Source organism: Garra rufa, chromosome 20 (assembly GCF_049309525.1).
Source record: "Garra rufa chromosome 20, GarRuf1.0, whole genome shotgun sequence".
In the NCBI taxonomy this organism is placed as follows: domain Eukaryota; kingdom Metazoa; phylum Chordata; class Actinopteri; order Cypriniformes; family Cyprinidae; genus Garra; species Garra rufa.
In genome coordinates, this window is record NC_133380.1 from 23,431,635 (window position 1) to 23,485,113 (window position 53,479).

At 36.2% G+C, this 53,479-nt stretch overlaps 3 protein-coding genes across 4 annotated transcripts; all 3 read right to left on the minus strand.

Annotated features, from left to right (window-relative positions):
* Window positions 1-6,904: 6,904 nt before the first annotated feature.
* Window positions 6,905-23,609, minus strand: tmf1 (TATA element modulatory factor 1). Its single transcript, XM_073825604.1, has 17 exons — window positions 23,130-23,609; window positions 19,452-20,770; window positions 17,492-17,595; window positions 17,012-17,138; window positions 16,819-16,924; window positions 16,547-16,689; window positions 15,548-15,714; window positions 15,270-15,426; window positions 14,985-15,077; window positions 14,116-14,272; window positions 13,797-13,989; window positions 13,650-13,719; window positions 12,012-12,104; window positions 11,381-11,503; window positions 11,111-11,266; window positions 10,893-11,018; window positions 6,905-7,735 (listed from the first exon to the last, which is right to left on the minus strand). Exons 1-17 carry the CDS (start codon window positions 23,263-23,265, stop codon window positions 7,595-7,597), a joined length of 3,411 nt encoding a protein of 1,136 aa, XP_073681705.1. The 5' UTR covers window positions 23,266-23,609; the 3' UTR covers window positions 6,905-7,594.
* A 3,471-nt stretch (window positions 23,610-27,080) lies between these two features.
* uba3 (ubiquitin-like modifier activating enzyme 3) lies at window positions 27,081-39,875 on the minus strand. 2 transcript variants are annotated; one of them, XM_073826180.1, is made up of 17 exons: window positions 39,843-39,875; window positions 39,135-39,255; window positions 35,192-35,272; window positions 35,013-35,095; window positions 34,844-34,924; window positions 33,392-33,435; window positions 33,153-33,217; window positions 32,857-33,012; window positions 32,671-32,773; window positions 31,981-32,094; window positions 30,309-30,362; window positions 30,174-30,210; window positions 29,995-30,076; window positions 29,808-29,908; window positions 28,372-28,435; window positions 28,207-28,261; window positions 27,081-28,116 (listed from the first exon to the last, which is right to left on the minus strand). In XM_073826180.1, the coding sequence occupies exons 1-17, from the start codon at window positions 39,860-39,862 to the stop codon at window positions 28,028-28,030; spliced, it is 1,350 nt and encodes a 449-aa protein (XP_073682281.1). In that variant the 5' UTR covers window positions 39,863-39,875; the 3' UTR covers window positions 27,081-28,027. The 2 variants fall into 2 exon arrangements, with proteins under 2 accessions (XP_073682281.1, XP_073682280.1); XM_073826179.1 differs by lacking the exon at window positions 39,843-39,875 and adding an exon at window positions 39,668-39,804.
* A 1,300-nt stretch (window positions 39,876-41,175) lies between these two features.
* On the minus strand, window positions 41,176-47,646 carry cishb (cytokine inducible SH2-containing protein b). Its single transcript, XM_073825923.1, has 3 exons — window positions 46,980-47,646; window positions 44,701-44,852; window positions 41,176-42,168 (listed from the first exon to the last, which is right to left on the minus strand). The coding sequence occupies exons 2-3, from the start codon at window positions 44,837-44,839 to the stop codon at window positions 41,699-41,701; spliced, it is 609 nt and encodes a 202-aa protein (XP_073682024.1). The 5' UTR covers window positions 44,840-44,852; window positions 46,980-47,646; the 3' UTR covers window positions 41,176-41,698.
* Between the last annotated feature and the right edge of the window lie 5,833 nt (window positions 47,647-53,479).

A 53,479-nucleotide genomic window follows, 5' to 3' on the forward strand; every position in this document is an offset into this window, starting at 1 on the left:
AAACAGTGAAAAAAAATTGTTTCAATATCATTTTCATAAGCTGTCATAAGTTGAAATTTAGGAGTTTGGGTTCAGGACAGCCACCACCCAATTAAAAGTACCCACTAAATCATAATTTTATATATCTTAGTAAACATCTAAGAATTAAATACTTAAATGCTTTTTATGTGTTTTTTTTTTTTTTGGGCTTTGGGACAGAAGTTTAAAAATCCGTAGAATGGCCCATATAAGTTATGACAGAAAAGATGTGCATGTAATATGTTTTCTGATGTGGTGTGATGAGTAATTTTAAACCACAGCAGTGATGATTTCTATATAAAATCATTATAAAATTCTATTTTCTGACATAGATATATAAAAATCCTCTGTAAGCTTATAAACTATTTTTCCTCATCCATACGCCTGTATTATTTTTTACTAGCATTATTACAGAATGAAATCAGCTAAAAGAAAAAAAAATACTGTTCATGACTGACCATAGATCATTTTTATTCACACACTTTATTAATACGGTAAAAATAAGCTTCAAATTGTTTCATTTACCATTTTTATTACAACCATTATTACCAACATTTCATATACTGTATGTGATTTTGTAGCTTTCTAGCAATTAATATGAAATAAACAATAAAATTAACAAAAAGGTCAAATAAAATAAAACAGATTATCACTCTGCAGAAGATAGCTACTTTGGGGACAAATGTTGTAGTTATTGTAAATGTAAGGGATCTTGCTTTACTGTACTAAAGAGTGTTCTTTAGACTATCTGAGTGCTTCATCAGTATGTTCGAATTATTTTGATGTGCTAAAAGAGCAACAGGAAATGTATGAAATGTATGACAACAAAGAAGTGTTAATTTAGAGACCTTATCCTCACTTCTAAGAAGATGATTTGCATTAAATACTTAGAGATGCATCTAGGGGACATAGTCAGATACCTTAAATTGACAAATGTTGAATATGCAGACTTATTGGATGAGATAGAAGCATCTGGATTTGATTAGGGTATACTGTAAATGCTGAGTCAATGTATTTCTTCAATATCACACCAATGAATGACTGCATCTCTGTAGACCATTTTCTTGCAAGAAAATCCATCTTCAAAAGAATTTTGTCTCATACCTTCATTGAAATGGAAAAATGCCACAACAATAAACTTAAAACATTTTTTTTTCTACACATGAAAAAAATGGACTATTTACTTGCAAAATCACCACAGATATTTACACTGCAAACAATGTTTTTCTTACTTAGATTTTTTTGTCTTGTTTCAACACCGTAAAAAGTTTTCACCAGATTCAACTTAAAAAAGTTCAGCAGCTGCCTTAAGTTTTTAAGTTAAATCAGCTTAAAACTACAAATCATTTTAACGTATTACAATCAAAATGAGTTGATTTAACTTGTGAGTTGAAAGGACTTAAGTTGATTTAACTTAATATTTTAAGGCAGCTGCTAAACTTAAGTTTTTAAGTTGAAACTGGTGAAAACTTTTTACAGTGTAGCCAAAATATCTAAAAATTCTTAAACCATGAAGGATTTTCTAAGCTAATAAAAATTTTTGTCTTGTTTTCAGAAAAAAATACTCGAAATTAAGTGCGTTTTTGCTTGAAACAAGCTAAATAATCTGCCAATGGGGCAAGAAAAATAATCTTGTTTTCTGTTTGAAATATTATTTTGCTTGTTCTAAGCAAAAACTCACTTAATTTTGTCTTGTTTTTTGTTTTTCTGAAAACAGGACAATAATTTTCACTCATCTAGAAAATCCTTCTTGATTTAAGAATTTTTCGATATTTTGGCTAGAAACAAGAAAAGCATTTTTTGCAGTGTATTGATTTTAGACTAGCTTTTTCATTATAAATTCATTTTAGATTAGACAGATAACATATCAGATAATAGGTCTAGTTACAATAACTTAAAAACATAAGATTGTTAACTAAGTCATGAGACATTTACTAAAGTGATCAGTCAACATTTATAAATGAATATACTGTTAGTATATTAATAAAAATGAATAGTATCTCTTCATAACTGATATTTAGGTAGAAGCTATGATGATTGGCAAGAGCAAATTACTACATCCTCGCTATTTTGTCTTGTAATTATGACAATGTAATTACAGATTACTACATAATTAAAAACCCATGGGAAAAACACAACCACATCATGCAAATGTGACCTGAGAACTCCAAATGAACTGTTAAGTGAGCATGGCAATCAAAGTTTACAATAAAAATGTGATAAATAATGACAGAATGATTCTGACAAGCGTCTGGCATTAATTAGAAGTGATGCCTTGTTAATTACTTATGATTTACAGCAGTAACAATAGCTTAAGTATCTCTACTGAATGATTTGCACGAGATGTTAAACTATTAGATTTGTCACTTCTAAATTCAGAGTCTAATGCGATCTGTCTAGACAGGGCAGATCAGTTAGATTAACAAAGGCGCACTGTATTCCCGTTCGCTTCATGGAGCAGTTTAAATAAAAATCCCTCAGATGATACTGGATTTTAAACCTGTGAATTTCTGTCCATAATATGGTCAAATTATATAGACTCAAGTTTTTTTTCCCCGGTTAAACGAAGTCAAACTACACGTTCTGCGATACCGACACACATTGATGCCAAAATAACACATAATAAAAATAATAATAGTGCAAACTGGGTTTGGTGACCGCAGCCACCACAAAAACTTGACACGTTGCCAGGGTCATAGGCTATCACAGCTGTCCCACCATCAATTATATCAGCTGCCTTTACTACCGCAAAAAAACAAATATGCACAAAAATAGTAAACCTTTGTGCAAAACTTTGTGCTGGTTTTTAGCAATTCTGAGAAAGCTAAAGTGAAAGCAGTCAGTAAGCAGTCTGAGTGCTAACAAGAAAGTAATTGAATGCTTACCTCCTTGGAGAAACTAAGGAGAGGCAACGGGTGCATTTAGGGATGCAGTCGCCATACTACCGGAAACTATCCGCCGGCTTGTGTTTCTGTGAGGAACCGCAAGAGGGAGCAGGAGTAGAACCTAATTTTACACTGTTGGAAAAATTAATTAATTAATTAATTAATTAATGAAAAAAAGCACATTCTCCACGATTAAGTGGACGTCCAAAAAATGTAATTATTATTAATAATAAAACTAATATTCTTTACAACTAAAAACACGTAGTAATTAAACATTAAAAGCACTGATAAAGCTGGAAAACAACGATAGATTAATATAATAATAAAAATAATTCTAAAGTTACTATATAAATGTAGTAATAATAATAACAATTTAATTTCCATATAATTAAAAAAATAATATAAAATAAAAAAATGAAACATTAAAAGCATGAATATAGTTGGAAAACTAATCAAAGCAGAGATTATTATTATTATTGTTGTTGTTATTACTATTATTAAAACATTAATAAAGCTTAAAAAACAAATGAAAGCAGAGATGATTACTAAAAACTATTACATTCCTATACAATTAAAAATAAAATCAATCAATATTGTTAAACAAAAAATAAAACTTGAAGGGAAAGCAGACATTAACAACAACAAAGTAATTGTTACTATGTAATTAAAAATAAAATGATATCGAACTAATTATTAAACATTAAAAGAATAAAGCTGGAAAACAACGATAGATTAATATAATAATAAAAAATAATTCTAAAGTTACTATATAAATGTAGTAATAATAATAACAATTTAATTTCCATATAATTAAAAAAAAATATAAAATAAAAAAATGAAACATTAAAAGCATGAATATAGTTGGAAAACTAATCAAAGCAGAGATTATTATTATTATTGTTGTTGTTATTACTATTATTAAAACATTAATAAAGCTTAAAAACAAATGAAAGCAGAGATGATTACTAAAAACTATTACATTCCTATACAATTAAAAATAAAATCAATCAATATTGTTAAACAAAAAATAAAACTTGAAGGGAAAGCAGACATTAACAACAACAAAGTAATTGTTACTATGTAATTAAAAATAAAATGATATCGAACTAATTATTAAACATTAAAAGAATAAAGGTGGAAAACAACATTAATAAAGCTAACAAATTAAAGCAGAGATTAATCATAATAAAATACATCATTATTATTATTATTATTTACTATATAAAATGTAATAAGAATAACAATAAAAATAAATAAATAATAATACATAAATTTGCATATTATTAAAAAAACATATTTTAGTCATTTTTAAATATTAAAAGCATGAATAAAGTTGGAAAACAAACCAGAGCAGAGATTATTATTATTGTTATTACTATTATTAAAACATTAATAAAGCCTGAAAACAAATTAAAGCAGAGATGATCAATAAAATATTACTATACAATTAAAAATAAAATCAATAAAATAAAATCTATTGTTCAACATTAAAAAGATACAGCTTAAAGGCAAAGCAGAATTTAACAACGTAATTGTTACTATGTAATTAAAAATAATAGGATATCGAACTAATTATTAAACATTAAAAACAATAAAGGTGGAAAACAACATTAATTACAAATTAAGCAAATGAAAGCAAAGATTAATAATAATAATAATAATAATAATAATAATAATAATAATAATAATGTATTAGGTAATATATAAAATGTAATAGAAACATTATTAATTAATTTCCATATAATTAAATATAATATAATATATAATAAAAAAATATGTATCAGTCATTATTAAACATGAATCTGGAAAACAAATAAAAGAACTAACTATTATTAAAAAGCATGAATAAAGCTTGTAAAAAAAATCAGTCAGATTATTATTATTATTAAAACATTAATAAAGCTTGAAAACAGATGAAAGCAGAGATGATGGATAACATATATATTACTTTACAATTAAAAATAAAATCAATAAAATAAATTTAAAAAAATTGTTAAACATTCAAAAAATAAAGCTTGAAGGCAAAGCGGAAATGAACAACAACAACAGCAACGTAATTGTTACTATGTAATTAACAATAATATAATATTAAACTAATTATTAAACATTAAAAATGAGGTTGGAAAACAACATTAATAAAGCTTAATAACAAATTAAAGCAGATAATAATAATAATAATAATAATAATAATAAAAAATAATATTTTTTACTATATAAAATGTAATAATAATAATAATAATAATAATAATAAAACATTAATAATACATTCATTTCCATATAATTAAAAACAATACCTTAGCCATTATTAAACATTAAAAGCATGAACAAAGCTTGAAAACAAATTTAAGCAGAGATGATTAATACAAATATTTTATTTTTATATATTTAAAAATAAAATTAATAATAAAAAAATATAATTGTTAAACATTAAAAAATTAAAGCTTGAAGACAAAGCAAAAATTAACAACAATAATGTAATTGTTACTATGTAATTAAAAATAATATAATATCTAATTATTAAACATTAAAAACATTAATAAAGGTGAGAAACAACATTAATAAAGCTTAAAAACAAATTGAAGCATAGATTAATAATAATGATATATTAGTTACTACATAAAATGTACAAAAAATAATTTCCATATAATTAAAAAAAAATATCTTCATTTTTATCAATCATTAAAAGCATAAATAAAGCTGGAAACAAATTAGAGGTTATTATTATTATTATTATAACATTAAAATAAAGCTTAAAAACAAATCAGAAATGATTAATTAAATATTACATTACTATATAATTAAAAATAAAATCAAATTAAAACTTCTCTTTATCTGTTAATCATCACAAAATTAAAGCTACAATTAAAACAGAATGTAATTAAAAACAATATCTAACTTATTAAAACATTAATTAGGTGGAAAACAACATTAAAAAAGCTTTAAAACAAGAGCAGAGACTAATATTAATAATATATTAGTTACTATATAAAATGTACAAAAAAATTCCATATAATGAAAAATATATATATTTTAGTCATTATTAAACATTTAAAGCATAAATAAAGCTGGAAAACAATTGAGAGATTATTATTATTATTAAAACATTAATAAAGCTTGAAAACAAATCAGAGATGATTAAATATTAAATTACTATATAATATCATTATAATATCTTATTATAAATATTTAAAAACATTAATAAAGCTTAAAAACAAATTGAAGCAGAGACTAATAATAATGTTAATTACTATATAAAATAAAAAAAATCCATATAATTAATAAAAAATATCTTGAAGAAAACTAATTATTATTATTATTATTATTAAAATATTTAAAAAGCTTGAAAATAAAGCAGATTATTCAAAAAATAAAATCTAAAAAAAAAACTTAATCATTACAAAATTAAAACTTGAAGGCAAAACAGAAATAACAACAACATAATTGACTATGTAATTAAAAAGAACTAGTTAAAAACATAACAAAGGTGGAAAACAATAATTAAGCTTATTAACAAATTGAATCAAAGATTAATAATATTTACTACATAACGTAGTAATAATAATAATAATAAATTAATTTCTTTATAATTATTTTTTTATAATTAAAAACAGTATCTTGGTCATTATTAAACATTAACAGCATGAATAAAGCTGGAAAACTAATTAAATCAAATTATTATTATTATTATTATTATTATTATTAAAAAACATTAATATAGATTGAAAACAAAGCAGAGATGATTAATAAAACATTACATTACTATATAATTAAAAATAAAATTAAGCAAATAATATCTACTAATCTTTGAGCATTAACAATTTTAAGCTTGAGGGCAAAGCAGAAATCACCAACAATAATAATGTAATTTGTATTATGTCATTTAAAATCATATAATATCTAACTAATTATTAAACATTAAAAACATTATTAAAGGTGGAAAACAAATGAAGGCAGAGACTAATAACAATAATAAAGCAGGAAAACAAATGGAGTCTGCCCAATACATATCTCTTACTTTATTTACATTTGTGCATTAAACTGATACATTGGGAAGATATCTTACAGTGACATTAGACAGTCCTGACTGTAATTCATGATTTACCGAGATCATATCTCATAGAATATAACAGGTAAAGATTTCCCTGGATCTCCTCATCACTAAAACTCAATCAGCGTGTGATGAGATACAAATGAGTGCAAAACCTGCTTCTAACTTATGAGTACTGAAGGATGTGTGGACTAATTTAGAAAGCATATTTACTTGTTTACAATGTGAAAACACAATCAACAGTAAATCAACTGGTTACCAGTAAGATGTGGTCCAAAGGATGAATGAAGATCAGAGGAAAACAAAGCAATCCATTCATTCTGGTTATAATCCAAACGCATTAAGTCTCACTTCATTGTGCAAATTCAAGTCTTAAGAAACCACCAAACCTAAATACCTACACACGGATAGATAATAATGTAATTTCTTAAACCAAACATGTTTATTAACTGAGAAAAAAAGAATTTCTAATAAAATCCCACAACCGTGAGAGGAATCATATCTTAAATAACTATATCAACGATTCTTAAAATAAGTGGAACCAACTCTTTTCTCAGAATAAAATGCATTTAAATTATTACCAACGCTCTTGAGATGCGAAGCTCTGTTTACAGTCAGTGTGTCAGCCCATCTGCGGTCTCTATTATTTTTGATTTTTTAATAGTTCATCTATTTGTGTTTTATACATGTTCTTCACATCCTCCAGGTCCAGACGCAGCTCTTCTGCCTCCTCTGCCTTCTCTCCATACATCTGCAGAATTGTGTTGTGCCTTTGTTCAAGATCCTGTAATGATCACAAACATCTGGTCAGAATAAAATTCCAGTACCTATTAATGTGCTTATTAGGCAAACTGATCACCTAAGAGACACTATAAAGGAGTTTTTAATGGAATGGAACTCATTATTTTTGTTTGCGTAGCCTCATAAAATTGAGGTTGAACCACTGATCTCACATGGACTATTTTAACAATGTCCTTGCTATATTTCTGGGCCTTGAACGTGGTACAGTTGAAGTCAAAAGTGTAATATACACTAGGGATGTAACGGTATCAAAACTTCACGGTACGGTAATACCTCGGTATGAATGGCACGGTACGGTATTTATTGAATCATTTACAGGAAAAACAAAACTAATGAAGAGACTCGAAAAAAGTGCCAGAAGTGTTTATTAAACAGTTTACATGAACACTGAACATATCAATGGCATACAAATTAGCCATCTATCTGTAAACTTTGAAACAGAAACTTAAATATTTCAATTTTAGTAACAAAAAAATATTAAAGCATGTAAAAAACAGTCAAATCAGTTTAGCTGAATGAGTTGTCTGCTTGAAATAAGACTTTTTTTCTTACCCCATTGGCAGATTATTTAGCTTGTTTTAAACAAAGACTTGTTTTTACTAAAAACAAGAAAATAATTTTTACTTGTCTAGAAAATCCTTCTTGATTTAAGAATTTTTAGATATTTTGGCTGGAAACAAGACAAAATTCTAAGTAAGAAAAGCATTTTTTTTTTTTTTTTGCAGTGCAGTAGGCTCTCATGCCTTTCTTTCGCATTAAATCTTTATTAAAAACAATCCTTTAAAGAACTTTTCTACAGTGCATCTATTATGTTGCCTAGTTTAGCCTCTTTAAAACGGCACCTTTCCTTATTTTAAACCTAGCCAAAAAGCCACGTGTTGACTGTGAAATTTATATGCATTTATGGTACATTCCGTGTCAATCCATGTTAATTTTTACAGTGAACAACGTACTGTAACATTAATTCAGCGCAGCAAGAAATAGACTCTGTGGCGAAACGATCGCTGCACTGCTGCAAAGGCACCGCTTCTAGGACGTACTGCCGGACAGCAACCGCGTGCAGTGTGAACGCTCTAATCCGTTAACATGGGTGCGGAAAAGAATACGTGACGCATACGCACTTCAGACGGAGCAGGTTCGACCATTTCTATCTCTTTTCCTTGCTGCTACAGTCTGTAGCGACAACAGACCGCAAAGGATGATGGCCACGCCTGGGCTGATGGGAAATGTAGTTCCCGCGACCTCCCGTTCGCTCCATTCGCCTGAGCAAACTTTTCTCAGAAGACCTAACGTTTTATCGAGTCATGCGACCACGGTAGTATCGAAAAAATTTGGTATTGCGGTATGACGGTATTTACAATACCGTTACATCCCTAATATACACCCTTCAGAATCTGCAAAATGTTAATTATTTGAGGCATCATACAAAATGCATGTTATTTTTTATTTAGTACTGATAATACGATATTTCACATAGACAAAGACGTTTACATATAGTCCACAAGAAAAAAATAATAGTTGAATTTATAAAATCGACCACGTTCAAAAGTTTACATTCTTGATTCTTAATACTGTGTTGTTATGTGAATGATCCACAGCTGTGTTTTTTTGTTTAGTTTTTTGTTCATGAGTCCCTTGTTTGTCCTGAAGAAAAATCCTTCAGGTCCCACAGTTACTTTAGTTTTTCAGCATTTTTGTGTATTTGAACCCTTTCCAACATTGACGGTTTGATTTTGAGATCCATCTTTTCACACTGAGGACAACTGAGGGACTCATATGCAACTATTACAGAAGGTTCAAACACTCACTGATGCTCCAGAAGGAAACACAATGCATTAAGAGCTGGGGGTGAAAACTTTTGAATGGAATGAAGGTGTACATTTTTCTTATTTTGCCATAATATCTTTTTTCTTTTTCTTTTTTCATTCAGCACTGCCCATCAGAAGCTACAGAAGATGCTGTTTCCCAGACAAAGTAAGTTAAATTTACCCTGATCTTCAAATTCAAATACTGATGCATTGTTTTTCCTTATGAAGCATCAGTGAGCATTTGAACCTTCTGTAATGGACCTTTCTCACATTTCAGAGTTTCTCATAGTGGAAGTTGTCATAGTTGGGTAAATTCAGCGAGCAGTGAATGGGATAGTCCCACAAATATATTTTTTGCATTCCCATTTGCTCAAATAACAAAAGAAACAATTTTCAATCAAAGGAAAACAATTGAGAGACTGGTATCGGCAGTCAGAAAAGAGTCAAATTTGCCGTCCCTCTCATAGACGCAGCATTAGAAACACCCTCACATTAACTAGATTTTTGTAACTTGAGGAAAAGGTTATATAATAGCAATTATAGTGTTATAAAAGTACATACATTTTTCAAAAACCAAAATATGAGTCCCTGAGTTGTCCTCGGTGTGAAAAGATGGATCTCAAAATCATACAGTCATTGTTGGAAAGGGTTCAAATACACAAAAATGCTGAAAATTCAGAGTTTGTGGGACCTGAAGGATTCTTCTTAAGAACAGCGAGCAGTTTAACTGTTCAAGACAAACAAGGGACTCATTAACAACTATCATTTAAACAAAAAAAAACACAGCTTTAGATCATTCAGGTAACAACACAGATTTAAGTGTATGTAAACTTTTGAACAGGGTCATTTTTATAAATTCTACTATTATATTCTCTTGTGGACTACATGTACGTATTTTATGTGAAATATCTTATACAAGTTAGTACTAAATAAAAAAAATAATATACATTTTGTATAAGCTCTCTTATTTTGGTAAAATAATTAACATTTTGAAGATTCTGCAAGGTGTATGTGAACTTTTAACTTCAACCATAGTTGCGTTGCTGTTTATGCAGAGTCAGAAAGCTTTGGGATTTCATCAGATATATCTTAATTTGTGTTTTGATGATAAATGAAGGTCATGAGGGTGAGTAATTATTAATGACATAATTTTCATTTTGGGTGAACTATTCCTTTAAATTGTAGTAATATCTAGTAAAACATTACTCTTTTTACTATACTTTTTGATCAAATAAATGAAGCCTAGATGAGCATAATAAAAACATTATAAAATGACCCGAAACCTTTGAATGATAGTGTTTATATTTTTCAATTATTAAATGCAAATACAACCTTCAGTTGCACTTTCAGTCTAGGGATTTCCTTCACTTTACTGTCCATCTCATCATTCAGATTGGTCAGTCGCACCAGTTCTTCTGCCATCACAGTGCGGCTTCTCTCTAGACTAGCAATCTCCATCTTGAGAATGACCAAAAGAATTAAATTCAAATTAGCACATGAATAAATTACTCATTTAAGAAGATTAATTCTAGCGAAAGGCTGAAGCATACCTGCAGCTGGGCGATCTCGCCCTCTCTGAGTTTGAGCTGAGACTGGAGGCTCTCAATGACACTGGATCCACCACCCAGTCGAGCTGCCTCATATAGGTTAGTCCCACTGATGGACATGGTCATAGTGCTAAAAGAATGGTCAAGAGAATCCTCCTGCTGGAAAAAAAAAACATGACCACAGAAGCCAGGTGAAGTGATTTGTGAGATATTTTGAAGGATAAAAGATTCACTGCATCTGAATAAATCTGGACAGGGGTGAGATGAACATACCTGTGAGAAAAGGGAGGAAGGTAAGCCAGCATGCTCAGCCCCACTAACAGAACTGGAGCGGGATAGTGAAGGAGTGGAAGACGCTGGAGCATCCGTCACAGACAGACTTAGAGACTTCCTCTCCTGATGAAACAAAAATAGAGACTAGTTGGTTTTATTCCACTCAAAACTGTCTAGTGTGATAAAAAAAAGTTGATTTTGGACTCTGTTTAAAAAGGTTAAAGGGACTGTTTACCCAAAAACGAAATTCTGTCATTAATTACTTACCCTTGTGCGTTCCAAACTCGTAAGACCACAAATTAAGATAGTTTTGATGAAAATTTTGAGCTTTTTAAATAAAGACGGACAAAAAGTATTCTTGTAGCTTCATAAAATTACGGTTCAACCACTGATGTCACATTTTATTTTATCAATGTCCTTACTACCTTTCTAGGCCATTTGAACGTTGCCATTACGTAATTTGTGTTCTGATGATAAACAAAGGTGTTACGGGTTTGGAACGACATGAGGGTGAATATTAATGACAGAATTTTCATTTTTGAGTGAACTATCCCTTTAAGCAATTTCGGGTCAAACATTAATTAAGCAGATTCATAACAGAACAACAGATTCTGGTCTTTTCATGCCAAACCTTTTCTTTAAGGGCCTCTTGTGCAAGGTAACATTTCTTCTTCTCCTGCTCCACCTTCATTTTCTCCATTTCCAATTGGTTGGTGAGTAGCAACTGAAAAGGACCAAATAATACAGAAATTGAGAATACAATTGAGCATGCACAGTGCCTTGCGAAATTATTCATACCCCTTCATTTTTTCACATTTTGTTATGTTGCTGCCTTATGTTAAACTACTTTAAATTACTTTTTTCCCCACATCAATCTACACTCCCTACTCCATAACGGCAAAGCAAAAAATAGGTTTTTAACATTTGTGCAAATTTATTCAAAATAAAAAACTGAAATAAGTACATTGCATAAGTATTCATACCCTTTTCTGGGACACTCGAAATTAAGCTCAGGAGCATTCATATTGCTTCTAGATGTTACTACACTTCGAGTGGAGTTAAACTGTGGCAAATTCATTTGAATGAGTATGATTTAGAAAGGCACACACCTCTCAGAAAAGGTCTAACAGCTGAAAATGCATATCAGAGCAAAAAACATGTCCTGAGGTCAAGATAACTGCCTGTAGAGCTCAGTGACAGACTTGTGTTAAGGCAATGAGTCAAAGAGTTCAGAAAAAAATCTGCTGCATTGAAGGTTCACAGAAGCATTATCCATAATGGAAGACGATTGGAACAACTAGGACTCTAGAAAATGTCTGACAGAGCTTGAGAGGTGAAAAGGTGAGGCAAAGAATGGCAGATAATTGCCAAATGCAGATGTGCAAAGCTTGTCACATCATACCCAAAAAGACTTGAGGCTGTAAAGGTGCTTCAACTATGTACTGAGTTAAGGGTATGAATACTTATGCAATGTACTTATTTCAGTGTTTTATTTTTAATAAATTTGTAAAATTTACACTCCATACACCATAATAATGACAAAGCAAAAATCAGATTTGCAAATTTTACAAATTTATTAAAAATAAAACTGTACATAAGCACATAAGTTCTTTTTGGGTATGATGTGACAAGCTTTGCACATCTGCATTTGGCAATGATCTGCCATTCTTTGCCTCACCTTTTCACCTCTCAAGCTCTGTCAGACATTTTCTAGAGTCCTAGTTGTTCCAATCATCTTCCATTATGGATAATGCTTCTGTGAACCTTCAATACAGCAGATTTTTTTCTGAACTCTTCCCTAGATCATTGCCTTAACGCAAGTCTGTCACTGAGCTCTACAGGCAGTTATCTTGACCTCAGGACTTGGTTTTTGCTCTGATATGCATTTCAGCCGTTAGACCTTTTCTGAGAGGTGTGTGCCTTTCTAAATCATACTCATTCAAATGAATTTGCCACAGTTTAACTCCACTCGAAGTGTAGTAACATCTTGAAGCAATATGAATGCTCCTGAGCTGAATTTCAAGTGTCCCAGAAAAGGGTATGAATACTTATGCTACGGGATCTTTTCAGTTTTTTATTTTGAATAAATTTGCAAAAATGTTAAAAACCTATTTTTTGCTTTCCCATTATGGAGTAGGGAGTGTAGACTGATGTGGGAAAAAAAGTAATTTAAAGTAGTTTAACATAAGGCAGCAACATAACAAAATGTGAAAAAAATGAAGGGGTATGAATAATTTCGTGTTTTCATACAGTGTTTACCAAACAATACCTTTTCCTTCTTGCCCTCTTCCAATACTCGACCATGTTCTCCTTTAAGATTCTCCAGCTCTACACGTTCCCTACACATACAGAAATCACTCCTGAGTACCGTCACATACAATGGCAGCTTCTTTTTCAATTTATACACATCTCCTACCTGCTTAAGTCATCCTCTAGTTTTTCCCGCCGCATCCTCTCTGCATCCAGCTGTCCCTGTAGACGTCCCTTCTCCTGCCTCAACAGGGAAGTCTGAGATTCTAAAGATGCTATCTGCGCTCGGATGGCTAGCAGCTCCTCTGTAGCCGAACGCTCTTTCTCTACGGAAACAGCAAGCTGGGCTTGTGCTTCAGCTGAGAAGGGAGAATGACAAGTGGAAACATTTGGACAATGTCATATGTTGTTTATTGTTTAAAAACAACAGATTGAAGCAAATGACATATGCCACCGGGACTCAGTCAAAACCCTGCATGTCTCACCTAAGCGGTCAGATATGTTCTTCTCTAGTTTTTCCCATGATGCTGTCTGGGCCCCAAGCGAGGCCTGGAGGTTCTCTATCTGTCGAAGAAGCGGCCGTGTTGCTGATGTAACACTTTGACTTAGTTCCTGGTTTCTGGTCTCCGCTTCTTGTAACCTCTGTTGAAGAGCAAAAATACAGCAAAACCTTCACTGACACCACCATTCAGAAGTTTGGTATCGACAAGAATTTTTTTGTTGTCAAAAATACAGTAAGAACAGTACTATTGTGAAATATTATTACAATTTAAAATAACTTTTTTTCTATTTTACTCCAGTCCTTCAGAAATCATTCTAACATACTGATATGGTGCTAAAAATAAGTTCTTATTATTGTCAATTCTGATAACAGTTGTGCTGCTAAATATTTTTGTAAACGGTTATCATTTTTTCAGGACTCTTTGATGAATATGACGTTAAAAAGAAGCATTTATTTGAAATAAAAATTGTTAGTAGCATTACACTTTGTCACTTGATTAATTTAATGTGTCCTAGCTAAACTAATTATTTCTTAAAAAATATAAAAAATATTATTTTCTTTTAAAAATCTGACACTTTTGAACAGTAGGGCACATATTTAATTTATATAAAAATTATGTAGCTAAAAGTATAAAAAAAAAAAAATAGTTAATTACTTGAATTTTTTATACCTCTGGGGTGTTTAGAGATAATAAAATTAGTCTTTTATTCTCTAAATCAGGGAGACACTTCTTTTAACAGATTATGAGCATATAGGACTGTGCCTTTAAAAGTCAAGGTATCTATACAACAGCTGACATGAAATAAACAGTGCAATAATTCCTCTAAGCAGGAAGTAAGGCGCTCCAGTTACCTGCTGCAACTCACTGATCTCTTCCCTCAGGTAATCTTCCTTCTTGGCCTGCTGCTGCTCAGCTCTCTGTATAGCCAGCCTCAGATCTGCCACCTCAACATAAAAAAATCAAAGTCACAAAGAGGCACAAAAGCTAACATTTGGAGATTAATCAGCCATTTAAATAAGGCATGTGCAAAAACAGGTAGATGAGTAAACAGAATACAGTACACAAAATTCCTCAAAATAGCAATATAATATCATAATAACAGAGTACAATTAAAAACAATAATTTTAATACCAAACCTGATTGGCCAGTGCCTCTTGCTGCAAGCGGGACTCTTCTTGAACTTTCTCCAAAGCCAGACTCAGCTCTTCTTTCGCCTGTACCTCTCTGCTCAGTGCTAGTTCCTGGGCTTCACTATCCTTGCTGGCATTGGCCTTGTGCAGCTCTGCTAGCTCTCTAAAGGATGAAAAATGAATACAAAATTAAACTGGAAGAGACCACGACCCAAATGGCAGTGATAATGGGAGAGTGAATGAGTGTGTATAAGCATGAAGTTGAGTGTGAGGTGTTTATTTACTTGTAGGAGCTGTCGAGGGCTGCTTGCAAACTGCGGTTCTTTTCCTGAAGCTCTTCGCTGCTGGTCTGCAGTTTACTTAATTCCTTCTCCTGACACTCCACCACAGCATTCAGCTTCTTGATGTTCTCTCTGTGCTGCTTTTCGACTTCTTCTTTACCATCCAAAACCTGCGATTAACAATGTGCAAACCTCAGCATTCTCTTCATGTTACTGATATTTGATATAAATAAAACTGTTCACCAAAAACTGAACATTTCCTGTAACAGATTTTAAAAAAAGTATCATTACATCACTTGCTCACCAACAGATCCTCTGAAGTGAATGGGTACTGTCAGAACTAGAGTCCAAACAGCTGATGAAAACATCACAATAATCCACAAGTAATTCAGTTAAGGTACAGTCAACAGTTTTGAGAAACAAAAAGCTGCACGTTTATAAAAAACAAATCTATCATTAATGCATTTTAAATTTAAACCGTTGCTTCTGGACAAAATATTTTCACTGAAGGAAGTACTTTTATGGATACAGGACTAGGATTTTTAATTGTTTGAAGTTAAAAACATAATAATGGAATTGATGGACTGGATTTCTTGTGGACTACTGCGATGTTTCTATCAGCTGTTTGGACTCTTATTCTGATGGCACCCATTTACTGCAGAGGACCCATTGGTGAGCAACTGATGTAATGCTAAATTTCTCCAAGTCTGTCCTGATGAAGAAACAAACATCTACATAATGGAATTTGGAATGGAGGTAGTACATTTTTATCAAATTTTCATTTTGGGGTAAACTATTCCTCGTGCTTTGGTTGATGTCTTATGCAGGGTCAGAAAGTTCTCAGATTTCATGAAAAATATCTTAATTTGTGTACTGAAGATGAACAAAGGTCTTACAGGTTTAGAACAACATGGGGGTAAGAAATTATTGACAGAATTTTGATTTTTGGGTGAACTATCCCTTTAAACAACACAGCTTTGAACTGTAGGTTGTGTCTCTGACCTGCTGCAAGTGCTTTAGTTCTTCTTCCTGTTCCTTCAGTTTTTTGGTCTGTTTGGTGATCTGTCCATCACTCTCTCTCTCTTTCACACGCAGTTTCTTTATGATGTTGGAGTGCTGCAACTGTTGCTTGGACAGTTTCTCACCTAATCAAAAGGAAACAAGAAAACAAACATCCTTAACACTGACCCACATTCTTTCAGTAAAAGTTTTAATCTTGATATAATCACCCTAATCAATGTGAATATTTACTTTAATAAGCCTAGACGACTCACCTTCTTCAAGAAGCTCTCGGATCTGTTCCTCTTTCTCTTTTATCAGTTCCAAAGTCTCATTTGACTTCAACCTGCTTGCCAGTTCTTCTCTAAGGCCCTTAATTTCCTGTAATCAAGACAAATGAAGCAATTAATTGCAAAATAAAACTGGGGTTTTAAGAATGATATAAATTATTTAAAAAAATACTGATACCTTTTTGGCAATGTCTCTCTCCTTGCAGGCAAGCTGAGCTTTCCTCTCAGCTTCAGCTATACGCTGAGTGAACTCATCTTTTAGAGACTGTACAGTAGAGGTTTCTTCCTTCAAGCTGATCATTTCACTGGGAAACAAAGGTATTGTTAACTAATTGTAAACATCCAGTGGAGTGAAGTGACTTATAAATAAACACCATAAACATGCCAGACTACACCCAATTTAAGAGAACAATCTATACAATAATACATGGTTTCATTTTTAATGCTATTTACATCCTAAAAGGTGTGGAAGGTTTTTATTTGCTAATCCCTTTAACTGCCAACAGTATGTGAACAGAGCGTCCAGTTTTTTACAAGCTGTGTAAATATTATTGCTGCCTCCACCTGTTTCTATGCCCTAGTTAGCTATTGCAGACATTTGTCATTCAAGAAAACACAACGGCAGATTGTTTTCTGGAGCACAGGTTCTACAACTCACTCTTTGAGATTGTCACACTCTTCTTCAAGTCTGGCCTTGTCTTTACTGACCACGAGCAACTGTGTTTCTCTCTTCTCTAGTCGGCTAGAGAGCTCCTCGATAATCTGTGGAGATGAGGAAAAAGAACAGAACAGAAATTCCATGACACATACAAAAAAATACATAAATGCATTATTCAGCAAAAAATATAATTAATGTTGATTTAAAAAAAAAAATTATCATGTTACTAAATATCTCTATTTCAAATAAATGCTGTTCTTTTTAATTTCCTATTCATCAAAGAATACTGAAAACTATAGAAGCCTGTTTTCGCCACTGATTACTGATTACCGACTTTTTATCTCACAATTCTGACTTTTTTCTAGCAATTGCATGTTTATATCTCAAAATGTCACAATTTTGACTTTTTTCTCACAATTGCAAGTTCATATCTCACAATTCTGACTTTTTTCTCGCAATTCTGCCCTCTTAATTATGGAGGAAAAAAGTCACAATTGAGTTTATTATTAAAAAGGTCAGATTTGCAATTTTATATTATGCAATTCTGATTTTTTTTTTTTTTTGCAGTACTGCGAGTTTATTTCTCAGAATTGCAAGTTTATGTCTCCGAATTCTGACTTTATAACTCAAAATCGCGAGAAAAAAGTCAGATTTTTTAGATGAAAAGTTGCAATTACCTTTTTTTTTCAGTGGCAGAAATGGGCTTCCATAGAAAACTAATGTATTACAATTTCCACAAAAATATTAAGCTTCACAACTCATTTCAACACATAAATATAAGTATAATAATAGGAGGAAATGTTTCTTGAGCACCATATGAGCATATCTGATGTCTGAAAAATCATGTGACACTGAAGACTTAAAGGAACACCCCACTTTTTTTGGAAATAGGCTCATTCTCCAGCTCCCCCTGAGTTAATAAGTTGAGTTTTACTGTTTTGAAATCCATTCAGCCGTTCTCCTGTTCTGGCGATATCACTTTTAGCATAGCTTAGCATAGATCATTGAATCCTATTAGACCAATAGCATCGCGTTCAAAAATGACCAACGAGTTTCCATATTTGTCCTATTTAAAACTTGACTCTTCTGTAGTTATATCGTGTACTAAGACCGGTGGAAAATGTCAAGATGCGATTTTCTAGGCCGATAATATTAGGAACTACACTTCCATTCCGGTGTAATAGTCAAGGAAGTTTGCTGCCGTAATATGGCCGAAGCAGGCGCAGTAATATCATGCAGCACATCGCAGCACAACGTGACCAACTGCATGCACAGAGAGCGTTCCTAGTTGGAAGTTACCTAGCTGGGAACTAATTTCAGGCGCTGATATTACTGCGCCTTCTGCGTCCATATTACAGCAGCAAACTTCTTTGACTATTACACCAGAATGGGAGTGGAGTTCCTAATATTATCGGCCTAGAAAATCGCATCTTTACATTTTCCGCCAGTCTTAGTACACGATATAACTACAGAAGAGTCAAGTTTTAAATAGGACAAATATCGAGACTCGTTGGTCATTTTTGAACGCGATGCTATTGGTCTAATAGGATTCAATGATCTATGCTAAGCTATGCTAAAAGTGATATCGCCAGAACAGGAGAACGGCTGAATGGATTTCAAAACGGTAAAAATCAGCGTATTAATTCGGGGGGAGTTGGAGAATGAGCCTATTTCCAAAAAAAGTGGAGTGTTCCTTTAAGTAATGATGTTGAAAATTGTACTTTGCCATCACAGGAATAAGTTACAATATTGTAAATTAAAAAATTTTAAATGTATTGAATTGTAATAACATTTAACAATATTACCGCTTTTACTGTATTTTTGATTAAATAAACATGATGGGCATTGAGAGTTTAAAAAAAAATTAAAAATCTTACCAGACACTACTTTTAAACAGTAGTGTATATATAAAAATTAAATCATATTATATTTCTTTCATTATTTCATTAATTAATCCAACCTTTTGGAGCTCAGAAATCTGACAGGGTGAATCTCCTTGTTTCTCCTTAGTACTTTGTGATATTACAGTTTCATTCACATCAGTTTTTTGGCTGGTCAGTGTGAGGTCCGTTTCAGGTTCCTGGTCACCTTCCTGCAGCTCATCTGTCTGCTCACAGTTTACCGGCGTTGCACTGCGGCCACTTTCCTCCATCTCATTATCATCCAGCGACTGGTCATTCACTGACTCAGTCATAACCTCCTCTTCCTCTTGTTTGGTCTGTGGCGCTGACTGAACAGGACCAGGCAAATGTCCAGCCGTGATGGAAGCTAAGGTGCGGTTGCCCGGGATCTCATCATCAGAATTCACTTCACTGACACTACGGCTGTCCAACGACTGCACGCTAAACGAGTCAATGCGCTCAAAGGCGTCAGACGAGGAGCCACAGCTTTCAGTAAGTTTAGGGTATTCGTCCAGACGAGGGAAGTCGGCGCATGTTGAAGCGGAAAGCAGTTGGAAAGAGCCTTGCATTAGGTGCAGACCAGCTTTAGCCTCTGCGTTCTCCTGTCTGGAGCTGGCTGAGCTCTCGCTTAGCACACTCTCATGGTCCAAAACCTCTATGTCGCTGGTAGTGGAAGTACCAGAAGAGAAGGCACTAACAGGGGGAGAGGGGGTGTCGCTTTGTCTGTCCTCTGATTTAGCGTCTTTGGATTCTAACAGGATTTCTTTAGGAGGGACAGGCAAAGTTTTTACTGAATTTTTGGTCTCAATGCTCAAGGCTGGTTCAAACACACCAACAGATTCAACCTCTGAGGAGGATAAAGGTACATTTGTAAGTGTGACTTCTGAAGGTAAAACCAAACCATCTGTCTCTGTCTGGTCCTCGACAGTCTCCTGTTCGGTAGTTTGCTCCGGTGCAATGACCGGAGCTGGAACGACCAGTTCAGGTTGTGACTGCTCATCTGCCGAGAATGAATTTTGCTCCGAAAGCTCTGTCCCAGTTGGCTTTATCTCTATAGTTTCCTGGCTGCTGCTTGTACTGAGGTCTGTCTGACCTTGTGCATCACTGACATCAAGCTCCTTCTCCTTTGCTGCTTTGTCCCGGATTCTGCGGTTCGACTTAGCAGGTGGCACAGACACCACTTTAGTGTTGCCTAGAGTTTGCGTATCACCATGAGGCAGAAAGGCACTGAAAAAATCCTCGGATTCGTCAACCACAGTCCATGTGACAGGTTTAGTAATGGCCTCAGATGATGGAGGGAGAGTTTTGGTATGTTCCTCAGAGGGAGAGTTCCACTGGTTCATACCCCATCCTGTTGATACCGGCTTGCCTGGAGCATCTGGAAAAAAAATTGAGATAGTTCAGCCAAAAGTCAAGTCAAATTTAATCCTACTGCATTTAGTGTGTACAGCTGAGCTTCCATTTACCACAGTTAAGGATTTCTATGCTTGTACAATGATCAGTGTTTATATATGGGCCATTCTACAGAATTGGTGCAAACTGCTGTCCCACAACCAAAAATCATATTTAAATAACCATTTAATGATTCAAATCTTAGATGTTTACTAAGATCCTTCGATTATCTACTGAAGCCCATAATAATTTTTAAAATGTCAGTAAGCTTAATATATATATATATATATATATATATATATATATATATAAAAATCATCATTTATTGGGTACTTTCGAATAGGAGGAATAGGATAGATTTCAACTTATGAAAACAATACTGAAAACATTGAACAGTGTATGTTTTATTCTATTGGCTGAGGCTGATTTTAACTACACCCCTACATTTATGATCAGCAAATATTTATGTATCCCTCTCTCTCATAGCTCAGGGAAATAAACTATTTTTTACAACAGTTATGCACATTTTTAGTATTTTAATGCGTTTTAGTATGTGGGTTAAAATTCTGTAATGTGATGTAAAAATGTGCAGTAACGACTGAAACATGGGATGTTTTGTCAAAAATAAAGTATGCTGAATTATCAACTAAGATGTTATGATAGCGTTTGGTTTCATGTATATTCAAACTACTTAATCCTTAACTTTGAATTTAGTGCAATCAACTTTTTGACTTTTACAAAGAAAAATTGTATTCAGAATACAACAGATCTCATAAATCACACTTAAATTAAAATTATTATTGATTTTCCTTTGAAAACTATTTAATAAAACAGAAAAAATATATTTACAAGGAAGATGTAAGCAAAATCTTAATATGAGCAATATACCCTCCTTATTAAGTTATATTACTGTGTTTTGGTAGTGACAAATACTCCAAAACTTTCTGAAAATACAATATGAGAATTTACTGCACAACTAGAAATGTGTACCTTGGACATTATACAATTTGCTGACATACAAAAATTGTGGGAAAAGACACCTTTTTTTCAAAACATTTCCAACTCTGACTTTGAACCAATTCTGTAGAATGGCCCATATATAAATAAAAGCTTACATTAAATCTGTTCCATCATATCAGAAGACTTGGTTTAAACTGCTCCTTAAAAGTTTTGGTTAAGTGGGCTTTTAATAGACTTTCATCTGTGTTTCAAAGAGTCTTGTGGGTTTGGAATGACATGATGGTGAGACAGTTGACGACAATTTTCATTTTTGGGTACCCTGTCTTTTTAAAAGCATCTTCATAACCAAATAAATAAAGCATAAAGCTACTGAATCAAACATCTCTTTTTTTATTAAGCATAACTCTATTGTATTCTTTTGTAGTGGCTTTATGTGGTTTCAGGTTCCTTCTTGGAAATTCAAATTAAGTTCATTTGTATAGTGCTTTTCACAGTACATCTTATTTCAAGTAGCTTCACGTAAAATGCATGCTTGGAAGTTACAATCAGAAAGTATTCTGTAATTATTATGTGCAAGTTTACATAGACCTTGCAGAATCTGCAAAACATTAATTATTTTACCAATATAAGAGGGATCATAGAAAAATGCATGTAATTTTTTTATTTAGTACTGACATGAATAAGATATTCCGCATAAAAGTTGTTTACATATAGTTCACATATAGTTACATTTTCACCCCCCGGCTCTTAATGCATAGTGTTTCCTTCTAAAGCATCAGTGAGTGTTTGAACCTTCTGTAATAGTTGCATATGAGTCCTTCAGTTGTCCTCAGTGTCAAAAAAGGGATCTCAAAATCCTCTTATTTTGATAATTAACATTTTGCAGATTCTGCAAGGTGCATGTAAACTTTTGACTTCAAATGTACCTAAAAGACTATATGAGCTGGTTAGTTAGTATTTGGTTAAGCAGACACAATTAACAATGTCAATGATTGCAGCTTGCAACTGTAATGATTACAATATAAGGATAATATTTGGTGGTTTGTACATTGATCTAAGGCCTACAAAGAAAATAAGTTTTAGGTTTGCTTTGGTTTGTGATTCTGTTTGAATAATTAGGCTGTAAAGACGTCAGTGTTGTTTTTTAGTTATGTGGGAGGTTTTCCATGTGAGTTTATTCAAGCTATCTGGTGGGATATGAATCATTAAAATAAGTATGTATGGGACTGAAAGAATGCATCATACCACTATGTTATGTTGAAGCCCAACAGTTGTCACTGCTAATTCACCTTGCACGGTCAATCACCTGTCTGTCGTCGTTTCATGTCAAGTTAACCTATACATAAAGTTAACCAGTTAACCAATTAACCAATATCTAAACTTACCAGTAATGGTCTGACCGGCCGAGTCACCCCACTGGTCCTCTTCTTTAATATCCAGAACTCTGTCGATGGATTTCTGAGCAGATGTCAGAGCTTGTTTAGCAAAACTCGACAGATGAGACGCGTTGAACCAACTCATATTGCTTGACAGCTCAGTGAAGGTCTAACGTTACATGAAACACAACATTATTGAAAGCATGGCAAATAAGAGCAGGTTTATTCCACACTAAGAGCCGGAGCAAGTTGGTTGTGTTTATCTCTTAGGCCGCTGTCCACATTAGCTTGGCGGCTAATTCTGCTCGCAAAACAACTGACAATTAGCTGACAGTTGTCATAATCCAATGCTAAAATGAAAGTCCATCATATAAATAAAGAAACGACGGACTGAGCGACATTTCTATTCTCTATAGGCCTCTGAATTGGACTTGTACGCATTGTTTTGCTTCGGTTTCCTCTGGCAGCTCGAGAACTACTTCCCATCCACGTAGCATCAACAAAGCCGCATCAACCTATGCAAGTGACGTCAGGGACACGTCACCAATGTCTACAGTACAATTATTTTTTAATTAAATAATTTATTATATAGTACACTATAACTATATTTGAAGTTATATACCACTGATGTAAACGAAAGTGTCACTTTTCAGTTGAAACCTCTGAAATATTATTTTACTAAAACATAAAAGCTGACTGAATACACTTAAACTCAAAGGCATTAAAGGAGTAGTTCACTTTCAGAACAAAAATTTACAGATAATGTACTCACCTCCTTGTCATCCAAGATGTTCATGTCTTTCTTTCTTCAGTCGTAAGGAAATGTGTTTTTTGAGGAAAGCATTTCAGGATTTCTCTCCATATAATGAACTTCTATGGTGCCCCCGAGTTTGAACTTCCAAAACGCAGCTTCAAAGGGCTCTAAACCATTACAGCCGAGGAAAAAAGGGTCTTATCTAGCAAAACAATCAGTTATTTTCTTTAAAAAAATTACAATTTATATACTTTTAAACCTCAAATGCTCTTCTTGTCTAGCTCTGTTTGTACTCTGTGTAGAGATTAAAAAGTATATAAATTGTAAATGTTTTTTTGAAAATAACCGATCGTTTCGCTAGATAAGACCCTTCTTCCTCGGCTGGGATCATTTAGAGCCCATTGAAGCTGCATTTAAACTGCATTTTGGAAGATCAAACTCGGGGGCACCATAGAAGTCCATTATATGGAGAGAAATCCTGAAATGTTTTCTTCAAAAAACATAATTTCTTTACAACTGAAGAAAGAAAGACATGAACATCTTGGATGACAATGGAGTGAGTATACATTATCTGTAAATTTTTGTTCTGAAAGTGAACTACTCCTTCAAGTGTATTACTGTAAACACGTCTTCTGAGTCAGACTTGAACAGGTGTTTATTGCTTTTAAAAGTGGGACACCACTCTGGTTTTACTAAAAAGTTTTAACAAATAAACATTTTAAATTAATATTGGGTTAAAAAAACATTTTTGAAAATAACCTACGTTTTCCTAAATAAAGTGAATATGAATCGAAATTCTTGTATTAATAAAATGTGTTACTGAAATTAATATTAATTGAAATTATTGCTTTGATATTTTACTTAAAGAAGTTCACTTCCAGAACAAAAATGTATAGATCATTTACTCACCCCCTTGTCATGCAAGATGTTCATGTCTTTCTTTCTTCAGTGGTAAAGAAAGGAAAACATTTCAAGATTTCTCTCCATATAGTGGACTTCTATGGTGCCCCCGAGTTCCCAGTCAAGGAATAAGGGTCTTACTGTATCTATCGAAACCGAGCGAAACGATCGGTTATTTTCTCCCAAAAAAATGCACTTTGTCAATTAACATTGTTAATAAATCATACTATGTACAGACAAGGCAAAAAGGAAAGGAAAAAGCTTAATGTGGTTTAATACATTAAAACATGTTTTTAAAAGACCAAACTAAAGTTTTATTAATATTAAGATTTATTAATATTGTTTACTGAGTTTGGTCATTTAAAAGCACTGTTTTAATGCATTAAACCACATTAAGCTTTTTCCTTGGAAGGGGAACGTTTAACAGTAATTAAACACATTGCGTTATTATTATGGACTCATCTGCTTGTCTGTGCATTATATGCTTTATCAATAGTGCGTTTACTGAACTTTGGTCCTTTAAAAACACAGTTTTAATGCATTAAATACATTAAGCATTTTTAGCATTAAGTGTTTTAGAATGTCCCCATACAGTAAACGGTTTGCACTATAAACCAGTGTGCTTATAATCAAGACAATATATTAAAAATAATATTGTAAGACACACCAATTTGCAATATCAAGCAGCAAAACAAGCTGTTTTGTACAGCTAAAAAAAGCTGGAGGCGGATGAGTCCGGAAACCAGCCCCATAAAATTTACAAATGGCCGTGCCCACTCTTACGCGAAGAAAAAGGTGGATACCTAATACCTCTTTCTTAACATTAAATTCTGTATCTGCTGACAAAATGTCAATTTTAATTCTAGAGAATTTACAATATTTTTATACCTTCAAATATTTATCCAAATACAGTCAAGCCCGAAATTATTCATACCCCTGGCAAATTCTGACTTAGAGTTACTTTTATTCAACCAGCAAGTTTTTTTTTTTGTTTTTGTTTTTTTGACCGGAAATGACACAGGCTTCTCCCAAAAGATAATAAGACAATGTACAAGAGGCATCATTGTGGAAAAAAAATATTTCTCCGCTTTTATTTACATTTGAACAAAAAGTGGCATGTACAAAATTATTCATACCCTTTGCAAACTGTCAGTCTATGGGAAAATCCAAAGTTCTATACCATTCCAAATAGTCCAAGCTGTTCTAAAGCATCCTAATTACTCTGATTCATTGAGAACAGCTGTTTTAATCAACTCAACAGATGAAAAACAGAAGCGCTCTGCTGTTGGTTTGTGGACAGTCATGGCTAAGACAAAGGAGCTCACTGAGGACCTGCGGCTGCGCGTTGTGGCTGCTCACAAGTCAGTAAAGAGCTATAAGACCATATCTAAATGTTTAGAAGTTCCAGTGGCTACAGTGCAAAGTACTATTAAAAAATACAAGATGTTCCGCACTATGAAAAATCTCAGAGGATGTGGTCGGAAGCCTAAATTGGCACCTGTGCTGGCGAGGAGGTTAGTGAGAGAGAGAAAAAAAGGACCCAAGGATCACCACCAAGGCCATCCTGATGAATCTGGGCTCTGCTGGTGGCAACATCTCAAGGCAGACAGTCCAACGGACACTCGCTGGGATCCACGGACGCAGAGCAAAGAGGACACCACTTCTCCAGATAAGGCACACAAAAGCCCGCTTGGCCTTTGCAAATGCTCATCTGGACAAAGAAGAAGACTTCTGGTCTTCTGTTTTATGGTCAGATGAAACAAAAATTTTATTGTTTGGCCATAATGATGTAGCCTTCATTTGGCATAAAAAATTAGAAGCCTTCAACCATAAGAACACCATCCCCACATGGTGGTGGGAACCTAATGTTTTGGGGGTGTTTTTCAGCCGGTGGACCAGGGAACCTAATCACAGTAAACGGCACCATGAAAAAGGAGCAAATTAGCAATACATCAATATTCTCAACAACAACATCAGGCAGTCTGCAGAGAAACTTGGCCTTGGGCACCAGTGGACATTTCAGCACAACAACGACCCAAAACACACAGCAAAAGTGGTGAAGAAATGGTTAGCAGACAAAACATTAACATTTTGCAGTGGCCCAGCCAGAGTCCTGACTTAAATCTAACTGAGAATCTGTGGAAGGGAGCTAAAGATCAGGGGGATGGCAAGGAGACCCTCCAACCTGAAAGAGTTGGAGCTCATCGCTAAAGAAGAATGGGCAAAAATACCAGTGGAGACATGCTAAAAGCTGGTCAGCAAACTATAGGAAGTGTTTGATTGCTGTAATAGCCAATACAGGCATTTCTATTCTATTGATTATTGATTATATAGATGATGCCAACCTTGAAACAACATACAGCACTACATAATTTTCCTACAAGTTTGATTACAGCACATAATTATTGCAATTAGTGTTCATCATCTGTTTTATTACACAGTTACTGATTTTAACATTTATATCATATGTACATCGACTTAACATACAGTATTCACCACTAATAAGCTACTAAATATATTGTAGTAGCCTAAACTTTTGTACAGCTGCTTTGCAATGATTTTATTGTGAAAAGCGCTATACAAATAAACTTGAATTGAATTGAATTTAATTGATTATTGAGAAGGGTATGAATAATTTTGGACATGCCACTTTTTGTTCAAATGTAAATAAAAGCTGAGAAATATTTTTTTGCACAATGATGCCTCTTGCATATCGTCTTATTCTCTTTTGGGAGAAGCCTGTGTCATTTCCGGTCAAAAAAAAAAAACTTGCTGTTTGAATAAAAGTAAAGTCAGAATTTGCCAGGGGTATGAATCATTTCGGGCTTGACTGTATATTTATTCACACAACTGAGTAAAATTAAATTTATAGTTAGGAAAACATTACTTAGGACTTCAACACTTGTTTAAAATATGGTTTCCAATTTTAATTCAAAGCATGAACTTTTTTTTTTTCTACAAGACATTGAACAAGATACTGTTTGAATGCACAACAACTAAATAAATAGACAGTTTGCATAAAAAATAAATCCACCACATGACTCCTGTGATTATAGCAGTGCAAGACAACGAAACAAAAGTCTCCTGTAAGTGTCTTTGATGGACAGAGCGGACCAAAAAAAGCTAAATACAAACTGCAGATTGCCTCTGCTGATATAAATATGTTGAGTTTATAGACTACAATTCCAAGACTGCTTCATTTTGATGATGACTGCAATCACTTGTAACTGTCCATAAGAATGAAGCCTTTGTCCTATGAGATGAAGTTGAGCTTGAAGAGCACGGTCTGAGGAGTGGTGACATCAGCCACGGCCAGTTCCTGTCCATCCACTAGTCCAAGCTCTGCAAGCACAAGAATGCATTTACCACATTAAACAACATCAATATATTTTTGAAATACACTTCTACACATCGCAGAAGACTTTCAATCACCTTTCAGTGTTTTGCTTAGATTTGGTCGCGTCCTCTCTTCAATAGATGCTACAGTCTGAAAATAAGACCAAACAGATACAAATGCATTAAATAAACGCTAATACATAACCCTAATCTAATTAAATTAAATATGATAAGTCTGGTACATGTTAGAAAACATTTAACCTGTAAATACAGGGTTTTGTTTTTTCCATCCAAAGTTGTAGTGATGGCGGGAGTCTTCATTTGGCTAGAAGACAAAGATTCAATGTTATTACAAACAGGAGGAAATGCTGAAAATAGCTAACAGTTAAAAAAAAATTAACAGTTAACACACGAGGACAACACATCTTTTGCATGCTTTAAACCATTTTTTTTAATTTACCAATGTCACATTCAATATTTTTTAAAGTAGTAAAATGAATCCGATTCTTTCTGTAGACTTTGTTTAGAATAGGAGAAGGTCTTCTTATCTAACCATTTAATTAATATAATAATTTGAGGTGATCAAACAAAAAAGCTGTACTACATTTATGTATTCATTTAGTTGGATAGGTACATATTGTATAAACCAAGAATATCTAAATTTATTTAAAATATTATTGTAAGGAATACATTTCAAGAGTTTGAATGGGTAACGAAAAGATAAATTTGCCTTTTTTAATACTTCAGGTTTTTTTTCTCTCTTTATTTGTAAAGTTGATTAGGAAATCAATGTGCTTCAAATCTAAAAATGATAAATTATTATTTTTAGTTGCCTAAAATACATCAAGTTAAATGTAATATCTGTTCATTTTTTTCATGTTTAATAATATGTATACAGAAAAAAGTAATATTATGAAATATAATTTATTTCTGTGATGCAAAGCGGAATTTCCATCACCCATTACTTTAGTCTTCAGTGTCACATGATTCTTCAGAAATCATTTTAATATGCTGATTTATTATCAGTGTTCGAAACAGTTGTGCTGCTTAATATTTGTTTGGAATTTGTGATGTTTTTAATGATTGTTTTGATGAATAAAAAATAAAAAAATCGAAATATTTTCTAACAATATAAGTCTTTTCTATCCCTTCAATTTAACACATCCTTGCTGAATAATATTTTTTTTTTTTTCAAAAAGAAAGAAAGAAAAAAAATACTGAGGCCAAACTTTGAATGGTATTGAATATTGTTACAAAAGATTTCTTTTAAATGTTTTATTCATAAAAGAATCCTGAAAAAGGTTATGAAAGATTCTAAAAAATATTAAGCAGCACAACTGTTTCCAACATTAATAGTAAATCAGCATATTAGAATGATTTCTGAAGGATCATTTGACACTGAAGACTGGATTAATGATCCCGAAAGTTTAGCTTTGCATTACAGGAATAAATTCTATTTTAAGTATTTTTTTTTATATTTAATAACCTTTATTAACCCGCAGTACTAATGGAGCACTTTTATGATGGATTTTTTCACTTTTATTGAACTTTATCCATCCAACTTTATCTTAAACCCCATTCACTGCCATTATAATGCTTGGAAGAGCCAGGACATTTTTTTTAATATAACTCATATACACCCATTAAGCATTATGCCCAGGAACCATAGATGAAGATGAAGCAACATTGTGACTCACAGGGAGGCGTTTTCAGTCAAGTAGTCCAAAACCTCCTGGAGTTTAGTTGAAGGTGAGAACTGCAGGTCCTGTGGCACCTGACTGCAAGCAGAACAGTTTTCCTACACATGTAACACAAGAATTTAGCATTATTAATGTCATAATTCTTTTTACGTTATGTCCTTTAAATCATGTTCACGTCAATAACCTTTCTCTCAGCTTCGAAGGTGTAGGTGTACAGGCCATCCACATCATTAAACACCAGGTAGTTGTTCAAGGGAACATAGGCGCTGTTTTGCAAAAGAACAAATCAAACATGTGAATGACTGAATGAATAAAACAATGAATTCAATGTTTTCTCCTGGGAAAGAAGTGGTTCTAACTTACCTTGAGGCAATTTTAAAAACCTCAGTGGCGCAAGCAGCTGAAATGTGCAAGAATGGAACAAATTGTATTTCCAGTTATTTAAAAAATAACTTTCAAGCATTCTTAAACCAGAGAACATTTGCAATGTCAGCATACCAGCAATAACAGCATTTGTAGAAGCCACAGCAGGAATTATTCTCTTCACGACCCCTGAAACACAGGTGAGGTAGCACATCAACACCAACTGTATATCAAAAGAAGCTTCTGAACATACTGGTCCTTCTCAAAAAATTAGCATATTGTGATAAAGTTCATTATTTTCTGTAATGTACTGATAAACATTAGACTTTCATATATTTTAGATTCATTACAACACAACTGAAGTAGTTCAAGCCTTTTATTGTTTTAATATTGATGATTTTGGCATACAGCTCATGAAAACCCCAAATTCCTGTCTCAAAAAATTAGCATATTTCATCCGACCAATAAAAGAAAAGTGTTTTTAATACAAAAAAAGTCAACCTTCAAATAATTATGTTCAGTTATGCACTCAATACTTGGTCGGGAATCCTTTTGCAGAAATGACTGCTTCAATGCGGCGTGGCATGGAGGCAATCAGCCTGTGGCACTGCTGAGGTGTTATGGAGGCCCAGGATGCTTCGATAGCAGCCTTAAGCTCATCCAGAGTGTTGGGTCTTGAGTCTCTCAACTTTCTCTTCACAATATCCCACAGATTCTCTATGGGGTTCAGGTCAGGAGAGTTGGCAGGCCAATTGAGCACAGTAATACCATGGTCAGTAAACCATTTACCAGTGGTTTTGGCACTGTGAGCAGGTGCCAGGTCATGCTGAAAAATGAAATCTTCATCTCCATAAAGCTTTTCAGCAGATGGAAGCATGAAGTGCTCCAAAATCTCCTGATAGCTAGCTGCATTGACCCTGTCCTTGATAAAACACAGTGGACCAACACCAGCAGCTGACATGGCACCCCAGACCATCACTGACTGTGGGTACTTGACACTGGACTTCAGGCATTTTGGCATTTCCCTCTCCCCAGTCTTCCTCCAGACTCTGGCACCTTGATTTCCGAATGCCCAGGTCAGGCGCTTCTGCCGCTGTTTCTGGTTCAAAAGTGGCTTGACCTGGCGCCTGTACACGGTGGCTCTGGATGTTTCTACTCCAGACTCAGTCCACTGCTTCCGCAGGTCCCCCAAGGTCTGGAATCGGTCCTTCTCCACAATCTTCCTCAGGGTCCGGTCACCTCTTCTCATTGTGCAGCGTTTTCTGCCACACTTTTTCCTTCCCACAGACTTCCCACTGAGGTGCCTTGATACAGCACTCTGGGAACAGCCTATTCGTTCAGTAATTTCTTTCTGTGTCTTACCCTCTTGCTTGAGGGTGTCAATGATGGCCTTCTGGTCGGCAGTCTTACCCATGATTGCGGTTTTGAGTAATGAACCAGGCTGGGAGTTTTTAAAAGCCTCAGGAATCTTTTGCAGGTGTTTAGAGTCAATTAGTTGATTCAGATGATTAGGTTAATAGCACGTTTAGAGAACCTTTTCATAATATGCTAATTTTTTGAGATAGGAATTTTGGGTTTTCATGAGCTGTATGCCAAAATCATCAATATTAAAACAATAAAAGGCTTGAACTACTTCAGTTGTGTGTAATGAATCTAAAATATATGAAAGTCTAAATGTTTATCAGTACATTACAGAAAATAATGAACTTTAACACAATATGCTAATTTTTTGAGAAGGACCAGTAGTCTGGACATTGGCTTAAAATTCTGCCCAATATAGTCCCACTAACAGGCCGTTCTCACTCACCCTGGGTGAGTCTGTAAGTCACCCCAGTGATTTTGAACTCTGCTGCTCTTTCCAGAGATTTCTGGTACACCCATTGGATGTGCTTTGGGTCATCTCCATCTAGGGCTACATCATCTGAGGAAAACACATATTCAAGTATAAAATAATAGCAGATTACCTAGCAGCTAGGGCTGGGCGGTATGACCAAAATCTTATTTCACGGTATGAGAAATTTTATTTCACGGTAACGATATCTTTCACGATATAGCTTTTTATATAGGTAGTTATTCCAGAAAATGTACAAGAGGGCTTTATATAAATAAACTAGAAGCTAAAGTTTGATAACAAACTTTAAATGTTGGCTTGGAGAGCCAACCTGGGCAGCCTTGGGGCAAAAGAGCCAGAGCACTTGTGTGTCCGAATTCTGGCTTCTAAATGAAACTGCAAATCTGATCAGTCTAAAAAGATCTAATCTCGTGGCCAGGGCCCAGATCTCTGCCAAGTTTGGGGCTTGTGCACGCGAGTTGGCCACGCCCACTTATTTACATTTCGCGGTATACACGGAAAAAAAAATTTATTTTACGGTACACATTTAATTCCGCGGTAACGATATATACCGTCATACCGCCCAGCCCTACTAGCAGCAGTATATCCAAATATAAATTGATTGTTTTAGATCCAGTTCTAAGCAGATTCTGTGAATTCAAGCACCTCCGAAAGGCTTTTCTTTAGGCCAAAGCAGCATGCGGACGTATTCAACACAATGTTCTGGTAACCTCGGCATAGAGGCTATAGTGCACATCGGGAAGTTAATCTGTGTAGGGGATAAAAATGAGAATTACAAAGGGCTTTTCAAATTCAGCTTGATTTAACTTAGCACAAACTCCCAGTGTGTACCTGAGGAGGGTAGAGCTCCAGGGTGCAATCGATGCAAGCTGTCATGCCTGGAAGAATCACTCGGGCATTGCCCTTGAAGCCCTCTGTGCCTCCATCTATTAATGGAATAATGGAACTGGGATCTAGGACACCGTCTTCATAAATCAGCAGGGATAACTGAGTGAGACGAAACAAAATGCATACACTTTAATATAAGCACTTCTAAGAGAACAGAAACACTTTATTTAAATGGCATTAAGAGGATTTTAGATTATGCATGAACAGATTATTGGATTTTAAGGACAATAAATGCATACCAGCATGCCGTTCATCCATCTTCTGGCAACAACAGAGTCCAGGCCACAGACTACTATGTGAAATTCTATGCAGTAACAACAACAAAACAGTTATATTACTCATATTTCCAAGTAAAAACTGCCCAAAAAATTTCATAATAATTAGTCTTGCACTGCATAAGTGTCACATGTAATATTGTGTTAAAATAACTTAAACTTTAAACATTTTGGAGAAAAAAAGAGAGTTATGTAGTATTTACGCCTGTAAAATGTCTCATCCAAGTCCTGGATTTTCTTAAAATGTCTGCATTGTTCATAAAGGGAAATACAAATATTCTGACACACATGAATATAACATATATACTAATGGGGTCGACCTATATGTGTTTTTTAGGCCAGATAGTGTTTACTACAGATCAAGTAGACCAATAACCGATATTTTGAACCGATATATATGTCAGATGTAAAAATGAAAATTAAAGTCAAAATTAAGAATAACAAGGGCTCTGACAAAAACTTTCTTTAAATGCATTTTTTTTTTTTTTTGGCAAATCGTTTTTGAAAAATACGACAGTGTTTTAGTGCCACCGCCACGTAAAAAACAACAACAACAAAAAAAAACCTAAGATTATGAAATATTGAGAATAAAGTCAAAATGTTGAAAAAGAAGTTGAAATGTTTTGAGAATTTAAATCGTAGAAATTGAAGTTATAATATTTTGAGAGTATAGCCTATATTGAGAATGCAAATGACCCAGATTGAGAGCACTGGGAGAAGTTGCCAGAATTTATTTTGAATATTGTTGCATTCGAGTGGCTACATCATCTTACTGGGATGAGGAAGAATTTTAAGGACTTGCGGAAACAATTTAATATCAAGAATATGATATTTATTAACAGACTGAACAGAAACAACTTTTTATCTTAACATCAGCTCACACACCTAGTCAACATTCCTTTGATGGGTGCTGTAGCTTTCTTATTAACCCTTTTTAATAATACAAATATATGTGGGATTATTAGCAGAAATCATACCTTGTGTGATACTCATGGGGACAGTATGCTGGGAAATAATATTTCATGTCTTTGATTACATTCGTTATTTGTAGAGCGCCAGCATCCCAATAGCAATAAGCTTTGTGCTTTTGGTACTTTTATTATGAAACAAAGTCTCAGCTTTCTAATGAAATACAAACTGTGTGTACAATACATTACAATAATGTATTTTTTTATCCTTACTGTGGTGTGACAGATTGCTGTATTCATGTAAATCTATTTATTAAATTATGCAAAAGACGTCTGTGCCGTTCAACCTTTCATTCCTTATTTATTCTTGAAATATTTCGACTTTATTCTTGAAATATTATGACTTCAGTCTTGATATATTACAACTTCAATCTCATAATCATTTTTTTGCTGTTGTTTTTTTAACGTGGCACTAAAACGCAGGATTAAAAAAAATAATGTTAAAATAAAAGCATTTGAAATATTTTGTAATTTCATAAATGTCTTTAATTGCATGTCACATTTGATCAATTTAATGTATTCTTGCTGTAAAAAAAAGAAAAAAAAGTAATAATTTCCTTAAAAAATATTTATAATAACAATCTTACTGACCTCAAACTTTTCGAACAAATGTCCTGAGGGAACGATTAGAGCAATATTTTAGGATTTGAACATCTAGGCTATGTTTTAATACACTTTAAAGGATACGGGACAACATTGCAGCCTGGGACCCTGCCATTTACAAAGTCAGCTGCAACTTCTGCCTTTGGTCGGCCCACATCTTTTGGTCTGTTGATACAACATTAAGCAGCTTACATCAATAAAAAAAGACCAAGGAAAGGCTCAAAAAGACAGCTATCCACTAACTAAGACTAACCTGAAGAGAAACTGTCTGTTGAGGTTAGAAACATCAATGGTGTCCATGTCCACCACATGAATGTGTCGAAAACCTGACAAGGCCTGGGTAATACAATTGCACCATATATGAGCATGACAGGACAAAACACATTATCAATTAACGTCTGTCTAACAAAAAATACAGCACAAGAACTGTACCAGATCTTTGAGCAGCTCACAACCAAGTCCACCAGCTCCAATAACCAGAATTTTGCATGTGTCCAGTAAAAACTGAAGAGACTGAAAGAAGATGTGCACAATTTATGAAAAGAGAAGAGTTGAGCAACATTCAGGTTTTACAACAAACCGACTGATCTTGGATCAGTTGCTCAAGAAGCTAAAACAGCTCAGATACTATAGTTTTTGACTCCAGTTGGATTTGTTTCTTACAAACATACAGCTTTTTGCTTCACATGACTTTAATTGATGGACTGGAGTCATGTGGATTATTTGTGATGTTTTTATAGCTGTTTGGACTCTCATTCTGACGGCACCCATTCACTGATTTCTCCAAATTTTTTCCAATGAAGAAACAAACTCAACATTTTAAAAGGCCTGAGGGTGAGTAAATTGTCAGTAAAATTTGAATTCTATTCCTTTAAGGATTAGGATTTAATAATTAAATAATATAAATAAATAAATAAATAAATAAATAAATAAATATATATATATATATATATATATATATATACAGTCGTGGCCAAAGAATGACACAAATATTAGTTTTCACAAAGTTTGCTGCTAAACTGCTTTTAGATCTTTGTTTCAGTTGTTTCTGTGATGTTCTGAAATATAATTACAAGCACTTCATACGTTTCAAAGGCTTTTATCGACAATTACATGACATTTATTCAAAGAGTCAGTATTTGCAGTGTTGGCCCTTCTTTTTCAGGACCTCTGCAATTCGACTGGGCATGCTCTCAATTAGGGCTGGGCGTTTTGGCCTAAAATCAAAATCTCGATTAATTGAACATTTTAACTCGATTACGATTAATGAACGATTATTTTATTTATTAATAAAATTATATTTAATTATATTTATATAATATTAATTTTTTTGCCCTCATAGTTCACTGACAAGTTTTGTACAGTAAATATGCTCACATATTACAAGTGAGAGATTTTTGAATGAAGGGTGCATTACTTGATTTTAAAATAATTGAAGGAAACACACACCATCTACTATCTATGATTATTTATTTAACATCAGTGTTGAACAACTGAAATTAAAGCACACATTGCTTAAAACGAACAGTCACATTTTTCTTAAATTTGTGAAAATAAATAACTTGCACTTTTGGAAACAAAATAAATTATTTTCAATGTTTCAATGAAAATAAGCAGTACTTTTCTGCCGTGCCATGGTTACTGTCAGTGTTACTACAGTAAAACCATGGTAAACATTGGTGATTTGTAGATTGAAACGCCGGATCGTCAGAATACTGTCAATTACACTTGTTTAATTGTTTTTTTTTTTTAAATTGCCTTATATTGGCATTGTAAGCATATGATTTAAAAACATTTTTATATAAAATTATTAGTGAAACATTTTATACATCTTTATTTGACCTCAAAGTAGAGACCTGCACAGAAACAGAGTGCGGCGCGGGACAAATAGAATGCGCGAGTGGGTAGAAACTCGTGTGTGTGCGGGATGCGGGAGAATAAAATGATTGGAGGGACTCCCGGAAAATAGAAATATATAAACATAAAATATCTAAAAACATACAAATTGTCATTCATCTATTACACAAAAGCAACACGAACAACTAATATAACTTAAAAATGATTAACAGGTGCAAGAATAGGAAGTTTCTGGAATGCAAGGCTTAAGTTAGAATCCACTCACCGCTCAAAAGTTCTTGCGCACTGCTTAATATTGCGTGCGCACGAATCCACTCATTGCAACACACGAAGTGTAGACGCTGTTAAATATTCATTGTGCATATATTCATTGTGTTATAAGAGTTGTATGAGATCGCGATGAACTGAGATAGGCAGGGAATGTTGTTTGCTCGCATTCTGCCACGCATGCACGCAGCAGCCGATGCTTGCTTTTCTGTTAAGAATAAGATCGATGTACTCGATAAGATCGATGTGTAAGAATAAAATCTGTATAGGTAACTTCAATGCAGGCTTTTGCGGGAGGGAGAGGGACAAAACATGAATCTCACGGGCGGGAGTGGGTGGGACGAGATAACATATTTCCGTGCAGACTGAAAAATCTGTCACGCGCAGGTCTCTACCTCTAACCATATCAGCTCCCGCGCCCCCCCTGTGAACTCTGGCGCCTCCCTGTTTTTAAAGGGAAAGTAATCGAAATAATCGACCTGGAAAAATTTGATCGATTATAGGTTCTGAATGACGATTTCGATTACTTTTTGATTAATCGCCCAGCCCTACTCTCTTCTGGGCCAAATCCTGACTGATAGCAACCCATTCTTTCATAATCACTTCTTGGAGTTTGTCAGAATTAGTGGGTTTTTGTTTGTCCACCCGCCTCTTGAGGATTGACCACAAGTTCTCAATGGGATTAAGATCTGGGGAGTTTCCAGGCCATGGACCCAAAATGTCAACGTTTTGGTCCCCGAGCCACTTAGTTATCACTTTTGCCTTATGGCACGGTGCTCCATCGTGCTGGAAAATGCATTGTTCTTCACCAAACTGTTGTTGGATTGTTGGAAGAAGTTGCTGTTGGAGGGTGTTTTTGGTACCATTCTTTATTCATGGCTGTGTTTTTGGGCAAAATTGTGAGTGAGCCCACTCCCTTGGATGAGAAGCAACCCCACACATGAATGGTGTCAGGATGCTTTACTGTTGGCATGACACAGGACTGATGGTAGCGCTCACCTTTTCTTCTCCGGACAAGCCTTTTTCCAGATGCCCCAAACAATCGGAAAGAGTCTTCATCCGAGAATATGACTTTTCCCCAGTCCTCAGCAGTCCATTCGCCATACTTTTTGCAGAAGATCAATCTGTCCCTGATGTTTTTTTTGGAGAGAAGTGGCTTCTTTGCTGCCCTTCTTGACACCAGGCCATCTTCCAAAAGTCTTGGCCTCACTGTGCGTGTAGATGCGCTCACACCTGCCTGCTGCCATTCCTGAGCAAGCTCTGCACTGGTGGCACTCCGATCCCGCAGCTGAATCCTCTTTAGGAGACGATCCTGGCGCTTGCTGGACTTTCTTGGACGCCCTGAAGCCTTCTTAACAAGAATTGAACCTCTTTCCTTGAAGTTCTTGATGATCCTATAAATTGGTGATTTAGGTGCAATCTTAGTAGCCACAATATCCTTGCCTGTGAAGCCATTTTTATGCAACGCAATGATGGCTGCACGCGTTTCTTTGCAGGTCACCATGGTTAACAATGGAAGAACAATGATTTCAAGCATCACCCTCCTTTTAACATGTCAAGTCTGCCATTCTAACCCAATCAGCCTGACATAATGATCTCCAGCCTTGTGCTCGTCTACATTCTCACCTGAGTTAACAAGACGATTACTGAAATGATCTTTTCTTTTTTTTTTTAATCAAAATGTCTTCATCTTAAAATATTTTAGTGCCTGACATAACTAAAATCTTAGGGGTCCCAGTTGAGAAACTGCTTTTTTGACAGTGACAAATATGAATCAAATATTCTGCATATAATAGGCAGAAAAAGAGGTAAACAGAAAAAAAAATGGCCCAATGTGCATTAACATTTTCAGCATGAATCTTTTTCCATTACATTTATGTAATAACTCCATTATAACCACAGTCGAAACACTCCATCCTATCAGGCATAGATATTTATAGGAAAAATACTCTTGCTGCAAAAATAGTTTTTTTTTGGTAAGACGTGGAGCACAATCAGTGTAGTGACTTTTTTTTTCCAAGCAGACATTATGTAATCTATGCAAAGATAAAAAAAAAAAAAAAAATTAAATGAATTGTTCTGATAAAATGCCCCCACAGCTTAAGTTCGTGATTGACTAAATATTTTCCTAAAAGTAAGCATAGATTTACTATATAAACGTTTTTAAATGGGATGTGGAATGTACATTACATTAAATTATATTACATATTATATTTTGGCATAACAAAGTGCATTGAGATTTATGTCATACCTCAGTGCTGGGTTCAAAATCCGGATGAGTGAAGGGTCCAGCTCTCTCCAAGAACTTTTTGACATGGTCCCATCTTCCCTGCCAGTCACTGCGTTCCCCACACCCTCCATCCACAACCATACTGTGGAGAAATATAGATATTTAAATATACAGCACAATCACTACTCAGTCTATTTAATAATTACAAAACACATTCACATATAATATACAACATATTTTACGTACAATATGGCTTGAATGTCACTGAATTTAGGTGAATTTCATAATTAATAATAATAAAGTGTTTTATAGTAAATGTTATGAAATACATTATGGCATGTGTGCAAACAGCAGTGATTGGAGGTTTCGCAAGCTTTCATCGAGCTTTCAAATAGATCATATACTACTTATGTACAGTATATGCGGAGAGCTGTTCAAAATATTGTCTAAACAAGATCTGCATTACAGATGAAGCGAATTATAAGAGTCAACACCTCCCAAAGCAAACCTGCTGGCTGCCACATCTAAATTCTCATCTTTCATCTTTCACTAACTTCTCATTCAGCTCCTCTATTCTCCTTCTTTTCTTCTCCCTAAAAAGAGAGAGTAAAAGAAGGTTCATTCATGCTCTGCTACCCGCAAGTAAACGTTCTTGCGTCCTGTTGATTGAACTATAAGCACTGTTACGTGGGATTTATGTGCAGTTTCGTATTAAAAAATTTCACTTACGGTTCCTCTCCTTCCGCCATATTGTCATAAACATTCAAAGTGAAATGCGCAACCTTATGACAAGGCAAACTGCGATCCACCTGTCCCACAGTGTCATTTTCAAAATAAAAGTCCTAAGATATTCTGGAATTTCATATTGTATTAAACAAAAATACAGCACAAATGAGCCAGTTCGTGCAATTTAAAGTTTAAAAAGACGACTTTTACTGGTTTAAAACAGCCTGACGAATCATTCACTGGACTGAATCGATAACTGAATCAGTATCTTACTGCACTGTGAAGCACATGTTGTCATTATTTTAGCTTTGTCCGTGTAAGGATGACCAAATGTTCCGTATTAAATTCATATATTTATCCCCAGAGAACTTTAAAATCTCTTTACATAGGCCTACTCCACAGATTCTCTCATGAGATAAAAGTGAGGTGTTTTATTTTCATGCTTTTATTAAAATTAATTTTATTATTATACAAAAATTCTATAACAAAAAACATTTTACTTTTTTATATTGGCAACACTCGGATGTAAACAACAGCATTGATTGCACTGTTAATGTACTACTGAATACGTTGTTCTGCTAATTTATGCTGTCTGAACCATAGAAAAAACGTTTGGAAGCTGCTATATCTTATAGAGAAGGACATAGCAGGAAAGGGTGCAATAGTTTGACAAACTAGTTCATCTGTGGTAAAGATACGTACAAGCAGTATTAGTTAAGATAGCCTAATATTTCACCTACCTGACCGTAAATGATAAGAACAAACACGAATGTTGTCAAGATTCTTGCTCTGGAACTCCTGGTTCAGTTTGGCCAGCCACAAACGCCTTTTGTTCCTCAAGCAGTTTTTTTGCGCTCTTTTCCTTGATTTGTTATAACTCTTGGCAGTGTATAGTTCTTCAAATGTTTTTCCCAGTTCGACTGATTAGTACAACCCAAAACATGACAATAATTGACCATTTTCAGCAGCAATAATCAGCTAAATTTGTAAGTTCCGTTCAGTTCAGTGGTATTGTTTACATTCAGTGCCGCCAATATGAAAACACTCTATAAGGCAAGATGTTCCAATTCCACTGCTGAAGTTGGCAAACCTAGTCTACAGAAAAGAACAAAGTTACGTTATAAGATACCTATCAAATATTGACATGTATGTATTAAAATGTTCAAAAAAAGTTCACTGCCTGGCACAAATTTGGGTTACATCCCAAATTTTATTTGTGTGTTTGGTGTGTGGAAAAAAAAGATCTTACGTTTTCCTGGAATGCTGATGTTGTCAGTTAAAATGTATTTTATGTTAGATAAGGTCAAACTGTTTACAAGGAATATGAACTGACAGCATGCCTCATACTGCCGGGGCATCAATGACGTTTTCTGACAACTTACTAACTGAAATCAAGCTGAATCAGCATTATAAATAAAAATGTCACTGTCAACTATTTGTAAAATAAACTGTAAAAACATAGGCTTTAAATGTGGTTTCTAAATAAATACATACTGAATTGCCTTCTGGGGACATTGCACTTTTGGAGACACAGTATTACCCAAAATACAGTATTATTTATGTGTACTGGTTTTGAAATTTTATTTTTTCAGTGTTGGTGATGGTAGATGAATACTTGGAAGCACAGAAAGATATCAAAACATTTAGTTTACTAAAATGAGAAATATTTACAAATATTTAAAAAACAAAACAACATACACAAAATAGTCCTAGTTTATTTGCACAACTCCTCTGACATATAGAGTAAATCTCTTCTTGTGACCATATGAAAATAAAAGTATCCACAATTCTGCCAGGGAGCAACATTTGCAAATTTTGGCTAATTCCCCTGAAATGCACTAACATCCCCCCAAGCGTCCTCACACCTGAAAGGGGTATTCTTGCAAGTAAAGCAGTAGCGGCCGTGGCAGCGGCAGCTCTGTTTGGCGATCAGTATGTCTGTTTATAGTAAGGCGTGTGAGGTGCTGTAATGTTGGAAAGGCCTGAGGCCTGTGCAGAGGCTTCCTGAGCTTCAGCAGGACCCCATTGTCCTTTGACACCATGTGTTTTTCTATCCTCTCCTCCCCTTGACTTGTAGATGTATAGTGCTGTACAAGACTTGGAAGAGCAGAAAAGGACAACAGGCAAGATCGGGCTGGAAAACTGGAATCGAGACGGAATCGGCCGCTGTCGTATTCGATGCGGACGTTAGTGGGACCTCTCCAGGTTTGAACAGAGAGGGTGAAGAGGTAGAGTGGATGGCTGCTGTCACGTACAAGGAAAGTCCCTTCAGATGCTCCAATGAGGGCGTCTCTTGCCTCACCGGCTGTCATACCACCCCAGTACCACCCTAAAACATAAAGAAGCTATTCATTAAAGGGATCCTATTATGCTTTTTCACTTTTTGGATTTTAGCCAGTGTGTGGTGTGTATGTTTGGGCATAAAAAACATCTACAAAGTTACAAGTCCATTTCAAAGGGAGATATTTCGTTTTTAAAAAATTACAACGAATGGCTCCTTTGGACTACAGCATTTGTTTTCCGGATGCTTGTTGCCGGTCCATTAGAATATCATTCAAATAAATCCTGCCTACGGAAATTTGAATCGCTGGCGGGTGGAGAGGACCGAGGTGGGGGATTCGCCTAACTTTAACGATGTAGCATGGACAGCCGCTTCTGGGATGCTTTAGCATATATAAACGCGAGCATTGACTAAAGTGTCTGCGAACTGCTCTAGTAGCCGTGTTGGAGCCACGCCGTCGACGTGTGCGGTATAGAGGGTCGAAACACATGCGGAGCCGCGGCTGATGTAAACCTAAGCATTGACTAGAGTAACGGTCATCGGAGCCGTGCTATAGACGTGTGCAGTGTGTGGTAAGAGATTTATTCATCATACAGTGTAGATAGCTTCACTAGCCTTATGCTGGAGCTGGTTTCGGCATGTAAATAATTAAATAAATTAGCACAATAATGATAATATCATGTATCGGCGATCTCGCAGGCTAATGATAGGACCAACACTACTGTAGCGTATTATTTACTCACCCTCAATGAATCCTAGGTGTATATGATTTTCTTCTTTCAGACGAATGCAATCGGAGTTATATTCAAAATTATCCTGCCACTCCCAAGCTTTAGAACAGCATAGACTGAACGGCACAGACAAGTGTTTCTCTCGATCAGTCTAAAACAAGTTGATCCATAATAAAATGTGCCTCACATGGCTCCGGAGGGGTCAGTAAAAGCCTCCTTTAGCGATCCAATGTGTTTGTAAGAAAAATATCCATATTTAAACATAAGAATCACTGTAATCTAGCTCGCGCAGTTGTACACTAAACTTGCTGCTTTGGGAAGGGGCGTGGCAGGACTGAACACGTTGTCTAAGCTGTTCGCCAATCACAACGCAGTGGGACTGCTAACCAATCACAACACATTTCGTTTTTTGGAAGGCGGGCCTTCATCAAACCCGGAACTAATCGAGCTATTTGTGCCAGCCTGGGGAGAAAGCTATTGTAATAATGTAAATTATGTGAAAAATAATTCGTTTTTTGAGCCACCAAGCATGAAAGCATGTTCTAGTGCACCTCCTAAAACAAAATAAAGACTAGCATAATAGGACCTCTTTAATATGACATACACTAACATCTGCACTCTTAAAAAATGCTGTTTTGTTTTTTTAACCCAAATGCTCGGTTCAGCTTGTTGGGTCATTTTATTGGGTTATTTGTAATATTTTTACCCAGGTGAGGGTTAGTTGTTCTGCACTCTAAAAATGCTGGGTTATTTTTTTAACCCAAATGCTCGGTTCAGCCTGTTGGGTCATTTAATTGAGTTGTTTTTAATATTTTTACCCAGGTGCTGGGTAGTTTTTCAGTAACTAAGCTGTTGTGTTATTTTTTTTCTACCCAACCACTGAGTTGAGCCTGTCTCCAATGAAACAACCCAGCTGCTTAGTTACAGTCAGAGCGTGGGCTTTATGTGTCCTCTAACGGAGAGAGTGGTTCTTAGCACCGCTGTGCACTTCTTCAGTGAAATAAAGGTTTGTATACATTTTATTTAATTTATAAAGTCTTTACTGTGCCGTAAATTCTATTATTTTACACAACACAACATACAAGGACGAGACGCAGTCAGCTGCGTCAGCAGCAGTCATTTCGTATGATAGAAACACCTTTTGCCTTTCATTACATAAACTGATTTTAGTTGTTATAATGCTAAACTTAATTTAATTTATTTTGATGTTAAAATATGTTCTCTAATCTCAGTACTGTTTGTTTATGGGCAGGTTATGGAGTCAGTCACAGCATCTTTCAGTCTGAGGTTCGTAGTTCCCTTAGCAAACAGCAGCCCATCACCGTCTCAGAACATCAGCAAGAGAATTAGCACTATTTCAGTGAAAAGTGATTAAAGAGAAATAGAGAATAGTTAAAAAGCTATTATTTAATGTTACATTTTTTTTTCTAAAATTATTGTTAAACGAGTTTAATTGTATATAATACTGTAAATGTTGTATTCACCCAAATAAATTCAATTTGTCTTAGATTTTTGTCCATGGGTGATCATGCTTAATAATAAATGTTAGTCTTTTGATTATTGCCGTTGCCTCTATGCCCAGCCCATTTTAAGCCAAAAATATAATAATCTTTAAACAATAGTTGACTCAATGACTTTAATAAAACAACCCAGCATGTTGGGTAAAAACATTTAACCCAACCAGCTGGGTATCATGCGTTTTCTCCAATATTTACCCAGCGCTGGGTTGTTTTTAACCAAGCATTTTTTTAGAGTGTGGGATCACACTATTCTTCTTAAAGAATACTTTATTCAACAACAACACATTAAATTGATCAAAGAACATATGCATGTACACGCCATGCAGTACCTGAGGTGTGTAGGTGCTGAAAGGTGGTGGTGATAAAACGTAAATCCTCAGCCGGGGCCCATGTGTTGGGAGCTGCTTGGGACTGCTTGATTTGTTGAACTTCTGATTCGTCCCTTTCACTCGTACGGCTAGCAACCATCCTCAACGTGGCCCTGGCATAAAAAAAAATACACATTTCTTGAGAATAATTATTGCATTATGTCTTATCAACTCAGTTAAAAAATTTCTGTGCTTTCTTATTGTTTTGAAATGTATAATTTCAATGAACTCAAAGAAAGAACAAACAAAGGAAACATGGTGTGCCAAGAACAAGAGAATGTACTCACAAGCAATTTACACAATGTGGCAAGAATTTCAATCGGAACGCAGCAGGGTAAACAACAGCTTTACAAGACAACAAGTAACATGTATGTATGCAAAATGGTATAACTGAGATCAGCGTGTAACTAAAAACTGGTTTGTTATGTTTGCATCAGAATCTGTATGTTCTTTCTCACATTATGATACATACATACCATGACACAATGATTAAGTCAGAATACTTAAACACTGATTTCTGAAATGCCCTGGAAAGACGACATTTTGCAAAAGAGGTAAAAGTGTTTTTTACTCTAAATGAGAACAAGGGACTTTACAAACTTTTGATGGCTGATTGTACAAAATATTGAAATGCTTTCTTTTATAGACACTAAATACTGGTTCATATCGGATTTTCAAAGATTTAATTAAAATCAAATTTACACAAGTATATATTTCACACAAAGTATAATCACAGGCATGCTATTAAGTCTATAAAATAAAAAAATGGATTCAAACTGAAACATAGCTAAACAACAATTTCCAAAAGTGCATTTCAAAAATAAATCTATTTAATAAAATAAACTGAAATAAAACAGAATAAAAAACTAATTACACCTGGGCCTGTATTGTGAGATAGGCTACAAGCAAGTGTAGATCAAATGAGCGCGTGATTGAGTGACATCACTTTAGGGTTACGCGCATGTATCCATGGCAACGCTCAGCTGCTTAGTGACAGTTAACGGTCCTCCCGGTCATTTCTTCAGACACAGCCTTTTGTTTTCGCTTTTGTCGGTCGAAAAGGTATTTATACTTTTGTATTTATAAACATTAGCTACCATAACCACTGTCTATGTCGTAATGCTGAAAAGTTAACATTTTAAAATGTTTGCTGAAGTTGTCCGTCGTGTACGGCTGCTGACAGTTAACGTTAGCATGTGAACTCTTTTTGAAGCTAACCTTAGCATGTAAAGGTGAAATGATTAAATGTACATGATATTTACAGAAACTGAACTTAGGTATTTAATTTTCATGTGGTAAAAATACACACAGAGACGCCAATGCGGCAAAAAAAAAAAAAAAAAAAAAAAACATTTGGGACGGATAGCCTCATTCACTAAATTACTGACCGTCTGCTCTAAATCCAAATTCTCAACAGTCTTTGCAAATTATTTTTCAATGGACAAACTATAGTTATAGAAATAAAAAATCATAATACTACTGCATGTTTTAATTTTGTTGTTTTAGGATAGAAGATAACGGGAAGAATTGCCGTCGGACTAACCCCACAGCTGGCAGCCACACTCACACACGGAAAGAGCACTGCAACTTTACAAATGTTCAATTAAAATAAACGTATTTTGCTCTATACCATGTGTTTGTTGTCTTTGATTAGCCTAAATGTAAAATAAAATGACATCCAGAGAATTTAAAGTGAAAGTCCTCTAAACGTCCCGAATGGCCGCTGCACGTCCTGTGAAAGTCCCCGTGAACGTCCGGAGGACGTCTTAGCGAACGTCCGCTAGACGTAATGGGGACCCTACACAATGACGTCCGGGGGACGTTCGCAGAGGCCATTTAGGGGACGTCCTGGGGACCTTATTTTGTTAGTTGGGTAAACAGCTAGGCTACATGTGAGGGAAATGCGCATGTTTTGATTATGAAACTATCGCAATGTACATCAAACGTTTTTATGTTTACTCAGACAGTATAACTTGGAGAAAAAAAAAACTTTCCGCTTATGTTTCGCTCCTTATTGCACAATACGACAGTAAAAAGCATTTAGATGAGAGCAAAATGTTCAATTTCGAAATATCAGCAGCAGGAATCAATCATAAAAAGATTATATACATGATGTACGTCATCATAACTCCTGCAGTTCGTCATAAACTAATGTCAAGAGTGATCCCACCAAACAGGCCTGGCTGCTTTACAGTTCCCATGAAACTAAAAAGATTTTGAATACAACATATATTTCTTACCTTGGTGGGCATAAAATCGTCACCTTCTGTACGACACAAAAAGACAGCCAAATGTGCGATGACAGTTTGAAAAGGCTGTAAAATGTACGCGAATCCAAGTCCGGTAGTGTGCCAAAGCTGCTGACATTGTTCCAGCAGTGCTATAATGGCGACAAAGCGTCCACAAAGCGAGGTAATTTGGTCAACATCTAAACCTTCTACATTAGGAATAACCTCTGATGTTGTCTAAGCCGAATGAGTCTCCTTTGTCAAGTATTCTCTTGGAAATCAAAGGAAGCGAAATGAGGACGCAAAAAAAGCTTACTAGTAGCAATCAAACAAGAGTAATAGGTCGTTTGGCTCGGTGGATTATTATTTCCCCGTAATAAGAGCAGTAAAACACGCCTTTGCAGCACGTTTGGCTGTTTGAGCTGACGCGCGTTCTAGGAATCTCATTCCAAGAAGCGCGCTACATCTCTACGCTCGCGGCCTCATTACCGGGCGCTTGGCGTTTCGCAGAACTGCGCTCTCGACCGTCGCTGCGTTTCCATTGGCTGCCGAGTGCCGTTGACGAAGCGCCCGGGCCGGTTTCAGAGGCGGATGACTTTCCCAGTAAATAGCTTTCCAGGAATGCTGAACCAGTCGCTGAAATTGACCTCTGCGCCAGCTGCATTAACTGAGAGAGATCTCTGGGCAACAGCGAGGTCTGTGATGGGAGGTGACTGCAAGGTAACCGTAGTGCTGAGTAACTCTAATTCCAGAAAATGTTTATTGCCAGAATGTTGCTCATATAGTTAATAACATCTAAACATCCTGGTATCTGACAGAACTGGCCCTGGATTAGAGCATGGTTTAACCCTTTAATGGACACCCCCAGAATAAAACAATGGAATATAGAATTGGTGCAAACTGCTGTCCCAAAACCCAAAAATATATACTTAAAAAGCATTCAAGTATTCAAATCTTAGATGTTTACTAAAATCTTGCTGTTATCTATTGAAACCCACAATAATACTTAAAATATCAGTAAACTTAATAAACATAAAAGCATAATTCATTTGGTTCCCGAACCCTAACCCCTAAATTTCCCTTATGAACATTATATTAAAATCATTTTTGCCTTTTATTCCATTGTTGTTTTTAAAAATATATTTTTGATTTTGTAAAAATGTGAAGTTCAAAAAAAAAAAATACAAAGTTATATCCGCGGGTGCGGAGATATATATACATATATATATTATATTATTTTATATATATATATTTTTATTTTATTTTTTTTTTTTATTTTTTTTAATTATGAAACTTATTTTATGATTAACTTATCTTATTTTATGAATTATTATGAAACCGCATTTTTATGTCACTACTGAAATGTATGTGTCCCTCTCTTTCATAGCTACATAAGTAGATAGGCATCTTTTTGAGGTAAATTTGTTCAAAAGTCTGATAATCAGTGTGTAACTTTCAGGAATGTCACTACCGAACACCATTTTTCTATAATTAAACATATTTTTTTGGGTGTTATTCCACAACATTTAATTTTTATTTGTGTATGTAACGGAGGCCAGCTAGTAGGTGCTGTGCAGGTACACCTCACTCCCCGATCTCAAGAGACGCACTAGCGACTGACGCTACGGGTTGCAGCCTTTAGCCTCCTTGTTAGTGCGTCCGCCTCCCGTGCCGGAGACCCGGGTTCGAGACCCGCTCGGAGCGTGTGCGGTAGGACCCGGGTGTGAGGGGTTACATTGGTGCCGTGACCTGGATGGGAGTGAGGTTTAGGGGGGTGAGTGTAACGGAGGCCAGCTAGTAGGTGCTGTGCAGGTAAACCTCACTCCCCGATCTCAAGAGACGCACTAGCGAGACGCTACAGGTTGCAGCCTTTAGCCTCCTTGTTAGTGCGTCCGCCTCCCGTGCCGGAGACCCGGGTTCCAGACCCGTTCGGAGCGGGTGCGGTGTGCTAGAAGTGTGCTAGCTTACCATGTGCTGATTAGCATCTTTGAGCTAGGTTCAAAAGCAGGGCTTGACATTAAGCTTTGACATGTGCTTGTCCTTCGGACAAGTAAATCAGACATTCACTTGTCCGAGTAAAAAATGTACTTGTCCGAGGCAAAAAAGAGCCTTTTTTTTGCCGTAAATTAATCTATTCTGAAGCAGTGGTCTCATCACTGCTCTATAAGGTCTTACTTTAATCAGAATATTTGTGATATTTGCCTTAAATTGATTTCTAGGACACTTTTAACTTTATTTTCCTAACCTTACTAAATGTGTGTCATCATTTACATTAAATTCGGAAATTTTATCAATACATTTAATTAGAATAACTAGACTCTGTATGGTTACCATTCAGATTAAATCAGTATCAACAAACTCCATCTTTCCACTGCACAGGAAAAACCCAGTCTGCATCGAAAATGCTATTTAAATGTATTTACTTAGACTGTTTAATGAAGATAAGAGGTCAGAATCATTCTCACCAAAGTTTCGTTGCTGCGCTAGTTTTTGTTGTTTTAATCAGGTTACTTGTCCGGTCGGACAAGTAAAATTCTCCTTCACTTGCCTATTCACAAAATCCACTTGTCCCGGACAAGCGGACAAGCGTTAATGTCGAGCCCTGAAATGTATCTAAAACTTTCACTACTGAAACAGTCACGACCGAAACATTTGGTCAAGTTTTGGTCGTGACATCCTTGTTTTTTAGGTGTTATCCCATAAAACTGTCACTACCGAAAAAGCCACGACTTTTGGGTGTTGTCCCATAAAACTGTCACTACCGTAACAGTCACAACCCAAACATCTGGGTGAAGTTTCGGTGGTGACATCTTTTTTATTTTTATTGTTATCCCATAAAATTGTCACTTCAGAAACAGTCATGACCTAAACATTTGGTGAAGTTCCAGTTGTGCCATCTTTGTTTTTTTGGATGTTATCCCATAAAACTGTCACTACTGTAGCAGTCACAACTGAAACATTTAGTGAAGTTCCAGTAGTGACATCTTTGTTTTTTTGGGTGTTATCCCATAAAAAAATTGTTTATTTTCGCCAAATAAAGCATTATGTGTTCCCTTTTGTCACTACCAAAACAATGATGACAGGTTTCGGTCGTGACTGTTACGGTAGTGACAAAAGGGAACACATAATGCTTTATTTGGCGAAGATGTCAGGGTTCTGCCCTGACAGCCCTGTCTGTGTTGTCATTGTTTAATGTCTCTATGTTTGTCTTGTGCCTGAGCACATGGCTGTGTCTTTGTTTATGTTGGCCATGTGCTCCCCTTGTCCTGCCTCCTCGTTTTCTGTCACCACGCCCCCTTGTTTAGCCCTCATTACCTGAGTATCTTCACCTGTTTTTCTTGTCTGGTCCTCATTAGTCTTGATTGTCTACACCTGATCCTCATGTGTCCTGTTCCTTTATATTGTGCTGTCTTCTCTGTTCTCACTGCTGGTTCGTTGCGTTTGCTTTCCGTGTTCTAGCATCTTTATAAGTCTTCACCTAGTTGTATTAATAGTATCATCTCTTTACTCCTTGTCAGTCTAGTTTCTCATTTAGTTCTTTTGTAGCATTTTGGATTTTTCTTTTGTTTGTTATTTTTTTGACCCTGTCTTGTGACCGCCTTTATTTTGTTCTAGCTTATTCTAGCTTTTAGTTTAGTACTTTGTATTTTTGTTTTTGACTTTTTCCAGTCTAGTTTTTTTGGGTTTTGTTTCTAGCTTTTTGATTTTATTTTCTTTGTTTCTTTTCTTTTCCCCTGTTATTACAGTTTTAGTTTTTTATTGTTTTTTTTTTTTTTTTTTCCCTGTGTGTTCTTGTTGTCTTGTTCTGTATCTTTGTGTTTGTCCTGTTCAGTGTCTTGTCTGTCCCCCCCTGGCGGCTGCTCTCTGGACCTGGCTTACTGGACTGGTGGTTGTAGCTCTGGACCAGGCCCTATCGTTAATGCTCCATCTCCCTGACCCTGCTGCCCTGCCTTGCCTGGGTCCATCTCTGCTGTCTCCTGTCGTCTGTCCTGCCTCACAGTCAAGAACTTCCACGATCATCACCTCCTGTTTGCACTCCGTTCACTCAATAAATGTTCAATTTCCGCTCATTCTGCATTTGGGTCTTTTTCTAGTGTTCTGCGGAGCCAGACCGTGACAGAACGAACCAGCCAACCGAGGACCCAGCAGAATGAGCATCAAGTTTGTTCCACCCGCTACCATCGAGGAGTATCTGGCGCTCCAGCAGGCAGTGGCGTCCCTTCGCCAGCAGGGCAGAGAACCTCGGTCCTATTCCCAGTTCTTCTGGACCATGGCAAGGGGTCTGGATTATGACGACACGGCCCTTAAAGAGGCTTTCAACCTCACCTTGGATGACCCCTTGCCACGATGGGAGATGGAGCAACTACGTATTCTGGACTTTTGGGCTTCTCTAATTATTTGCACCATCGCAAGGACTGGCAAATCCTAAACCCCCCGGAGGATGTCGGCAGTGACCAGCCTACCCTTCTTTCCCCTCCAAGTCAAGTCCACCATCATCTTCTGACTCCCACAAGAATACGGAGGGATCGTAGGAAGAGGGCGGCTCGAGCTGCTGCGTCTGCCAGGGTGCCAGTCCCTGCTCCAGCCCCTGAGTCCGCTCCAGTGTCTGCTCCAGCCCCTGAGTCCGCTCCAGTGTCTGCTCCAGCCCCTGAGTCCGCTCCAGTGTCTGCTCCAGCCCCGGTGTCGGCTCCAGCCCCTGAGTCCGCTCCGGTGTCGGCTCCAGCCCCTGAGTCCGCTCCAGTGTCGACCCCTAAGAAGAAGTGCAAACCCAAGAGGAAGAGAGCAATCCAGAACTTTGTCCTACCTCAGAATCCTCCGAACCCGCTCAAATCACACTGGAGCCCGCCGAGCCCATTGTAATTAATCCTGATCCACCTAAATCCACTCCAGACATCCAAGGGCCGGTCAAGTCGTCTGCGGTCATTCTTGAGCCAAGTCAAGACACCGCCTCACTTCATAAGCCAAGTCAAGACCCAGCTTCACTACCTAAGCCAAGTCAAGACACAACCTCTCTCCCTAAGCCCAGTCCAGAAACAGGCTCACTTCCTAAGCCAAGTCTTGACACAGCTTCTCTTCCTGAGCCCTGTCAGGACACTGTCTCGCTTCCTGAGGCAGGTCATCACACGGCCCCGCATTCTGCGTCAAGTCGGGACTCGACTTCACATCCTGAGTCAAACCAAGACATTATTTCTCGTTCTAAGTCTGGCCAAGACACCGCTGCACCTCCTGAGTCCAGTCAAGTTGCAGAGGTTCTAGTAAGCTCTAGTCCTGTCACAGCTGTTTTTTCAATGTCCAGCCAGGTTACAGCTGATCCCTTGAATTCAAGTCAAGTCACAGCTGTCTCGCCCGAGTCAAGTCACGTCTCGCCCGAGCTTCCTGAGTTTCCGGCCAAGATGGCCGTTGACCCCGAATCCCCGGCCAAGATGGCCGCCAACTCTGACGCCCCGGCCAAGATGGCCGCTATTCCTGAGTTTCCGGCCAAGGAGGCCGTCTATCCTGAATCCCTGGACAAGATGGCTGCCAACTCTGAGTCCCCGGCCATGAAGGCCGCCATTCCTGTGTTCCCGGCCAGGGAGGCCACCAAGTCAAGATCCCCGGCCAAGGAGGCCGCTGATCCCGAGTCCCCGGCCAAGGAGGCCGCCGACCCCGACTCTCTGGCCAAGATGGCAGCCGACCCCGACTTCCCGGCCAAGATGGCCGCCGACCCGACTCTCCGGCCAAGGAGGCCGCCGATCCCGAGTCCCCGGCCAAGGAGGCCGCCGATCCCGAGTCCCCGGCCAAGGAGGCCGCCGATCCCGAGTCCCCGGCCAAGGAGGCCGCCGATCCCGAGTCCCCGGCCAAGGAGGCCGCCGATCCCGAGTCCCCGGCCCAGGAGGCCGCCGATCCCGAGTCCCCGGCCCAGGAGGCCGCCGATCCCGAGTCCCCGGCCCAGGAGGCCGCCGATCCCGAGTCCCCGGCCAGGATGGCCGTCAAGCAGGAGTTCCCGGAGTCAGCCCTCAAGCCAATTCCCGTAGCCCAGGAGGGCGTCCCTGATGCAGCCTTCAGACCTGATCCTGTTGCCCTGATGGGCATGCCCAAGGTAGCCCAAGACCTCAAGCCCAGTCCTAAGTTTCCCCAAACTAGATGCCCCCATGGACCAAGAGGGGCTTCTGGTGGGGTTCCTGGGCCCACCATCCCTCCCCCAGTGCCGCCCAAGCCTGGTGGGCCTCCAAAGTGGCCTCCCCCTTGCTCGGTCCAAAGCCACTTCCCTGGACTTTTCCTTCCCACCCCTTTCCCTCCCTCAGTATTCCCTGGCTACCTTGGGTTCCCCAACCTAGCACCCCACCCACCCTCCCTGTTGGTACCCCCTTGGCACTTGCCCTTCCTGGACGCCTGGAGGCGTCCGTTCGGGGGAGGGTACTGTCAGGGTTCTGCCCTGACAGCCCTGTCTGTGTTGTCATTGTTTAATGTCTCTATGTTTGTCTTGTGCCTGAGCACATGGCTGTGTCTTTGTTTATGTTGGCCATGTGCTC

Coding starts and splice junctions, on each gene's coding strand:
- tmf1 (XM_073825604.1), bottom strand. CDS start 23,265: ATGAGTTGGTTCAACGCGTCTCATCTGTCGAGTTTTGCTAAACAAGCT. Junction 20,771..23,129: donor GGCCGGTCAGACCATTACTG/GTAAGTTTAGAT, acceptor TTTTTTTTCCAG/ATGCTCCAGGCAAGCCGGTA. Junction 16,925..17,011: donor AGAGAGACATTGCCAAAAAG/GTATCAGTATTT, acceptor TCTTGATTACAG/GAAATTAAGGGCCTTAGAGA.
- cishb (XM_073825923.1), bottom strand. CDS start 44,839: ATGGTTGCTAGCCGTACGAGTGAAAGGGACGAATCAGAAGTTCAACAA. Junction 42,169..44,700: donor TCAGCACCTACACACCTCAG/GTACTGCATGGC, acceptor TTTATGTTTTAG/GGTGGTACTGGGGTGGTATG.
- uba3 (XM_073826179.1), bottom strand. CDS start 39,735: ATGAACCTTCTTTTACTCTCTCTTTTTAGGGAGAAGAAAAGAAGGAGA. Junction 39,256..39,667: donor ATAGAGGAGCTGAATGAGAA/GTTAGTGAAAGA, acceptor ATTTCTCCACAG/TATGGTTGTGGATGGAGGGT. Junction 34,925..35,012: donor AACAGACAGTTTCTCTTCAG/GTTAGTCTTAGT, acceptor TTGTATCAACAG/ACCAAAAGATGTGGGCCGAC.